At 31.7% G+C, this 72,089-nt stretch overlaps 2 protein-coding genes across 2 annotated transcripts; one reads left to right on the top strand and one right to left on the bottom strand.

Annotated features, from left to right (window-relative positions):
• The first annotated feature begins 26,852 nt into the window (after positions 1 to 26,852).
• On the top strand, positions 26,853 to 47,997 carry LOC134718155 (GTPase IMAP family member 9-like). Its single transcript, XM_063580645.1, has 3 exons — positions 26,853 to 26,906; positions 27,361 to 27,402; positions 47,096 to 47,997. The coding sequence occupies exon 3, from the start codon at positions 47,350 to 47,352 to the stop codon at positions 47,995 to 47,997; it is 648 nt and encodes a 215-aa protein (XP_063436715.1). The 5' UTR covers positions 26,853 to 26,906; positions 27,361 to 27,402; positions 47,096 to 47,349.
• On the bottom strand, positions 44,437 to 45,024 carry LOC134718156 (uncharacterized). Its single transcript, XM_063580646.1, has one exon. The coding sequence runs from the start codon at positions 45,022 to 45,024 to the stop codon at positions 44,437 to 44,439; it is 588 nt and encodes a 195-aa protein (XP_063436716.1).
• Positions 47,998 to 72,089: the final 24,092 nt, after the last annotated feature.

Raw genomic sequence — 72,089 nt, 5'->3', positions numbered from 1 at the left:
AGTACTATTGGCGTCCTTTGATCCTTTATCAGAAAATGCACCCTACTACGAAACATTTGTTCTTGCGGATGTGAAAATATCTGCCAGATTTTATTTACATTAGAGTTAGGGCAATGAGGTCATATAACCTCTTTAATTATTTCACTTCCATGGTTAGGGTAAAAAAAACCTGAATAATTAAAAGTCAGGCGTTGATAAAATAAATAATAATAATCTTTATTGTCATATATATTTCAACAAATCAAACGTGTTTGTGACAAACAGAAAATAAAACGTAACATATACACATACATATAATATATATATGTATATATATACATGTATCTATTGTTGCAAGTATATACATGTAATATAGTGAAAACCTAAATACAAATTACAGCATATTAATAAACCACAAAACTTTAAACCATGCATCGGTAAATCAAGCCCTGTCCTCAGTTTACAAACGAGCCTAAAATATGCTGATTTTTTTTATTTATTGATCATGATGAGTATGTTTTTGTCTGTTAGTGCAACACATAAAATCAGTATTTTGAAAATCATTTGCAGAGAAGTTATCATTTCTTACATGTTTATTTATTTCGCAATAAAAGAAGGAGTGAAATTCACCATCTGTAACTTTAAAAAGGCAAACATTTTAAAAATAGTTTAAACATGGAGAGCAGCTAATTTCCTTTATTTTTTTTCTACTAAGACCATACATGTAGTGTCAAATGTGTACTTTTAGATTTACACATATATTTGTTTTGCATATTTTCGGACACTTGATTATCTTATTACTGTATTATAAAAATTTGTTCAGATGCATGGCACACGACTTCAATTTTACAGATACATGTACATGTATTTGCAAGTTTTTAGTATTTATTATTAAACGATCTGTTGGACACCCATAAGCAATTTAAATCGCAGGGGAGTTTTAAACTGCATATTGGATTATAATTGATAAACTCAAGTTACGACCTTTGTATACAGACCTTTATATTTAAAAAAAACTTATGGAAATTTTGATCTCAGATTTTAATAGATACCTAAACCATGGAAGTATAAATATTACTTACATGCCTAGACAGCGCATTTGGAAAGGTTCAGAGTTTGAATTTGGAAAGGTTCAGAGTTTAAATTTGGAAAGGTTCAGAGTTTGAATCTGAAAAGTATTCTTGATATCCATTCGTTAGGCTATCATTAAAAGAACAAAGCATGAGATTATGGACCATGTATATTTTTCCTTCCAATAAAATAGACTTGTGGTTAATTTTCACTGATGTTTTATATGTTGTACACTTGTATTGTGCATTGTTATGTAAATCATATGTGCTTTATCAAATGGATAATTTGGATTTTTGCAAGTACAAAATTTCGACACGTTACATGAAGTATAAAAAATACAGGGAAATTAACCGTACCTCTATAAAATTCCATATACTTAAGTTTTGCTTTATCTAAATCTTGAACTCTGCTTTAATACATAAGGCCAATGTATACCAAATTGTATATGCCACATCTGTCTATATCAGAGAAACTGTGATTGGTAAACAAACATAGCTGTAATAGTTACACAAAAGATTCCATTGAACCACATTTGCATCTTTCTTTCTATGATACTAAAAGATGAAATATACATGTACATACAAAGACACATAATAACGATTTCTCGATTTTTACAGATTGGATTGCGGTGCGATTGCCTATATATTACGACATTTCATAGATCCGTCACCCATTTTGTTTGAAAATGATAAACCACTTAAAAAAAGGGACTAGTCAGCAAATATTTTGACTGTTACTTTAAAAAAAAGTGTAAGCACTTTACAAATATGGTATTCCATAAGGGGACCGTTCCCCTGCCCCTCCCCACTTCCTCATCTTCTCACAGTTGTAATCGAAATTTCACTTCATTGGAGTCGGTGTTGACAAAGTCGTCTGCCGGTGAACATTAAAAACAAACCTGAATGATACAATGGCATACATACTTGTATTAACTATATTATTCAAGATCTCCGAAATTAAAATGATTTAGTCAATATTTTTGGCCAAAAAATACAGTATATCTGTTCTTAGGAATAGGCGCACAATTAGGGTCCTCCGAAAATCATTATAAAAAAGTGATGAAAAATGTTTCCGCACTTATGTCTTGCAAATACATGGTTCAAACTAAAATAAAATCATTTTACCCGTAAACGAAAAGAATCGTATGAACAATTAGTTGCTTGCTGGTTTTAGTGACACTTTCATTACGCTTGGTTTTCCATGACAATCAAGATTAATTTGTAGAGAAAGCCAGAGAAAACCACTGGCCTTCGACAAGAAAACAAGTAACGTGTGTCTATTTTTAAAGATCTAAGCTGAACACACTTTGCCGAAGAAAGAACCACAGTCACAGCCTCAGTTTTGACACGCTTGTGGCCATTACAGTACTAGATTGTCGTTTCGGGGCCTTTTATAGCTGACTATGCTGTATGGGCTTTGCTCATTGTAAAAGGCCGAACGGTGATCTATAGTTGTTAATTTCTGTGTCATTTTGGACTCTTGTGGAGAGTTGTCTCATTAACAATCATAACCACATCTTCTTTTTGTATACGTTGACACCTCGGTGATAAAGTTCCCTTCACATATCGACAGATCCAGTTTTCTTATGACAAATGAATATTCTATGTCATATTCATTGAAATGGATATGGTTTGTTGAATTGGTTCGTTCAAAATATATCTGTAATACTTGCCACTGCACGATGAAATTATCTAGGAATTGCGAAATTGTTCTCTTTCAACTTCTCTTCCTGTGTACTGTTAAAGGGGATGACCATGTTATTGTTGCAGAGGGGCAGTAGACGATTTCGGGTGGAGAATATCAATTTCCCCCTTTTGCGAAGCCGGCTTTTTCTTTTATTTATCTAAAATGGTCTTTTTCCAGAGACATGTATAACAAGACCAGAATACTCAGGTGTTATAATCTCCCTCAAAGAATATCAAATGTTCGTTCTCATATAAACAAAGAAAATCTTTATTATTTTAATACATATTTATAGAGAAAATTGATTAAGATTTTTAGGTAGCTGCGTAACATCAACAAACAGTTCACTCTAATTTTAATGCGAACGGTTTTAGAAGATTTACAACGTATGTAGACCGATACACTGAGTTGGCATTTAAAATAATGACTTCATTTATAGTGCGAAAAAGAACACAATTTGCTTGATATTATTACAAGACTTTGTCTTTGCTCTTTGATCAAACCCACAACATCTAAGCCTGTACATAGGACAATTACAAACTCTTTACCGTGAAACTACCGATGTGGTACAATTGTGATACAAGAAAAAATTCTAGAGTTAAATAGAACTTAATTCAAAAGCAACATGCAACTGTTGTATAGGATAATTCAAGCATATTGTGTTTGCCATTTTACCTGTGTGGAAGTTCTTGTAAAAAAACCTTTCTTTTGAAGAAGACCTACGACATACGATGATTTTGAGCTTGTCATCATGACTTGTACAAAATGAATATTACCTTTAAGTTCGGTCTCAATGTCAAAATATCAATGTCGGATTATTCGTATTAATGTTACCTTTCCGAATAAAGTCCTTTGATTCGACCTTTTTGATTTGATGTTAAATGAGTCGGTGTATTTTTTTGTCAATCGTACATGACTTTGTACTTATGCATGATATTGGTTCTCTAGAAAAAGTTTTTGGTTTCGAACTTTATGTTCGTGTGACATTAAATAGAAAACAAAGATAGATTTCAGTATTAAGATAAGATAGTTTTCATACAATAACAACTTGAACTAATTTTAGTATGCATGACGTCAAAATGTAATAATGGGATGGAAATTGTGTTTTCGTCATCAGTTGTTATAAACTGACTACTAAAACTTTCAAATAGTTCTGCAAGATTGCCTAGTTTTCATTTATGAAACAAAACATTCACAGCTCAACTTTCTCATATGATTAAAAAAAAAAGGGGGGGGGGGTGCTCCGCATGCTTAAGTTCATCATTATCCCTGAAACACATTTCGAGATAGTTTTTTTTTCTTCGCTTTATGAGAGAAGTAAGCGGTCTATTTTTTATATATATATATATATATTGTAAGTCCGTCTGAACCAGTGACAACTCTACAACAGATTTATCCATCGGATCATCCATCAACATTGATGGTGATACATGGCTGTGTACATTCTGTATATACAACTCGTCTAAACATCAACCCAACAATGTAAGATCTGTAAATTTGCTTTCGCAAGCTTTTTGTTCTTCCCTCGCCGGGATTCGAACCCATGCTACTGAGATATATATGCATATAGTAAACTGCTTTGTGATTCTGCAACACTATTTTCAAGAGTTTGGTTTGATACAGTCGGGAATCGAATATATATACGATTTTTCACATTTGCAGAGAGCATACTAGCCTAAGATTTCAGTTCAATAGAGTAGATATAGGCTTCGAGATTTAGTTCTAAATATTTAAAAACCCCAAAAAGGTACGGTTAACTGTCGAAGCAGTTAACATTTCAGTACTATAAGGCTAGGTTATAGTACTAGGATGAACCTAGCACTGCTTTCGTGTTTAGATAATATTTAGGGGCCAGCTGAAGGACGGCTCCGGGTGCGGGAATTTTTCACTTCATTGAAGACCTGTTGGTGACCTTCTGTTGTTTTCTTTTTCTTCTATGGTCGGGTTGTTGTCTCTTGGACACATTCCCCATTTCCATTCTCAATTTTATTAGAGTATAACGCAAATCTAGGCAATGCTCGGGAATGTGTAAATAGTACTAAATACGCAATCACGCATGGTGAAGTCAGAAGTCAGATCAGTGAAATTATTCTGATTCTACTTCTAAATAGATTGAACATAGCGCATTTTCACGCTTTAGAACCGTTTTATCAAAAGTATGTGACTTTTCAGATTGAGGCTTTTAAAGCGGAAACGTTTATCCAACATATCTTCTTTTTATGAACACTCCAAATATTATAACGTAAACACATTTTATGTTACAAGTATGATTACAAGCATTTTAATCACAAACATTGCTTCAGATAATATTTATAGTAAGAACAATTAGAAACAAGCACTTGACGTATGTTTTATGTCAGATAAGTGTTGAGCAGTCATTGTCCTAAATCCGACATCAGCGATTGTTCCAACACTGTCCAAGATATATAAGCGGATTGTAAATATGTTTAAACCGGTTCTTGGACGTTCCTGTCCAAAGTCAATATCAAGTCCTTGGGTTTTCTTGTTTTCGTTTAGTTTATTATTTACGTATATTCTGACCGTGCTTTTTCAATTTCGCTTAGTTGTTATTGTTTTATATTTAATTACTTGTAATTGATGGCTTAATTTCAATACAGTGTATGAGATTATCTCATTGGTGACGGTCATGCGATGAACCTATATCTGTTGGTCTCTGGTGGATTTATGTATAATCCTAATACTTATACAAATTGTGAGAAAATAAAAATTTATAGAAGACTATATAATGTAAATTATCTATTTAAACGTTTAATAGTTTGGATAAATGTTTTACATTGTTATAAATAAAATATGAGATTTTGAATTAAATCGGTGAACATGAATTTGACAGCTAGTGCCCCTTTAACATAGTCAGCATGTCAACATAACCATTGCACTATGATTTTCCTATAATCATTGTCATACTTGTTTTAATATCATGAACAGAGTGCCACACACACTTGTATAAGGGAATCTGTTTGCAATTACAGTAAATGAATTAGCAGATACGAAATAAATAGTATAAGATATCAAAAATAAAAAAAAACGGAATTTGGAAAAAAAGACCGATTTTCTACATTTCTACATTTCGTAGTGGTTGTGTATGATTTTTATGAAATAGTGTCCACTGGACATTATTTCATAGTAAATACTGTCCATGGACCCGATTTCCTATGCAAAATATGCCCTCAGGTATGAAAAAGTGTCCATGGACGTGGACATTATCTAATTCTATAATTCTGTCCAGAGGGATATTTTATCTCAGGATAATGTGTCCACACAGACAATTTTTTATATGATAAAGTAGTAAATGATATTTATCGCCTTGTAAACTATACGTATTGTAACCTACATGTATAATTGCGAACTTGAATACATTGTTTTTTTGAAAAAGAGTTGTTTCATCAGTACACATGTATACCATCCTTATCTTCTTATTTATATTTTTTGATAAGTAAATGTATAATGATTTAAGTTCAAAATGCTTTTCAGTATTATTTTCCAAGGTCATACTAGACATATTTTAATAACACTAACTACTTATAAACATTGTCCTGTAGTTGGACCATATTTCATACCTGTAGCTATTTTTGTTAACTGCTGTCCACTTACAGAACAACATTTTATTACAATGGACATTATTTATACCAAAATTCTATATTGTATTTTGTCTTCTTCTCATTATAAGTATAGTAAAGTTGCTCAAATTTGATTTTTATACTTTACAAACTTTCTTCTTTCATTGCCATTAGCATTAACTGGGTATTTCAAAGAAATTAATGTCTCTATATTCGTTTCCAACCATAATATGTTTGTTAACATTTGTATAGTAATCAGTCATGCGAGTTTCTTTTCAATTGTTCAGATTTTATTAAAATTCAAGTATATTAACACTTTTTAATGACCTTTGTATTACTTCCCTTGGAGGACACAATTTAATAGCAGATTCTATGAAAGTTGTCCTGTGGTTAACGCTATTTCATGGTTTTTGCAGTAAAAATATGTCCAATTAATGGACATTATTAAATACCAAAATTCAATGAAAAACTGTCCAGGTGGACACATTTTCACAGGACACTATTATGTCTTGCACTTGCTTCATATTTTTATTTTTCTTCGGCTTCTTAATTCAAAGATTGGCCAGACTCTTTCAATTGTTTTGTTTACATAAACAGATACTAGATATATGATCTGTTTAGGAAAATAGCCATGTCCTTTTTCTATTTTTTTTTTAACCTTGATTGTATATTACAAATTCGTTTATGTGCTGGCGTTGTTGTGGTAGTAAATAGAAAGATATAAACGGTAAATTAACCAATCAGCATGTATCTAATATTTAAGAATAACCAAATAAAACGTTGTTGTAAATGCAGCGCAGTTAGTTCCCCTGGATGCATCTTTTGCAATCAAAGGGAGGTAAGCTCTACGAACATAAGGATACAATTTTGGATTCATACTAAGCAAAACTAGATGTATGCTGAACAATTACAACATATGCTTATTTATTGCAAAATTTAATAACACTGACTATACTGATAATGCAAAGGAATATAAATAATGCCGAATAATATACGAATGATTCAACCGTTTAATAGCATAATACACCATATTTGATGTTTATAAAAATAAGGAGATGTGGCATATTTGCCGATGAGACAACTAAGTTTACTTAAAATTGAATTCTGTGTCCACACTAGTAGAAAATAAACTAAATTAAATTTCAAAATGCTCAATATATATATATAAATTATATATATGTATATCCACCAAAATTCAGATGAAGTGGATTTAAGTTATAGGCAACCGTACAGAACGTCCTTCAACGATGAGAAAAACCCTATACCGTATAGTCGGCTACAATAAGCCCCGACATAAAAACTATGAAACAATCAAATTGAGAAAACTAAAAGCCATATTTCTTAATAACCCCAAAATTGTTAAATTATGTACGAGGAAAATTATAATTTGCAATGTAAAAGAAGTTATATAATAATGGAAAGGGGAGTAAAGAATTAGTAGCAACTTTGACCCCAAAACATAGTCTTTTTTAATAAATGATTTATTAGCCGATATATTCAACCTATAAGATTAAATAACTGTTGTCTCAAATGTCTGCACAAAAGTAATGTATAGTAACTTTCCTCGTTATCCGATAATTCAGTGAACAAATGCAAAGAAGAAAAAAGAATAGAATAACTTGAATATAAAATAAATGCTATATTGTGCTAATTTGCTTTAAACCACTCCTAACTATATGTATACTATAAAAATAACTCTCATTAAAGATGGGGTCAAATGCAATTTAACTAGACTTTAAATTGCAAAAAAAACATAACAGATTAAATTCTCATAAATTAGAAGTAGAAAATATTTTAAATTCTCATTATTCGTTATTCAATTCCAACTAAAAAACTTTTTATAAATTCTGATAAACTTGAAATATATTGTATTGTAAATTTACTTCAATGTGAATTAATTTTCAAATCGAAGCAATTCAGTAATTTCTGACAAACTTTGCCTTAAATTTCAAGTATATTTCTAAACTTAAGTAGAAAGAAATTTATTGAAAATTAAATGTTAGTAAACGCATGCGTTCATGCAGTGGTACGTACTTTCGGTTCGTTCGAAAAATCTATGAGTCCGTAATTGTACGTTTTAGTTACTTGCTTAAACGTACGTAAGTTTTGTTTGAAACTCAAAATTCTCTATTCATAATCAAATCGTTGCGTTAGTGGAAAAGATAGATTACTGGGATGACCTGGAAAATTCGGGTTATACTAGTAGTTAAACTTTAAATCATGTTCTTCGTCTGATCATTTTATGATTGAAATTCAGTTTTTTGTTTTTACGTAAATACAAAAAAGGTTAGGTTTTTTGTTTTTAATTCGAAATGCACATTTTCACTGGACAACGATGTGGGTGGGCAAACACTGATGAAAATTATGTTTTGTGTGATTTGATTGTAGGTGATAGCGAGTTTATGGTGAATCTATACAACTGTATTTTTTGGATTTTATCGCACAGTTTATTGAAAACTACTTTTTAAACTTATTGATCTAATGTATAAAGTTCATACTTAATCATTACTATAAATAGCTTGCACTACTACTTATAAGACAACTTCGTTGTTTAATTTCATACGACGTTCCGTTCTAGCGTGAATTGAGGTAAGTTTTCATATTTACAGGTATGTTCACTCGAACGTGTTTTAATGATTCACAGCAATTTGTAAGTTTTAGCAGATTTGAAGTTGTTAAAATGGCTAGCTAGTGTGTTATTATTTTTACCCATAATAAAATAAGTGATTTAACTTGATGACATTTTACTTTGTAACAGTACTGCATTAGTTGGGATACATTTCTCCTACCACGAGACAGTTAAATATTCATATATAACATGCAAGGCTTGTGTAAATCGTAAAATACTTAAAATGTAACTGTTAAAGTAGAAAACTAGTACATGTTGTATTCCACGAGATTCGGTGAGGAAACTGTTCCTGACTGATTAGTTTAACAATATGTAGCCAAATTTTATATTTCTTTTTTAATCGTCTACTGAAAATGTGTTATATCTCTGTGATGTTACCAGACATGATAGGTTGATTTTTATGAGAGAAAAAAGGAAATTCAGAGAAAATCAGAAACATTTGACTTCATTACACGATACATCAAATGCAATGTCATCTTCTTACTTGATGCGGTTGCATGCTTGTACATAATGCACAGTCAAAAGTACTTTCCACTTTGACAATGGTTTGGTTGTCTTTTGGGAGAAGACCTTAACGATCCTATTTCTTATTCAATCTCCCTTGCGTTGAAAACCTAGTTCATATCATATTCATCTTTCCCTGGAAATAATATAGACGCATAAACATATTTATAATATTCTCACTTTTTTATAACGGTAACCAGTTTCAAAGGAGTAATTTTAGGAGTAAGAATATGTCAGATATACGATGACAAGCTTTATTTTAATTTTGAAGGTAGCTCGATTCGTCATTATGTTAATCATGTGTGAATGTTGAAAGCAGTGTAAACAATCATAAATACATGCACATGTCATTGCACAAATTATGATCACTCAAAGGGTGAAATCCAGCTTAAACAAAATAAAGGAACAAATGAAAAAAAAGAAAAACGTTTTTACAAGAAAATCATTCCTATTTTGACCTAAATACAACTGATTTTAAAAATCGATAAGATTGAATACTTAAACCGAGGGAGTCATACAACCACATACACATATGTGACCAGCCACGACATATCCAGGCTTATGGAGGTAGAACGTCATTGTAATAAAAACGCCGTAAATTATATGTGACTAGCCACTTGGCTTAGGAGGGAAAATTGTCTAAAAATTGTTTTTTTGTATATGTATGTAGAATATTCAGAAACAAAACAAACTCTCTGTCATGGTATTACATGTATGACATATTTGTTGTAATAGCAATGAAAACAATTCATTTCGAATAACGGTATGAAAATGAGACTGTTCTATGACGACTTTTATTTGTTGAAGGCACATATATATAAAATACACAATTATTGTATTTATTGGCTCTTAGTGGTTTTCAATAGCGTATTTGAATAAAAATTAAAAAAAATTAAATTTACTACAATACAAACAATTCTTAGCTCTATTTTAGAACATGTAATTTGAACTGGTTGAAATGAAGTTAATTTGAAATTTGTCAAAGAAAGCTTTAAGAATTCCCCCTTTTAATTTAGATTTATTATGCATGTCTCTAAACATAGTATGCGACGCGTAACAGTTTATAAGTAGATGTTCTCATATATGTATTTAATACGGTGCATTTATTATGGATATTTTTCAGACTTCATTTATGAAAGAAAATCTTTATAGCATTTTTGTTTTGTTTGTAGCTCAATTTAAAACATGTTATTTAAACTTGTTGAGATGAAGTTAGTTTAAAAGTTGTCCAACTAAGCTTTAAGAATTCCTTTTTTAATTTAGATTGATTATGCATGTCTCTAAACATAGTATGCGACGCGTAACAGTTTATAAGTAGGTGTTCTCTTATAAGCATTCGATGCCGTGCATTTATCATGGGTATATTTCAGACTTCATTTATGTAAGGAAATCTATAGAGCGGAAATTTTATTTTTTTGTAAATTAATTTAAAATGTAGATTCAAATATTTTTCACTTAAAACGATAAAGTCAAACTTGAAAACGTATATATGATGTATAGTTCGGCGTCCGCAAAAAAGAAGCCAAGGAATGTGTTTATCTCTTCTTCACAAATATGTTTTCATTGAATCTCGATATTTATCATGTTTATAATTTTTCTAACAATGACAAGCAATATTTGATGAATAAAATTATTATGTAGTTAAAAAAAAATCAACAATGACGTTCTACCTCCATAAGCCTGCAAATGTCATGGCGGGTCACATATTTAAATGAAAAGAAAGTGTTCGTTTAATCTTGTTTGTTTTTTTAAACCAGACACAGTGAGATATATTTTGTAAACATGATACAAAAATTGGTGTTTAAAGACACAGTCATTATCAAAATCAGTTCGATTTATTAGGAACAAACAGTTGTCAACTTCGAATTTAAGTGAATACATTATAACACGATTTAGATTGTGATTAGTTTTCAAAATCAAAGGTACCAGAATTATAATTTATTCCGCTATACGATTTAGATTGTAATACAAATGTAGTTCACATTGATGAGTCTGTCTTGTTGATTTACAAAAAAACAAATCTTTCATATTTTTTTTTAATGTCAAACATTTGCATTCAATAAACATTTCACGAGGACTACACTTGTCACCATTTGCGACTGTGAGTGGTAACTGTTGGGGTAACACTGATCCGTGTTAGATGATATATGGTATATAAAAAAGTTTGAACACATGTCATATTAAAATGATTATTGGGTAAACATCCGTGGTAGCATTTAAATATATTGTGTCAGTTGATTGGTAACGTAATATCTTTCGTGATCATTTTGCCACGTCATATCCTATTTTATTATTAAACTACTCGAAGCCAATTGGCTTACTGAAATTAACGGTACCAATTGTCTTGCACCAGATGCGCATTTCAACAATACATGTCTCTTTAGTGATGCTAGTGGCCACAATATTTGAAATCCAAAGCTTATATAAAAGATGAAAAGCTATAATCCAAAAGGTCCAAAAAGTATAGCCAAATCTGTGAAAGGAATCAGAGCTTTACATGAGGTAGATACATTCCTTAATTTATAATAATTTCTAATATTTTGTAACAGCAAACTTTTTTAACACAAACATCCGTATTTTCATGCCAGTACCGAAATACTGGCTACTAGGTTGGTGATACCCTCGGGGACTATAGACCACTAGCAGAGACATCGACTCAGTGGTAGTAATAAAATTAACGGTACCAATGGTCACTGAATGATTTGTTAAGAATATAAGCATTTGACGTGATGCTGCAAAGTTGGGAAAATGAATGCCTTCAAACATAAACAAACGCTGAAAAAACATTGTTGAAAGACAAAAAAACTAAATGAAAGTAATGTTATCTATTAAATCTATCCAAATCTATCTAGTAACTATAAATAGTTAAATCATGTCACTTCTTCAGTTTTTCTCCGTTCTTTTACGTTCATACTTATAGTGTGGCTAGTTACGGAAACGTCAAATGTTTATCGTCACCAAGGGCGTTTCGATAAACAAACGAATTGCCTCAATTTGTCATAATAAAATACAATGTAAGAATGATTCACGTGGGCTTTAATTATTTCTTAAGTTTTGTATTGAGGGGAAGGATAAAGTTCTACATGTCGCAGTTAAGCTGCCTTTTAATTTGTTTTGTTTTTTTCTTTGTACTTGAGTGACTTTATATGAGCTTACTATTCGTTAATTGTTGATGGCCGTACTATGACATATATTTGCAGACTTACAGTTCATTTGATATCTGTTGGATGGGTGTATCATTTGTCATCTGACTTTATCACATTATTTTCATATTCAAAGTACTTAAATTGATGATAAATATTAGGTTTTTGGGGTTTATTTAAATGAGAATATTTTTCTTTTAGACAGATCAATTTGATTATTTTATCGTATAGTTATAGTGACTTATGTGTGGTCTAAAATAATCCAGGGTCATAAGCGTGTAATTGATGGTTGTCGTTGGTTCATGTATGTCATGTTTGTTTTGGAAAACTGTTTTTCTTTAAACAAACCAGTTAGTTTCTTATATTGAATTGTTTTATATTTAAATGTCGAGGCTTCAAAGCCGACCACATGATATGTTGGAATTCTCATTATCGAAGGCTGTTGTTGTGCCTATAATGGCTCACATCCATTTTGTTTTAACACTATTGAATATTTGTAGTTATCTCATTGGCAATCACACCATATCTCCATATTTACAAATAATAGACGCAAAAAGTTAAATAATAAAGCATTTATGCAAAATTAAATTGGCAAACACTAAGAAGTTTTAAAATATTACGCGTTTGATTCTTCTCAAAACATCTAATTAATTACTTTATAAGCTTTACAGTAATACCTTTGTTTTTCTCCTAGATTATACATGTTAGTAAACACGTGTTTTTTTTCGTTTGAACTGATCGTATTCAGAAAATGACACATTCATTGTATTTACAGGAGCAACGACGTAGTTTAAAAAAAAAGATATACGACATGTGGCATGACATCTATTTTTATTCTTAGTTTAAACAAATTAAAAAAATAATCTATGCAATTCATATTAATCTGGCATTTTTTAAGAACCTTAGGTGGGAAATGGGTCACAACATGTAAAAATACGCTGATTTATAATTGCGTAGTTCATGATTAAAACGAATTATAGTTAGTACTATGTTTTGGCCTTTTAGTTCCTTGCCGTATGATAGGACGTATGATATGAATACTATTGTATGCCAGTTTTGATAATAAGTTAAGAAAAAAATCTCTCATGCCATGCTCTATGTTCATTTTAACATGGTTAAGCATTATATTTGTTAATATCTTAATACCGAGCGTTAGCGAGTTATTAAATATTAACAAATTTAATGTCTAACTATGTTAAAATAAGCATAGAGAATTGCATATTAGAATTATTTCGATTCAAATAGGAAAATTTTGAACTTTTGTACTTCGAAGCGTACCCTATATTAGACGCTCGAAATGTCGCCATTTTGATTTGACAAACAAAAACGTTATAGAAAAATCATCTGTTTATCAATAAAAAAAGAACACAACATTTAAACTTGCTTTATAATGTTTTTTATTTAATAAACTAGTTACCAACAACATAAAAACATAACATGTCCATTTTGATCTCTGGCGTTGTTCAAACTTCAAATGACGTTGCATTTCAATTATGACGTCATTCTTATAGAACAAATACGATATTCTGTTTGTGATTGTTCTTTTTGACTCCCCATAAGATTAAGCTAAAGCATTTTATTAAATTTATAGAATGCATGTATTATTTCGTGAATAACCGCTAGAGAAAAATCTGTATAATTCTATTAAGGTGGTACCTAACACTACAGGGAGATAACTCTGTAAAATCAGCTAAACGTTTTAATTATGTTCTGTTGTTTAAGGAATATTAAGCTTCTCAATGATCAAAATTAGTGTTTGTCAAACTGCTATGTAACGAGTGTATTTTTTCTGACAAAACGGTTGGTTCAAAGTTTTTGAAATTTTTATATTTTTGTTAAAGGGTTAAAGTAAATACTTTGTCAAATTTTTATCAAAATTAAACGAGCCAAATTAATTTTAGTGAAAGTGTTGGGTACCACCTTAATACAATATTATACATTGCTATACGAATTGACGTAACAAAAAAACTTTCAACGCTAGCGTTTTCATTTGTATGAAGTCATGTTTTGAAATGATTAAAATGCGCCAAAATCAGTAAAATTTCTCAAAATTTTAATTTATTTTCATATTGTTGATTTCTTTGAGTTTTTGTGCAATACTTCTTGTTTTTATGCAAACGAATAAGAATGCAATTATTTTGTCTGTATTCAATTGCACTTTTCAAAACAATAAAATCGGCAAAGGGTTTGCAAATAGGTTCCAATACATATAGATTTACGTGGGAAGTATATTGTGACAGCCATTATTATGTATATATCTTAGTCTTAGTATAGATATATCAAGAGAATTGTATCACGATGTTGTTTACAAAGCAAAACAAGCTCGTCATATTAAAATGATAAATCAAGCCCATTACTTGAGGCCGCACCGCTTCTTCAAGTTATGATTTCATACATTTGTACCTGATCTTTGATTAATACCACAATTCCTTATTTTTGACAATAAATTGGTATCACACTTATAAGTACATGTACATTACTCTCGGTTTGCTGACTGCTAAGATGTAGTATATATGATACATACAATGTATGTTTCTGCTCTTTGGTCAGACTGTTGTTTCTTTGGAACATTAAACGTTTCTATTAACATTATATTACAGTACAATGTAAGTATTTGATTCATATATTTGTTGCATTGTTTTTGGTATCACAGGGAATCCCTTGATTGCGTCATATGTATCAACGTTTTAAAAATATATCCAAAACTTATATAATTATGTTCTCGTGATACCTCTATCACAAACATTTTTTTACACATTTTTCGTAAACTTGTGTCAAACGAATAATAAAATACACAACTCCTCATCATGATTATCAAGATTAACAAAGCAGATATTTTTTGCAAGAAACATGTGAAAACGTCATCAAACAACACACACGTAAAATAAAGGTTGAATATTTAACTGAAACCTGCAATTAAATTATGAATACTTATGAAAAATGAATCTACAAGCTCTTAACCCACCAATATGAAGCTTATTTTTCTAAAATGTTCATGCCATTTTCATATATCTCGATCAATGAAATACTTTTCAGCTCTTTAGAAAAAATTGTTCTCGGCAAATTATAGGTAGACATTTCAAGAATGTCATTAACCTTTCTTGATTTCTTTAAATATCATATTCTGACGTCATGACAAATACTGCCATGTCCGATGATGTCTCAAGCACTTGATTTACAAATTTCACACCTCTATGTCGTTAATTGCGATATTGTATCATTAATATAAGCTTATTATTTAAAGAAAAAAAAAGCACGGCAAGTTTCTCTTTTTGAAATTTAAAATGTAACATTTTGGACAGGAGAAATATCATAACACATAAGGCAGTAGTGTAATCTGTTTATTTTAAATCTATAAGTAAAAATCTTGACAAATAATTAGGTTGTAAATAATCTAAAATAAATATTTCTTTGGTCAGCATAGCTCTACTTTCATCTTAATCTGACGGTTGTTTTGTTTAACTTTATACCTGTTTACAAATATGAGTTAGGCAAAAGTCATAATATCAACATTGAAATATATCTCCTGGAAAATGTATATAAAAAATCTCATTATTCTTAAATGTGAAACATTTTCTGTTCGGTGTTCTTAAAATTTTCAAGTTCAAACAAATGCCTTATTATCGGAATTGTTTAATCGCAAAATTGCAGATCAAATGAGAAATTCAAATGCGTGAGAGTCTCATATAAAGTTATTATTAAGAATTGTTTACTGAAATAATCGAAAACATGTGTTGGGTAAATATTTAAGCAGTTAAGCAACATTCTCTTTTGTCACCAAAACAAGTGTTATGTTTTCGTTTGTAAAGCTTTTGTTACATTATTACTACATTAGTTTTATTTATTTTATTTCGCAATAATTGACATTTCAAGATAAGAAAAATCACTATTTAAAAAAGTATGCAATAAGTTTTTAAGACTTACTGCCAATAATGATTCATAGGTTAGTTACAGTGTAAAAAGGTTATTATAAAACGGCCTGATTCAAGTTAAATGGTAAAAATAGGTGCATTCCATATTTTGTTTTTTTGAAAAATGAGACACAGCAAGAGACATTGTATACAATTTATATATTGAATTGGTACAAATGGTGGTATCAAATGACAAATTAACTGTCAATTTCAGTTTGATTTATGTGAAACATGTTATTGTTGATTTAAATATTAGTGACAACTTAATAAAAGATAAACGAGTGTGCCTTTTTATCTATCCTGTTTATTTGAATACGAAATTACTTTTATAATACTTTTTTAAAATCCCTTGCCAATTTTTTGAAAATCATTAAATGAGACATTTATGTTTTGTAAGTTATACCTATTTATTGTAAAATACTTTGGAGATGACTTTAAATATATTGTTATATTAAGGTTGTTTTAAGGTCTTTGTTTTCGCACATACGACTGAAGTGATTAGAGATAAACTCATCATAGATACCAGGACTAAATTAAGTATAGACGCCAGACGCGCTTTTCGTCTACAAAAGACTCATCAGTGATGCTCGAATCCAAAAAAGTTAAAAAAAAAAATCATAAAAATATAAGAATAGCATTTTTGACAAATTATTTCTATAGAATCAAATTAACTAAATAAAGGTGGAAGATTTCAAACGAGCATTTACAATTTTAGATGATATAGGGTACTTTATTCATTATTGCAGGCGTTGTACGTTATATTGATAAAATAGATATAGAAAGATGTGGTGTGAGTGCCAATGAGACAACTTTCCATTGAAATAACAATTCATTAAAGTAAACCATAATAGGCCAATGTACGGCCTTCAACACGGAGCCATGGCTCACACCGAACAACAAGCTAAGAAGGGCTTAAAATTACTAGTGTAAAACCATTCGAACGGGAAAACCAACGGTATAATCTAAATAAAAAAACGAGAAACGATTAACACGTATAAATTACATAAACAAACGACAACTACTGTACTTCAGATTCCTGACAGATGCAAAACATTTGCACCGGGATTAAGCGCTTTAATCAATGGTACCAAACCTTCTCCTTTTTTCTGAAACATCACAACATAGAAAACACACGATAAGATATCAATTGGTAGGCTTTCCTCAATCAGAACACGTAAATTAACACACTATGAATGAAAAAATTTGATCTGCGATACTTGCATGCAAATAAAATATTAGGGAAAAACATTCAAGACCAAAAAGCAAACAAACAAGTAAGTAAGTACACATTGGGTGATCACAAGTGACAAAATAGGACAGGATCATTTCAGAAACATTGGGACTGGAATCGATTTGATCACAACTTTATGTTATGAGTATTACTGTTTTGATGCTAAACAATGCTCTGAAAGTATTGATCTTGTTATAAAAATCTCCCTGGTTTGATATATAATTGATTGGCTTGCACGGAGAGTTAACTCATTTGCACTCCTACCACATCTTCTTATAACTATTATATGATCAGTGTAAAATCAGTTTTAAACCAATTATATACTCTATTTGTACGTATAACTTGATGGGTCTTCAGTTTTAAACAATAAGCATAACTATTGTTACTTGAAAGTAATATCTACTTTTAGATCAAACATTCTTAGAATGTATCGAGATGAAAAGTACAAAGATTTCAAAGCACGATTAGGAGATGACAGGGATGCCCACTCACGATATGGTATGATTTTGTTTAGAAATTGACTGTCTGTGAGAACCTAAAAAAATCTTCGGATTTTTCTTCCTCCTTTAATCAATTATTATAAAAACATAAATAAATTAACAACAACAACAAATCAATCTTCGTTAACAATATTGTATATATCTAATAGTGAATGTGTATATTTGTTGATGATGGCAGAAACTTATGTCATACATTGAAGCCAGTATTTCAAGTTCCAGTCATATACCAGTTCGTGTCAGATCCAATGGGTTCGTTAATTTTTGACATGTATAAGCGAGCTGCCACAAAAGTTCCCTATCGCATTTTTGCGCCTGTTCAGGTCTTGAGTCTTTGGCCTTTGTAAGTTTTTTTTTAATCTAAGTTTATTTAATTGTTTTAGAGTTTCACATAATGTCTTTCTACACTTAACAAGTACACATGATTTTAGGGGTCAAATGGAAACCACCTCTGGTTGCGAAATTTCTCCCCATTGCTGGGTTTTTGGCACTTATCTTTCTTTTGTTCGGGTTGTTGTTTCTTTGGCAAAGTCCACATTTGAATTCTATTTTTTTATTTCTCTAACATATTTCACGTTTACCAGAACTTCGAACAAGTTACTTATACCATGCAATTTATATTTTGGCCACGAGCATCACTGAAGAGACATGTATTGTCGAAATGCGCATCTGGTGCAACAAAATTGGTACCGTTGATTTTATTACTGATGTAATGACTAACATTTCTGTATATTTAGCCATGAAATAGTTGATAGATCGGATGCAATGTTTCGAGACTTGTTAATGTCAACTAGAATGTAAAGAAATCATGAGTTTTTATTTAAAAGAACAAAGCGGAATTCCCTGTTATTTTCAAATATATTGATGATATTCAGAACTTCTCTTACGATGTTTGATGACCAGTGCTAGTGTATGAGCACAACTGTACAATGTATACACCCTGCTCTAATTTTTGTCTTTATTGTCTACATTTGAATATTCTTTGCGTGTAAGCAATTGTGTTTTTGTCTTTTTTTTTCTTTGAATTTTATGCGACTGTCAGAAGATTTGGCTAGCTTTAAACCCAGGTTGAATCCACCATTTTCTACTTAAAAATAGCCTGAACAAATTCAGGAATATGACGTCTGTTATCCATTCATTTGATGTGATTTAGCGTTTGATTGTGCCGTTTGCTTAGATAGTCTCCTCGGAGCTCAGTATTTTTGAGAATTTGCTATTTTCCTTAGATTATATCACGAATAAACACAAGTTAAATGAAATCTTGAAACGTCTTAATAGTGTAGCTATTCATTTTTTACTTCTAGATCTATCTTCATACAGATTACGAACAAATGAAAATAAGCGTGATCCTGTCGAAGCTGTACAAACAGGTATTTTTTGTTAAAACTTACCGTTATATTTATAAAAGAATGCTTTAAACATATTGACATGAATTGCAAATGAAAAAAAAAGTATTGTTCAACCACCTAAATAAGAATATGGTGCATATTGATTCTTTACTAAAACATGTTTGAAAGTAGCAGCATATATCAAGTAAATGAAAATGTTAAGTTACACTTAGAAATTCAACATATACACTCACATACCAAAGAGAATATCCTGGATAATCATATGTCTGTTTTATGTTTCTTTGAAGTTTCAAACAAAGAACTGGATCTGCCATTATTGTATTGGATACCTAAACTACATAAGTGTACTTACAAACAATGAATAGTGCTGCGTCTTCTAAATTCTCCACGAAACCTCTTTCAGATGTATTATAATCTATTTTGTCAGCAATCAAGCAGGGCTTCAACGCTAACGTTATTGTGAAACTGCCTATTCTAGTGGTATTGCGAATCAGATGTGGATACTACAAAATTACAAAAACCTATTAGCGTACATACAATCTAAGACTCTCTCATCTTGAAATATTATTAAAACATTTCACTTTTGTACACTTAGCACAAGTATTCCCCATTCCAAACTAAAAGACAAATTGAAAGAGTTGGTATTGATTTGTTTTATAAAAAAGGGAGAACATAGATGCACTTATCTTTTCTTACATCCTACTTTGTAAAGAGTCACACTGATTCAAACAAAAATTTCTCTGAAACTGACATTATCAACTAATTTCTTTTTTGACAACATATTTGTAACGTTTGGAGGACGGGTTGTTCAATAGGCTGTCGGCTTTCCAATGGGAACCAATTGGTTCTCTCTTCTTGTCGACTTGTTTCTTTATTATTAAGAGGTTGTTTTAATACAGGAACTTCTTAAAAAAATAAGAAGTTAACAATATCCTTTAGATTTACGCTCCGCTAAATATGATGTTCTTTCACAAAATAATACAAAATTTGGTGACTTTGTTGAATGAATCTATCCAATCGAACTAGAGATAAAGGATATTAAAGATACAGTTAAGTCTGCCCCATATCTTGACTTGCATCTATAAATTGACCATGCTGATCGATTGAAAACAAACTTTTACGACAAAAGAGATGATCTCAGCTTCCTAATTGTAAACTTTCCATTTCTACGTAGCAAATTTCCAGCAGCGTCTGCATACGGAATATATATCTCCCAAATAATACGATAATCCAGGGCTTGTATTTCCTATCATGATTTCCTTATAGAGAACTGCTGCTCACAATGAAGCTATTGAACCAATAGTTCCAAATGGCCAAGTTGAAATCATTCCTTCGTAAATTTTACGGACGCCATCGCGTTGGTTGACCGTTAAGGGAAAACAGTTTCACAGATGATATCTGATATGTTCATTGTTTTTTGTGAGGTTTGTGTGGCTTGATCTTTAGATTTTTATGTTGTGTCTTGTGTAATATTGTTTGTCTGTTAGTCTTTTTATTTTTTAGCCATGATGTTGTAAGTTTATTTTCAATCTTTGGGTTTTACTGTCCCTCTGGTGTCTTTCGTCCCTTGTCAGCAGTGTTTTGAAGTTCAAAAATTAAACCGCAGTACTTTATTTTAAAGGGATAAATTGCATCTAGAACCATGCAGAAAAATCATATTCTGAATTATATATAATTTAATTTGAAAATAAATAAACTCATCATAGATACCAGGACGAAATTTAGTATATACACCAGACGCGCGTTTCGTCTACTAAAGACTCGTAAGCCATTCATTTTAATTCTTGTTGTTGTAAAAAAAATTATTTATCTTTAAAATAAAAATAGATATAAACAAAAGCTTTATTTAAACTGGAATGTCTAAAAAACGTAGCTATACATTTCTTATTTATAGAGCTATCTTTCCAAAGAATAGCCACAGATGAAAATGTATTTGCTCCTGTCCAGACAGGTGCATTTCTTAAAATTTAGAATATTGTTTTCCAATAATGTTGTTTTATAAGTACATCTTCCTACTCGTTTAAATTCGTATGAATGCAATTGCAATGTAACATTTACAAGTGACGAGCTATGCATCAATCCAGCATATAGATTAATAAGAAATAATAGAAAATTAAAATTCAGTCAAAAACCGAAACTTTGATCAGTTTTATTAATAGATTCTGCACTCAAAAACCATGAAAGGAAATATGATGATCTACTTAATAGTATATGGTATGAAATTAAGCAGATCTAGATAAATACCCTTTATATGATAACTTATCTTACCTTCTATAAATTTATAGAGATATGATTGATTAAAGGACTACACGTGGTTACTATGTATATTTGCTATAAGGGTGTCTTAACATTTATAGGGTTAGCAACCATACATGGTTGTTTACCATATGGGGGTTAGTAAGGAGTTTATTTCTTTTCAAAACATAAATGATGCCACAACCCATCATTAAAACAACACGGTGTTGAGGAAAAATCTGAAATGTTTCATCAGACGAAGATATAAATGATAAAAGGTTGAAATAAGATCATAGAACATAACGAAAGCTTTCAAGTTGTTTTTGTTGACATGCATAACGGGTTTACTTCATAAAAAAATATGAAAGGATTCAAAAGACGAAGTCATTGAAAAACATGTAGTAAACGATTAAAATTAATTCATTAAACACATTTAAAGCTTAAAAGTTGCTTTTGTTGGCATTTGTTTTTTGTGTAGACAAATGGAAGAAGAATCCTTATACTAAGCATTAAAGTCTTGATCACTTTTATAGGCCGCTTGTCAAAGTAACACATGTGAAGATAGTTGGTAGGATAAATTCGTTAAACGGTGTGCTAGTGACATACTACGATACATATAGGGATATGGGGTCAGTAAATTCCATATGGGGATTCGAGCTTCGCTCTCACCTCATATGGAATTTACTGACCACACATATATCGTATTAGGTCACTAACACATCATGTAACTAAAACTATGCTTACCTGTTATTTAATATAAATATGTACATGTAAGATAAACTAACATACGACAATCTTTAAAGATATTTATAGATTGTCTCGATTGTTAATTAATAATCGTATATTCAAAAATACACATGATGATGATGCCTTATAACGAGTCGATTGTAAATGTTTTCTATAGATTTTTTTTGTTATTTGAAAAACTTTTCGTTGATATATGGGATTATAAGACGAATCGGAGTTCCTTAAATTGACAGTTAATGTCCTTTCACATTTGACATTGTTTTGTGTATTTGGTATTTCAAAGTATGGAATGGCGTTTCAGTCGAAAAAAAATTCCAACTCTAAGTTAAACAATTTTCAGCTGATCTAAGTATTACAACCCTTAGTTGATCTTAGTTATTCATCATATTAGTTTTATAATCAGACATCGTTTTGAAATTGTATTCTAAACTCCTTAATGAAATAATACTGTTTTCATATAAATTTCTGTCTAAACCATAACAAGCATTTTCGTTCTCTTTTGCCCAACCGACAATAAATTAAATATGATCAATATTTTTCTAACTTTCTTCATCTCACGAGTATGTGTCAGCTAACAGAGTTTGGGGAAACAAAATCTGAAACTGACCCATGACAAAAATTGGTCTAAACTTATGTATATCTTTTCAGAAGTAATTGAGGCCGACAGGAACCAAGAAAAACGAAATTTTCGTAGTGAGTATTCATAATACTTTTTTTTACACATTCATATAAGATGTATGATATGGACGAAGATGCAGTTTACTCAGAATTAATCACACGAAATTTAAGTAGTTTTCAAGAAAAAAACATAATTGTTCTTTGAGAAAATGATTTGTCATATTTTTTTTAATAAAATAAATATTTGCAATAGCAATATACCAAAGTATACGCACTGTGATGACACAATAATTTTACTCCTTATTGAAACCGTCAAATTATGTGTAAGCGTATTATTGAGTTTTATTATATGTCAAGCTATGATGCCTAAACAAATATTTTATTTCATGAAATACACAGGAAAAATTATTATGAAAAAGCGTTAAACTTTTAAAACATTTAGTTATTATCTGAACTGAAATAAAAAAAAAGTCACAATGTCTATCGTTTACCCGCCAGGAATTGAATTATTTACTCAATTATCGGGAAAGGTTTGAGTTTACATTCAACACTAAAAATGGGATGAGGACCTTGTATGAAGTAACTCAAAAGATATCATAAATGATTTAGAAAATACGTAATGAGTTTATTCCAACTATATAATAGACATATCTGTTTTAAAGCAGGTACACCTAATGAGAAATTATCACAGTACGGAACCACCTTTTAATCAACAAAGCATTGTTTTATATTCATAAAATTAAAATGGAATTGGTAACAATACTAGATATATTCCAGTAAGCACGTGCACCAGAATGATTCCAATGGCCCTTTAAAATATTTACATTTAATTTAAATCCTTTTCGTCATTATCCGATTATTGTATTATATTAAAACACACTTCAGATAAAAGACAAAAATATATTCAACACATAATAATGAAGCTGTGCATTTCCCCCTGCAGGTATGTCGTCCAAAGATTATTCAGAGATGAGAACAGTAGTGATTCTGTCCAAAAAGGCCAAACAACAGGTACATTTCTTCGAACGCAAAAATTTAATTAAAAGACCAAAATTTTACATTGCTTGATGAATTGTTTGAGGTAAGAAAGGATTATGTTATTTTTTGACTTGAATATTAAGTAATCACCTTTCCAACTTTTTTTTAATTCATGACAATTATTTTTACAAGGAGATGTCTAGTTTAAAACTTGTTTATAACAATGCTTATTGCATCGACATAATGAATTTACTTTTCTCCCGTTAACTACTTTTAGAAATTAAAAAAAAAGTCACTGGTCCTTTTGTCAACATGAAAGCATTAATTGTGACGATGATTTTGGTCTTAATGTGGGTTTCACACAGCACCGATTATAGCTCCCGTTTGATATCAGCCAGCGCTCAGATACGAAAAGCTAAAAAATCGGATTACTATCATCATTGACTTTGAGTGTCCTAATATGCTCTTTTAAAATTTCATAACAGATTTCTATGAGTAGGGAATGGTCCTGGTGATTTGAGAAGCACCCCGACAGTAAGGTGCGTCCCGTAGTATTTGGGGTCTACTCGGATTACAGCCCGGACTATGTCGTGACAGATTCTGCTGTATGGGATCAAAATTCTAACAATGTGTATTCTGGACGGTGTCATGTGAAATGGGAATGATCTGAAGAAATTTTTCATTGCTGTTTCGCCGATTAAATCAAGATAGCATCCAAATCTTGTCGATTTCGGACCGTCTTTGCCGAAACCGTCCCGGAACAGTCCAGTTATTAATAAGAAATGCGTCAATAATACCCACGTCAGAATCCCTAACAGAAAGCAATACGACTGAGACCAGACAAAGTCGTTTGCAGTGCGATAGAGCAAACCATAAAAGGATTACGTTCCGACAGTATCTGATTATCCCGAATATACCGACAGGTTTACAACGGAGAGAATCGGGACACAGTCGTGACAAACTCGGTCGAATTTTACCTTATGTAAGATACAAATTTGATTAGAATTGGAGCGAGAACGGGCTTATCGGGGCAGTTTCGCTTGGAAACAGTTGAATGACGAACCTTCCGGAACAATAATGATTATTGTCTTGATTAAAACATTTTTTTACAAATTTTAATTAAAGTTTGAATTTACATCCACAATTTACAGGCTTTCGACAAATTTTAATCTGGAGTAGTCCTGTCAAAGACGTCATTAAAAATCGTGAATGTGTGACCCAACTGAAGTGCACCCCTTACATCCGGGTAAAGTCAGCCGATTGTGTCTAGTCGGAATACCATCTTGACTATATCGTGACAGATTCTGATATATCGGATTAAAATCGTAACAACTTTCTGTGTTTTCTGGACGTTGTCCTCTGGAACGTGCATGATCATGAGAAATGTATTATTGCTGGGTTTTTTTTATGCAGAATGCGAACAGTCTTTGCTGAAACCGTTCCGGAATAGTCCCGTTATTGGTACGAAATTCGGCAATGACATACGCGTCAACGTCCCGAAAATTACAGATTACAATACGACGGAGTCCAGACAAAGCCGTTTGTAATGTGGTACATCAGACTGAAATAGGATTGCGTTCCGACTGTACCTGATCATAACTAATTTGGCGATAGTTTTCTAACTGTTTTCTTCCGTCAGCATCTGACGGAAGAAAACAGTTAGAAAACTATCACTGTCACTGTTCACTGTCTGGTGTTTGTCTGATCTCTGTCGACCCACGTTCGGTAGAAACGGGACGCTATCGGGACAGATTCGGTCGTTGTGGACCATGAGAAAGATACAAATGGATTTAGAATCGAATAGAAAACGGAATAATCGGGACAAAGTCGGTAAGAAACGGCTGAAATGGAACACTTCCTGAACAATCATATCAAATTGTTTACGTGATTCAATATTTTTGTTTTACAAATTTTAATTGAAGTTTGAATTTTCAGCCACGATTCATATGATCTGTTGAAAACTTTTAATATGGAACAGGCCTATCAAGGACGGCAGTTGGAATCGTGAATGTGTGACCCCAGCTGAACTAACTACATGATTTATTTTCTTACAACAGTAACATATGTTTCTAACTGTGATATTATGATAGCATACTATCATTTGATATATTTCATTCCACGGATATAATATGCAAACTAAAATCAAGGACAATGAATTTTGTTTGGTTAATTTGCATATAATTTAAGTTTTTATTGTTACAATCTGATTCTATTTTGGCGTGTTATAGATTTCGTTTTACTTCAAGGGTCATTAGCTTTCAAATTAACCGATTTGAATCAATTTCTTATATTTCATTTATAGCATACTGAAACAAATATTCTTATTACAAAAAGTCTTAAATTAACTATCAACAATGCATGATTCGACACTATGTATCAGCATGCCAGATTTGTTTTTGACTAGACGACATGGGATTAACTATCGAGTTTTACTTCGATTTTTGTGAATCGATTAGTCAACCAAATGAATCATTTTTCCCAGTTTGAATGATGACATTATTTTCCTTTAAATAGCTGGATTCATGCTTAACCTAATACCAGCTAATGAGTATAATTGAATGCTACATGAATTCGGATTCAAAGAGGTAGATATATCTACTTACAAGTGAAATTATTCGTCAGCGTGTAGCTATACTATTATTGTTATTGGATTTGCATTATGCATACTGTATTTTTACTAATAGGTCTATCGTCATATAGATTACGCACAGATGAAAACGTACGCGGTCATGTTCAAAACATCCAAACCACAGGTATATTTCTTAAAATACAAGACTTTTTCTAACTTACCAAATGTTACTTTATTTCCACTTTTGTTATAAGGTCAGAAATTGTGCTTCATCTCCGGATGTCTTTTTAACTGTAATTTCAAAAATGATCAGAGGAATTTACTTATTCATGAAATTCATTTCATTTCAAGCTGAGGACATGAGGCATAATACAAGTGAACTTAATTGTTTAATGTCCTGCCAATCAAAATAATTTGTTTTCTCTCACATCAATCGTTATTTGAACAGAAATAAAAAGTCTCTGTTTCTATCTTCCATCGAATATAATTAAAATCGGACGAACTTTCTTTACTTCCTACAACGATTCACGAATACAGCATAATTATATATGTCACGTAACATAGTTTGAGAGAGAACGAACATGACTGCGCTTCTGTAATTGCACACAAACTTGGTCTATTATGATTTTTTGTTTTAGAAGTGAATGATAACCAGAATAAAGGAGAAGCTATTTTTTATGGTGAGATATTTTTGCATAATTTGTTTCAAATTTGTACTTATACTTATAAGTAGAACCAGTTTTATATGAAATGAAGGATAAAACATGTTAGTGGCTCTTCGGTAGTTCTAAAGCATTAAGCAGAATGCCTACATATGAAACTATTGTGATTTACATTTTTTACAATAAATAATGTGTTTTATAACTCTATGTATTTATCTTTCAATCAAATGTAAATTACATGCATATTTTCATTCTCGAAACAATAAATCAGCGGAATCGAAAGTTCACCCGAACATGATAATTATTATGCTGTTTTCTAGTACTTATGTCTATCGTATTCAATATTTGAAATATACACACATAACATATGATATGCATGGTTGCCTATCCTCCTTTCCCTGGGATAGATGATATGGCGCCTTAATTGCTTTAACAAGCATTTGATCTTATGTAATGAACTGAAAAAAAGTGTCTAATTGTTTGATATTATTTTTCAACATCTGTTTAACATTTGCCATACCCACGGCACAGCATCGAAAATAGTAATTGTTAAAGCCATTGGTAACCCTGAACAAGTATGACAAAAATTCCAAACGTTGACAGAAATTGATGTAAAATTGTCAAAATTTGACAAAAGAAAATAATTGACCCAAAGCTAGTTCGAGGGTAACTATTAAGTGTCAAAAAGTATTTATTTTCTATAGTTAACACAATTATGTATATATTTACGAACAACAAATAACGAAAAGGAAAACATTTCTTCAAATAGTTTTCAAAACTATATTCTAAATTTAATTAGGTCTTTCCACTTTTTGTGGAAAGACCTATTGTTTTTCTTCTGATCATTTTTTTTCTGCCGTCTGAGATGGTTTTTTTAGTCTAACAACAAATCAAATGGATTTTTGGCCAATGATGTTGTACAGTAATGGGGGTTTCAAAACTCACTCTGTGTGACCGAACATTTGTTCGTATAGGAGTTATCTCCCCGCGTCTCTTTTTTCTTGTTATCGCTATATCTCTAAAACCGTAAAAGATTTTAACAAACTGTTTTCACCAAATTGTTTGTCTACTATTAAGAATGATTTGGTTAATGGCTGGAGTGATCGGAAGACATCTAATAAGAGTTATGTCCCGTTCAAAATTTAAGATAGGCGATATGTTTGAGAAATTCATAATTCGTAGAGGCCTACAGTCTTTCGATATGAATTTCTTAGTCCATGTGAAGAAAATTTAGGTAAAGGTCATGTTATCAATTTTGAATTTTGCATGTTATTGTTATTCAAAAGTAACTGTTACAGTAAATGATATGATGTGTTTGCCAAATAACTGTCTACAATAAGGCGCAACTTCAACTTATTTCAGTCAAAAAGTTTTGGCTAACCCTTATAGGAGTTTTCTCCCCTTATGTATTTGAAATAAGTATTTCTCCACAACCAAACACGTGCTTGACCTGAGGTCTTTTGATTTAGAATCCCTGACCTATAACCTCAAAATTAAGGTCACGATCATAGTACTATTTGACGTTCTAGATTTTGACCTTTGCTTAAAATTCTTTCTGGTTCATTATATAACAATTAAGTCTTCTGCATAAACCTATTAATCTTATTTTTTTAAAATAAGTTACATTTACCACATTACATCAACAGAGAGTGACATTTTCTTAAACATATTTTTTTTTTAATTTCATTCTTATTATCGAAATGGAAGGACCTTCAGACCTGAAGAATTGTTTTTAATTATATATATTGTTTGCATGAAACGAATCAATCTAAAGGAGCAGGTCCGGTAAGGGCCGAATTTTGCCTCAAGTTTCAGGATGATCTGATTAAAGATTTTGATCCATTTTAAACACTAAAGTGTCCACAACAGTCAATTCAATTGATGTATGTGAAAGATGTGAACTGATTTAGTCATTTCAGATGCACACATTCAGGCTTAACTATGAAAAATCTATCAAATATGCCATAACATGTCAATTTTCAGATGGTCTTTGTCAAAAATAAATCCGTGTTCATTTTAAACCTTTATATATGTTATTCGGTATCATCAAATGCAACTAACAGTAAGAAATGAAGAATAACACAAATGAGGCCACTCCCATTTCAGACGAAACCCGTCTAAAGATTTCGACGTAGTTTACCATGACTTCAGGCAGGGTTTCCCCTGGGTCAATTATTTTTTTCGCCACCTCTTTCGGCAAAACAATATATTTTTCGCCACTTTATTATTTTTTTCGCCAAGTCACACAAATGTATTTTTCTTTTAAAATTTTCCTTTTTTTCCAGACCCCCCCTAAATAAGAAGTGGTTTTTACAACAAAACGAAGCATCTTATTACATGGAATTGATCCCTCGCGTAAGGTGTAATCATTATATTGAAGGGTTACTCTCATGCCAACCTTTTGCATATATCTCTTCATAAGTTGACGAAAGTTTTCTTTTCTAGACCATCGTAAATTAGTAAAACTATATGCTTGAAACACGTGTCTCACTGAAACGACTTTGAAGTAACCACTCAAATAAATGATCTATACGAAGGTCAAATGATATAGTTTTAAATCAGAGACTTTTCTCGCTTTTGAACATTTTTCGTCATAATAACAATTTTCTTTTCTGGACTATCATTAAAAGAAGAAGAGGAAGCGTAAAAACTTTGCTTCAAACACGTGCGTCGTGAAGTGGTTAACAGAAGCCATTTAACTATATCATTTTGTCATACATGTATCATACAATCAACACCTTTATTAATTAATCCTTTGATGTGAATGCAATCAGCTGATTATTGATTTTCTGTCAAAATCTTAACGAGTTCAAGGTGAATTCCGAGTATTGTCTGATAGGTAAAGTCAGAGAAACCCGAAAAAAGTAAATAAACAAGATGGCTGAAAATAAATCGTTATATATATTTCTTTCGCCAAATTCTTTCGCCAATGACGAATTTTAATCGCCACAATTATTATTTTTTCGCAACTTGCCAGCTTCAGGGCATACGATACAGTTTTGATCCTGTATTTACAAGTTCGTGAAAATTTGCATATAGGCTATTTTTTACCTGATTAACTCAAATATGTAATAACAAATATACCTTCATGTGCTACTTTTTGAGTAAAACGAGGCCGAAATTTTGTATATTTGCTTATAATTCAGATTTGTGGACGTAATTTCTTTTTCGAAAGAAAGACATAACTTTTTTGTTATAAAAGATAAACACAAATTGTTTTTTGTTGAATAATCGGTAATTTCTGTATTTTATAAATAACCTAAAAAATTATTCATTTTTCATTCAGAATTAACTCATATTTATCAAATGTTCATGAATTGAGAAAAATACGTCATTTTTTGCTGCATGTTTATCAAAATTTAAAAAAATCCTCTATTTACAGTTTTATAGAATTTGTGTCACATAATCTCCCTGCAAAATGAAACAAATTGCTGTTTTGAAAAATAGGGGTCCATGAACTCGTTTTCAAATTAAATCAGTTTGAATGATAAAAATCAGTCGAAAAATGCATCTTTTCCCGATATTCCACAGTTTGACGTCGCGAAAATAACATTGTACGTAAGCAACGTCATTACCTCCCCTGTAACTGTATCGTATGCCCTTAATAATGCTAGCACCCGATATATATGTGCATTCTTTTGTCAAAAACAACTTATATTTATGTAGCAAAAGTATTCTTCTATCAAATATATAACTGAAATTTTCATTTAACAATTTTGTAAAACTGCTATATTTTGGGGTCAAAAGGGGGTTTTAGTTGACATACTCCTTTGGTTAAGTTAGGTGATGCAATTCGCTGTTAAAGGCGATTTTAAAGTAAAATGGAATACGCATTTCATACTGGTTGTTGAAGCTCTAACTGGTTTCAAAGAGATTTTACAGTTTTTTGTACTCGCGTGCGAAATGAAAGGTTTAATGGCAAACTTAAGTTCGTCCTAAGGTCCGTCCATCTGTCCATCTGTCCATCTGTCAGTCCGGCTATCGATTTGTCTGTTTGACACATCGCAAAATATCTTAGATTATTCTTCACTACGTTTAATTGCATTTTAACACAATATTATGATTGATTGCAAAAAAATGCTTTTAAACATTAGATAAGATAAAAATGATCATGGCTTTCCAGACTTTTTCTATTTGAATCCAAACATATTTTTTTTCATAAATAAACCACCAAATCTAGTTTGTTTGTTTTGATTCCCTCGAAACAGAATCTCATTGTTCGGGTTGATGAAAAGAAGATCACTATCGATTACTATCAGTCTCTTGTTGTTCCATTGTCATGGGACTTCATCAATTTTAATTATTTTTTCACTGAGCACCCACCAATGTTTGTATTTATTCACAAGCTAGTTGGATTTATAAATATAATATACAGTTTGATTTAGAACAACAACAATCGATATGATATTCCAGAATTGTGAGTTAGTCAAATACATAAGATGCATTTTTTAATATATCTTAAATTATTGCAAGCTAATTGTATTAATAGAACTGATTTAACGTAGAAGTTGAGTCTAAAAATTGACCTCAAAGAAATTAGTCATCATAGAAAAAAGGGTTAAATTTCAGAAGCATGATTAGATACTGCTCCATATGTAGCACACGTTACTTTTGTAATTAAAGTACAAAGTCAAAAGGTCGTGCTTGGAAAAAAGTGGACGGGATTGGGATTTAGACAATTGGAACATATCTGTCAATATCTGTAAGCGGTCACCAAATGCACGAAGGCGTCCGTAAGATTTTAAAATGGATAGTTTTGCACACTTTTCTTCATCTACGTACTTAATGTGGCCCTTTTAACTTTTTTTTATTCGAGCGTCACTGATTGGTCTTTTGTAAACGAAATGATCATCGTTTGGGACACATATTGAATTTGAATCATGGGATGTTTGATTGATTTATTTGACAAGTTTGTTTGTAGGGATAATTGTATATTAAACATAGTTCTTATCTGCATGTCGTTTAATTGTTAAAATACATCCCCAATGCGTAACACATATATAAAGAATCAATATATCTAGCATTCTGAAAATAGCAGTGCATCAGATTGATTTTCACTTACAAAGTCATTATGTTGACAATTATTTTTAAGAACAATAGCAGAACCTAAGCTTTTAGTTTAATGTCGGAGATACTTTCCTAATGGAATGAAAAGGCATATAATTATATTATAGCGAATGGAAAGAATCATAGACTAGAATAGAAACAAAACTATAGACTTTATAAGTAACAATAACGATTCACTCCACCACCGAAGCGCGGAATAATTACTGATGTTATCGCTATTTCTTATCTTAAAGAAGCTTAATGGAACACCTGAACCATAGCAACATGTTATTATTTATGTTACTAGTGTAATTAATGTATTCAACGAGAAGCAAGATCCTGTTTTTCCTATTTAGGCAAACCTAGAAACAGTACTACAGTTCATTCAGGAATTCCTCCTTGGTAGTGTCTGTTTGAGGGGTTGTGAATGTTGAGTTTTAAAGTTAATTATTGATAATTTCTCCCTATTTATCATGAATTGTACGTCATGTAATTTACACAGAAACACACCATTTAGTTCAGGGCATATCTGCGGGAACGAAAACATATTTGTCAAGGAAGAAGGTGCTTTGCCACAATTGGGTGGTCACGGACCCATTCAATGTCGAATTCCTCAAATGTCTTTAACCAATTCATTAGTATTTTAAAGTTGTGTTTACAAATGACATCTTTGTTGAATTTTGGTGACGAAATGTCTGGTCATCTGATTACATATTTTACAGCGTTCAGGTCACTCGTAATAATGTGGTCAAGCGGATTTTTTATAATCAGTTAACTATATAGTACAAGTACAGTTAGTAGAAATTAACTTCAAGTCCTCAATTTTGACATCCTGTTACACATGTTCCTTGAAAATATAAGTTAGTAATGGATACGTAAGACAATAAGATAGGTAAATACGCATACGGTCATTCAAAGTAGGGAGATATTTTTCAGTCAACTGATTGCTGATGAAACATATTAGGTAGTGGTGTTGTTACGACGTGGTATTGTTTAGACCTGTCGAAACAACAATTTACAAAAGAAGATTTATCATTAATTATTCGTTTAGCTTTAACACTGCTGTACAATAAGGAATCAAATATCGTAGTTCGGAAAACATAACCTCAGTCATGCTGGGTTGACATTAAATTGTAATTAATTTTGTTTTTTTGTTTTTATGTTTGCTATAATTACTACTAATCTGTAATGTTCATGATTATTAATCACTTTTTGTTCTCCTGTTTACTAACATCCCAGACAATTATTCAATTAAAACTAGGCTCTGTTTTTAATTTTTTATAATAAAAAAAAAATAGGTTTCAAACTACAAATTACTCCTTCCAATTCAGAACGTACAGATGGGTGCAGTCCTAACCTGTACAGCAAGTTAACTTGATAACCAATCATTTGGACTGGTCCAAGTTAACCAGTGACCGAACTTAGGACTGCTCTGACCAGTCCTAGGACCAAAATCAAGTTAACTTGAAAAGCGGACTTGGTCCTAGGACTGTTTTTATGTCTGCCAAAAAGTTAACTTGGAAACAGGTCCGCTATTGGTATAAGTTAACTTCGGAACCAGTCCTGTCATAAAGTTAACATAAGTTAACTTCGAAACCAGTCCTGCCACAAAGTTAACATAAGTTAACTTTTGCTTTGAAAAATCCGATCAAAACCAGACCTGTTCCCAAGTTAACTTTTGACTGGTCTGCTCAACACTAAGTTAACTTGTAACCAGGACCGCTCTTTACGATTTAAAAAAACAACATTTTTAATTTCTTTATTTCGTAGTGTAAACATCGAAAATATAGTAAAATTATTACTTCCGTTTTATAAACAGTATTAAATACAAAATGAATTAGTTGTAATTTACGTACGCATAAAACTTGCTTGTAACACTAATTTATCTGTGATCTGACTATCAATCAATTATAAAAACGATCTTGGTTACAATGATAACGGGCACTAAATATATATATTCCAATACCTATCAAATTCAACCATATTTGCACTTTCTTATGTATATCTTTGGAAAGAAGTATATTTGATGTTAGTTGTATACGTCCTTGTTAGTAATACATCCTTGAACTATGCAGTCACAATCTGCAAAAGTTTAATTCATTTACACACATGACTACAAATTTTTGTTCGCATACATTTCGGGTGCCAGCATGTCCTCCTTGTATTCAAAACATTGATACGATACAAAATTTCAGTAGTTTTGACACCTCACGCTGATTTGTACATCAAAATTATTTGACCGCATTGAACAAAACTGACCATTTGTGCATATTAATTTGTAAATCTATATACCCGCATAGTAAATCAGCAATATTTTTATGTCAGGATTCAATGTATGATACAATGGATAGCAATATTGCAATATCATAAGAACAAATTTTTGTTCGCATAAATTTAGGGTGCCAGCATGTCCTCTTTTTACTCAAAATACTGATGCGTAACAAAATTTCAATATTTTTGATACATCATGCTGAATTGTACAACAAAATTTTTTGACCGCATTTACCCAAACTGACTATATGTGCACTTTAGTTTGTCTTTTCTTTAGTGCCGTGTGGAGGCAGTAGAGTGCCTCCCCGTGCTTCAGGTTTATGCTCTTATAATATACTAGATTATGGAGTGTGTGTCCGAGCGAGAACTACTCTAGTTCATTACTTTAGAAACATTTATCAAAAAGTAGTATTTCAATATTCAGCCCCATTCTACTATTTAGTCAGCCATCAGTCCTACCCTGATATACACTATCTTTTTCGGGTAATTTATACTGATAGCGTTTGACATTTTCAGCCGAACATAAATTTATCAATTTTACACAACTTTAATTATTGTATGCTGGTTCATATTCTGGACGCCAATCTTTGCTCCTTTATTATGTAATTCACTAACAAAACAATTATGAAGCTTAGAAACGGAAAAATACTAAAAACTCAACTTGTTCAAAGGGTATCTACACGTCTAAATCTTCAAAATCGGTTATCTAAAAATACTACCATCGCTAACATTTTTAACAATTAAAATCGTGGTTACCCTTCTATCGATAAGTGTCATGCCAAAAAATGACTTACATGTCCCCGTCTTTCCACCAACAATACGGTAAGGTCCACGTTTAATGGTCGCACATTTTCTTTAAATTTTGAAACTGATATAACTTGAAAAACAAACAGTATTATTTATTTACTCACATGAAACAAACCGGGGTGTGGTATTCAGTACGTAGGAGAAACTGGACGATATTTATCTAAACGCACTCAAGATCATCTGTATCGTTTTAAAAGACCAAATAAATTCAAAAGTATCATTTACCAACACCTTAAGAAGCACAACCATCCGTTTAAATATTTAGCAGTTCAACCTTTAGAAATAGTAAATAAGCAGCCTGGTGAATCGCATTCAAATTTTGTACGATCACGGAAAATGATTGAATTAAATTGGATTAAAAAATTACAGACAGTTTACCCTCTCGGTCTAAATGATAATATCATGGGAATTGGCAATATATCTAGAACCAATTCCGTTAACATTTTGGATATAGTTTCTAAAACTGTACGTAAAAACTGTTCTCACGGTCGTAGAACAAATCGCAATCAAAGAAAATTTCGGGCTAATCATACCAATATTTCGGACCTAATTTCTATTTCAAAAAACAACGGCAGACATTATCTGTTAACAAAACTCTGCTCGTTACCGGTTAATAAGTTAAATAAAATTTTGGAGGATTGCAACACAATTTCATATAGCAGTCCTAAGTATGAAATTGTTCAAATTATTATGGCATATTGTTATTCTAAATTATTTCCCAAAATTGATCGCCCTGAAGATCATAAAAAACATTTTATTAAAATTAAGTATGTCAATAAAGGCTTTGATTTTGTAAATATTGCCGGCATATTTAACGACCATTCTGTTTAAGAACAAATTTCTGGTTATTTTGACAATACTGAGCTACCTCTTATTTGATATATTTACAAGAAATCTACCCGGAAATTTGTGTTTAATTATAGTCAATTGTGTAAAGATGTTAATATCAGTGAAAATACACCTACTTCATGTAATTGCAGTAATTCCGCATATATTTATGGACCCATTTCCCATGTTATAACAGGAGATCTTAACATCGTTCAAGACCGAGAGTTAAAATCATTCCTCAGTAAAGGACCTAAATATCGTCCCCCGTCAATTATTAATTGGAATGAGTGTCGTAATATTATCCACGACTCACTCCATACTTACATGCTTACTGTATGAAATGGATAAAACGGGAAAAAGCTGACAAAAAATCTTTGGACTCTTTTTCTAATTCAGTAATGAAGATAGTTGATATACGTATTCAACATTTTAAAGAACATTTTACTATTAACAATAACCACAATAAACCTATTTCTCGTATCAAACATAAACTAAAAGAACTAGCCAAGGAATTTGTTTTTGTCCCGGCCGATAAAGCTGCTAATAATATTATTATTGTTTGACGTAAATTTTACATTGAGGTTCTGAAAAAGGAAATCACCAATTCACCAACATTCCAACTGACTCCATTTTCAGAAAACGAAATATGTAACAAACATAAACTTTTAGCCACCGCTTTACAAGCAGAGCCAAATACAATGAAAGTCCCAACTATGTATTGGCTTCCAAAGCTACACAAAACCCCTTACAACTATAGATTTATTTCGTCTTCAAGCCATTGTTCAACTACTAAATTGTCTATTCCTCTTACCAGCACACTTGGTACAATTAAAAACCTTATAATAAATTGTTCAAATAAGGCCTTCGAAAATAGTGGAATAAATTACTTTTGGAGTGTCAAGAACTCGTTGGAAGTACTTGATAAATTGCATGCTCATATTGGTGATTTTGAATCTGTTCAACGTTTTGATTTTTCTACCCTGTATACCACATTGCCTCACATTCTCATTAAGAAAAAATTCACACACCTAATTAAATGGGCATTCAAAAAATCAGAATGTGAATATATATGTTCAAACTCTTTTAGGTCATTTTTTAGTAGCAATAAACAAAAAAACTATGTTAATTGGACATGCTTCGATACTGTATATGCCTTTGAATTTTTACTAGATAACATTTTTGTTCGCTTTGGGGATTCCGTATATCGTCAGATTATCGGAATTCCAATGGGGACTTACTGTGCACCACTTATTGCGGACCTCTTTTTGTATTGTTATGAGTTACAATTTATGACAAAAATAAGCAAAGACCCATCAAAACAACATCTGATAAACAAATTTAATAATACTTTTAGATATTTGGATGATATGTTGGCTCTCAATAATGACGACTTCAGTATGTATATTAATGGAATTTATCCTGCTGAACTTACTTTAAATAAAGCTAATACTAATAATGACCACTGCCCTTTCCTCGATCTTGATATCTATATCACTAACGGAAAGCTGAATACTAAAATTTAGGATAAAAGGGATGATTTTTCATTTCCTATCGTTAATTATCCGTTTTTAGATGGTGACGTTCCCTTGTCACCATCTTACGGTGTTTATATATCTCAACTTGTACGATTCGCTCGTGTTTGTAACAATGTTTTAGATTTTAACGAGAGAAATTTATGTATTACTGAAAAATTATTACACCAGGGTTTTCGATATCACAAACTAGTCAAAACTTTTACTAAATTTTATCATCGGTATAAAGACATCATTCGTAAATATAGCTCAACATGCAGACTTTTTATACGTTCAGGTATTTCACATCCAATTTTTTATGGAAATATTCTTTATAAAGCACAAAGGTGTCAGTATTCACCTCAGAAACTTACAAAACCTTTATATAGACTGATTAAGAAGGGATATAATTACGATACTGTTGTCAAGTCATTAAAGATTGCATATTTTGGCGTTAATATTGAGTCACTGATAAGGTCTTTGCGTCGGAACTAAAGACATTTATTCTAAAAACAGTTGTTGGAATGACACGGGTTATGTTCTTCTCATATATGTTATGATGGTATGATACTAAACCCCTAACGGGAAGGATTGTGCCTGATGTTCATATGATGAAATCATAATCTTTCAGTCAGTTTAATTGAAGTCTGGAGCTGGCATGTCAGTTAACTGCTAGTAGTCTGTCGTTATTTATGTATTATTGTCATTTTGTTTATTTTCTTGAGTTACATCTTCTGACATCAGACTCGGACTTCTCTTGAACTGAATTTTAATGTGCGTATTGTTATGCGTTTATTTTTCTACATTGGTTAGAGGTATAGGGGGAGGGTTGAGATCTCACAAACATGTTTAACCCCGCCGCATTTTTGCGCCTGTCCCAAGTCAGGAGCCTCTGACCTTTGTTAGTCTTGTATTATTTTTATATTAGTTTCTTGTGTACAATTTGGAAATTAGTATGGCGTTCATTATCACTGAACTAGTATATATTTGTTTAGGGGCCAGCTGAAGGACGCCTCCGGGTGCGGGAATTTCTCGCTACATTGAAGACCTGTTGGTGACCTTCTGCTATCGTTTTTTATTTGGTCGGGTTGTTGTCTCTTTAAAACATTCCCCATTTCCATTCTCAATTTTTTTTTTTTTTTTTTAATTTGTAAATCTATATACCCGCAAAGTAAATCAGCCATATTATTATGTCAGGATTCAATGTATAATACAATGAACAGCAATATTCCAATATTATAAAAACAATTTTTTGTTCGCATAAATTTAGGGTGCCAGTATGTCCTCTGTTTACTCAAAATACTGATACGTAACAAAATTTCAGTATTTTTGATACCTCATGCTGACTTGTACAACAAAATATTTTGACTGCATTGAACAAAACTGACCATATGTGCACTTTAATTTGTAAATCTATATACCTGCATAGTAAATCAGACATATTTTTTATGTCAGGATTCAATGTATAATACAATGAACAGCAATATTCCAATATAATAAGAACAAATTTTTGTTCGCATAAATTTAGGGTGCCAGCATGTCCTCTTTTTACTCAAAATACTGATACATAACAAATTTTCAGTAGTTTTCATATTTCAAGCTTACTTGTACCACAAAATTATTTGACCGCATTGACCAAAACTGACCATATGTGAACTTTAAATTGTAAATCTATATACCCGCATAATTGGTCAGCCATATTTTTAATGTTGGGATTCAATGTACACTTATAATTGACAGCAATATTGCAATATAATAACATCAAAGTTTTGTTCGCATAAATTTAGGGTGCCAGCATGTCCTCTTTTTACTCAAAATACTGATACGTAACAAATTTTCAGTAGTTTTCATACCTCAAGCTTACTTGTACAACAAAATTATTTGACCACATTGACCAAAACTGACCATACGTGCACTTTAATTTGTAAATCTATATACCTGCATAGTAAATCAGCCATATTTTTTATGCCTGGATTCAATGTATAATACAATGGACAGCAATATTCCAATATCATAAAAACAAATTTTTGTTTTCATAAATTTAGGGTGCCAGCATGTCCTCTTTTTACTCAAAATACTGATACGTAACAAAAATTCAGTAGTTTTGATACCTAATGCTGACTTGTACAACAAAAAATTTTGACCGCATTGACCGAAACTGACCATATGTGAACTTTAATTTGTAAATCTATATATATACCCGCATAGTAAATCAGCCATATTTTTTATGTCAGGACAAAATTTATAATACAATAAACAACAATATTGCAATATAATAAGAACAAATTTTTATTCGCATAAATTTAGGATGCCAGCATGTCCTCTTTATACTCAAAATACTGATACGTAACAAATTTTCAGTAGTTTTTATAAATCAAGCTTACATGAACATAAAAATTATTTGACCGCATTGACCAAAACTGACCATATGTGCACTTTAATTTGTAAATCTGTATACCTGCATAGTAAGTAAATCAGACATATTTTTTATGTCAGGATTCAATGTATAATACAATGAACAGCAATATTCCAATATAATAAGAAAAAAAAATTGTTCGCATAAATTTAGGGTGCCAGCATGTCCTCTTTTTACTCAAAATACTGATACATAACAAATTTTCAGTAGTTTTCATACCTCAAGCTTACTTGTACAACAAAATTATTTGACCGCATTGACCAAAACTGACCATATGTGAACTTTAATTTGTAAATCTATATACCCGCATAGTTAATCAGTCATATTTTTAATGTTGGGATTCAATGTACAATTATAATTGACAGCAATATTGCAATATAATAACAACAAAGTTTTGTTCGCATAAGTTTAGGGTGCCAGCATGTCCTCTTTTTACTCAAAATACTGATACGTAACAAAAATTCAGTAGTTTTGATACCTAATGCTGACTTGTACAACAAAATGTTTTGACCGCATTGACCAAAAAAGTGTAACACTGTGAAACAGAGATTTTCCCTCCCAAAAAAACACCAAGTAATTACTCCCATCTGGGAGGGTTTTATGACCTGTTGATTGCAGGTAAAAGTAATAAAAATCAACAAACCATGACTGCATGATCTGACAGTGACATATAATTACATGTCAACTATTTTCTCACTTCTTAATATTTCAATCATTTCCTATTTAGTTAAAAATTATTTATGAAAGCTAAAAAAAGTTTGATGAAATAATTTTTAAAAATTATACACAAAAAGTATTTTTAGATTGGAAAATTATTTACATTCATATAATCTCATAATTAAAAAAGGCAACTTGATATGTACAATTAGTTGTATTTATAGTCAGTTTAAACATATAGATATTAATTAGTATAGATACATGGTTTAAAATAATAGTACATGTAATGATACAAAAACAAAATTAATAAAATAAAAAAATAAAGATAAATCATACATATTAGATTTATATAATCTTCATTTATTATTTAAGTTTATATAAATATACTTGTACAACAAAATTATTTGACCGCATTGACCAAAACTGACCATACGTGCACTTTAATTTGTAAATCTGTATACCTGCATAGTAAATCAGCCATATTTTTAATGTTGGATGCAATGTACAATTAAAATTGACAGCAATATTGCAATATAATAAGAACAAATTTTTGTTCGCATAAATTTAGGGTGCAAGCATGTCCTCTCTTTACCATGTTTACCCAAAATACTGATACGTAACACATTTCAGTAGTTTTGATACCTCATGCTGACTTGTACAACAACGTTATAAGACCGCATTGACCAAAACTGACCATATGTGCACTTTAATTTGTGAATCTATATACCTGCATAGCTGACCAGCAATGTTTTTGATATCAGGAGTTTTTAGTAGGACCATAAATGTACATGTAATCAATAATATTGGGAAACTATATAAATGCAAAAAAAAAATACCTCATAAAATGAGAGTGTCAGCATTTCATCTCTTTATTCAAAATAACAGTCACTACATATATATAGTAGTTCATGATGGTGTGTAAAACAAAACTATTATGCCGCATCGTCAAAGTACCAACACTGACATGTCTGAATACAACTTATAGCTAATCCCGGCTGACCCAGTCGATTGAACTTTTGAGGCATACAACAATCACTTTTCAATTGTGGCGTCAGATATTTTGTTTGATGACATCCAAATTTTACGGGAACCTGTGTGATATCCAGCAATGGCGGACACATAGCAATATTAAGGTTTATTCATTTGTAAATACTACCCTAGTTACAATGATTTAATAAAAAAAAGGTTCTCTTCTGGGAATAGTATACTGTTTATCTATTATGTCGGTTGATTGATTTTGCTTATAGTTAAACCTCAAGTGGCAACTATTTCATCAAAGTGTGCATTGAGTTTAATTCTGGGACGTCCCATATCTCAATTAATCGGCAAAGACAAATCTCTTGATCAATCTGACGAATTGGACGAGATTGTTGATAGTTTTACCACATCGTATGCTTACGGACACTGTACAATTTCTGTTAGAATATTCTGCGGAAAATAGAATAGTTAATCCAATGCAAATAAGTTGAATAACAATGAAATATCCATGCGTGTACAAATTTATGCATAACGTAAAATTAAGGAAGGGACAGGTAAAAACGGGGATCGAAGCTACGTATATACGTCGACAATGTTGTTGATATCCCGTGAATATTGCTCCCAAGCGTTGGACAACCTTTCTATCCACCTTCTAATAAAAAAAAAAACACTCTGTGTGTTTGTATAGGCATTTTTTTTTCAATTTATTTTAGAATACATGTATATCAAATTAAAAAAAAAGAGAATTTATATAATATCTAGTTAGCGAGTAAATAATAAATGATATCTGTGGAAAACAATGCGAATGTTGTTTACGTATTTTAATTAAAGTTCAAGTCTGATATGCAAACTCTTATAACGACATACTGTCATAAGTAGACATGTCCTCAGGTCTGGTCAATAGCAGACTTGTCCACAGGTCTGGTCAAAAGCAGACCTGACCTCAGGTCTGGTCAGGAGCAGACTTGTCCACATGTCTGGTCTGGGGCAGACCTGTCCTCAGGATTGGTAAAAAGCAGACTTGTCCACAGGTCTGGTCTGGAACAGACCTGTCGATAGGTCTGCAGCAGTCCTAAAAAAAGCAGACCGTAGGTCTGGTCCACCAACGACGAAGTTTACTTGCTTGACTGCTTAAAAATTCTCAAGTTAACTTAGAAAGCAGTCAACAAGTTAACTCTAAGTTAACTTTTGTCAAGGTTAGGACCGCACCCATCTGTACATGTAGGTGAAAGAAGGCCTACTCGAGAAAAAAATAGTGTGTTTGATATTATAGTTTTCTAAGCAACAAATTTGCAGAATAGTAACTTTGATAAAAGAGAATTATACTAAGATAATTTTGAGCCACCAGTTACTTGTCTATGAAATGGCATTTTACATTAAGGATGAATGCGCTCCATAGTATACTTATATAAGATTTCCAGAATATCAGGATTATTTGTAATTGTACCTCTATTCGGGAGAAATCTTTTTTCTTATAAGATTTTAAAGGTATGATGTAATTGGCATTTAGAAATGTGAAGACCTGTAAGATGCAGGATATACATGGTTTCTCTAAAATTTAGACTTAAAGTAATTTATTTAGATACTAGTAGCTGTGAAAATTGCAAAAACCTGTTTAAACAGATAAGCATTTTCAATTGGTGGTCTTAAAAAATACGAACATGATTGTTTATGTGAATTTGAATTCTTATTTGTCGTAAATTACCTGAAACCAAAATAAAATTGAGAATGGAAATGGGGAATGTGTCAAAGAGACAACAACCCGACCATATAAAAAGAAAAAACTTTGATAAAGACAGATTTGACTCAGTTGATATATTTATTAAATTTTGAAAATATATTCACCATGACTTACTGAAAAAAAAGTTTAAGAAATTTGAACCATACAACTTTCATGCACAATTTGATTCGATATATGGAAATTAAAACTTTGATTGATCACCAATTATGTACATAGAGAAGCTTGATATATATCGTAGAGTGGTTGTATCGGACACAAATTAAGGCTTAGAAATAAGAACGTCTATTGCAATGATACTTGTATTGGAACTCTGAATAGTCAACGTCACAACAACGGTGACGTCGTGTACAATAGAGAGCGGTAGCGGGAACACCTCAAGTGCTATTCTTAACATTCTGGGGGCCCGCAAATGAATTTAATTACAATAAAATAAAAATAAATTATGAAAATTTCACTTTGAATTACTGTCTCTGATAAAAATAAAACTTTGAATATCTTTAACTGTATTTGATCATGAGCATGAATAAAATAAAACTATTTCTGTAATAACGCACGAACAGTAACAGTCCATAAAATTATACGATAGTCTCATTTGGTCCACATTTTATTTTTTTCCTTTGCATCAGTCTTCGCTCGTCTGGCGGGTAGTATTTCATCACACGGTCCTGTGTATTCATTAGATGTTAGTTCTAGAGGATATAACTTGCTAATAGGTCTAGACCATTTTTAGTCCGTAACATAGCTGATCTGCTAAACCCATCTCGTCCTTGAATCAATTTTTCGATGATCCCTACATTTCAAGTTATTCTTGAAGTTTCATCATGTATTAGAACTACCTCTCCAATATTAATGTTCTGTTTGTCCACTCCTTTAGTTCGATGTTGTTCTCTAAGTGATGTAAGGTATTCACGCTTCCACCTTGTCCAGAAATTGTCAATGATATGATTTTGAATCTGTAACAACTTATTAGCTGATGCGTGTGTTAAGTTTTTTGAATTTTCAATGTTTCCATCTAAAGTTCCGGTGTACGGCAAAGTCATGATTCTTCTTCCGTACAGTAAATGTGAGGGTGTCAATGGTTCATTATCCGTTGGATCCGATGATAAGTACGTCAACGGACGATCATTAAGAATAGCTTCCACTTCTGTGACGATAGTTTCAAGTACACGTAAATTCACAAATGCCTTTCCTAAAACTTTTTTAATACAGTTTTTTGTCAAACCTATTAACCTTTCCCACCAACCACAGTACCATGGTGCACGTTTTGGTATAAACTTCCATATTGTTCCATAGGAATTTAATTGTTCATTTAATGACGGTGACTTGGTCAGAAACTCTATTGTCTTTGCCGAGGCTTCATAGGTTGTACCATTATCTGATATCATGATTTTTGGTAACGACTTCCTGCTACTAAATCGGCGAAACGCTAAAATAAATGTTTCTTCTGTAAGATCTTCTACAATTTCTAGGTGTACGGCCCTTGTATTCGCACAAGTAAATAGGCAAATGTACGCTTTTCCTACAACTCCATTTTTAGTTTTGATCCACAATGCACCAGTAAAGTCAACGCCTGTTACAGTAAACGGCGGCGAATCTCTTAGTCTGTCTGTTGGTAGAGGCGGTGGGTCCGGAGTGGCATACGGTCTTCCTGTTACCTTTCGGCATTTTTCACATATTGTCGGATTGCAGGAATCCAGTAAAACTGTCGTAACGAAGTGACAGTACTTACTAATCCAGAGTGAAGTAGTCTATTGTGGGCATCCATTAAAATTAGAGTTGACAATGTATCCTTATTTGGCAATAATATCGGGAACTTGGCTGAAGCGGCAATAGGTGCGTTGTTTAAACGTCCGCCACAATGTATTAACTTGTTCTCATCCAGGTACGACTTTAATTGCTTTACAAGATTATTCTTTGATGTTTTCTGTTGTAAACTTTGAAACACATCCGGGTAATTTCGAAGCTGTGAATACTGTATCCAAGCAACGGACGCTATCTGAATTTCTTCTACATTTAAATTCCCACTATCGATTATTGTCACGTATCACACGCCTCGGTAAATTGTACCAAAGTAACTGAATATATGCTTACATGACTGTACTAATACAATGTGATAAAATTATGTCGATTTGTAAATACTTTTAAGCATACAGGAAGACACGTTGCAATAAGTTGTAAAATATATGGTTGGTTAGAAATTAATCATAAATAAACCGTACGATTTGTTGTAATAGTTTGTGTCACAATATCATCATACTTGCCAAATCATATACATTGCAATATAATTATGGTATATATTTGCTGAAATATATACAAAGGTCTCACAAAGGGAAATGTATACCTTAATGATTTCTTCTTCAATTATCATAATGTATTTTACCCGGGCAATATCTATCAAGGATTTGCTGATTTTTTGTATGTATCTTCTCTTATTTCATTGCTTAAGAATACAAAAAAGAAAAAAAAAACAATTCAACCTGTGTATATCGCATGTATTCGAATCTTTTTTTCGTTTGTTGTGCCTTTATCAGAAAGGCTCAAAATCAAAAGTTTGAAAGTCAAGAATACATAAGAACTGAAACTGTTTAAGAGAAAGTTGAATTATTATGAATCTGATTTGAATCGTTAAATGTCAATGTGTGTGTACCCCATACTAATTTGTGAACGTTCTATCTTGCATTGTAATTATATATATATTATTAAATGTTAAGACCCAAGTCTGTCTGTCGCTTCTCGTCCTTTCCTGATAATTTAATCATTCTCTCTTTGTGTACTATCAGTACCATGCATAGTCGCATTTGTCATCCTTTTTTAGGATTATTCCGTTTGGGTTATTTTGGGAGGAAAACGAAAATAAAAGCGTTCGTATTTTATTTCATTAATCGGATGGACTCCTTAAGTTGTAGCCACTTTCGGGCCAGGTGAGCTAAAAGGGGGGAGTCAAACGAAATTGTCCTGTCCCAAAGTTCCGATCATTTTTTATAATTTTCCTAAAATTACTTAAAAGATATTTTCAAAAAATCATCCTGCAACAGTTCAACATAATTTTAACCACGCTCTTAATGCTCGTAATTTCGAGGGTGTGTTCGTTTCAATTTGACATTGCTTGCAGCTCCTTTTAAAGGTCAGGTGACTATAATGCAATTAAATGCTAGTTTGAGGACATGAACACTTTTTTTTCTAAAACTAAAGTGCAAGTTATCAACTTTTTCAAACAGGCAACATTGAAACCTCTGAAGCATGATCAGTTTGTCAGCTTTTAGAATGCATTTATAACGCATTTTATATTTTTAAAAAAGTGTAAATAAAACAGAATTACTCTTTTATTTTCATTCTAGTTATTTATCGAATGCTTTCACGGAAAACTAGACAATATGACAATATGCATCTATAAACCATTAATATGTTTAAGTTTACATTTAAATCATAGTGTAGACAAATACGATACCTTTGTAGGCCAGAGAGAATCAGACGACATTCGATTAGTTTTATTGGGAAGAACTGGATCCGGAAAAAGTGCCACTGGAAACACCATTTTGACAAAAAAAGAATTTTTGTCTAAGGCTTCAGGATCATCGATAACGGAACAATGTCAAATAGCGGTAAACCGAAAAGCTGGTCACAGATATTTTGTTGTCGACACTCCAGGCCTATTTGATACTAAACTCGCGCATGGCGAGATTACACAAGAGATCATTCGTTGCATTCACATGTCAACACCGGGACCCCACGCATTTTTGCTAGTCCTTAGATTAGATCGCTTTACACAAGAGGAAATTGATACCTTTACCTGTTTATTTGAATTATTTGGAGAGAAGATGAGTTCGTATGCAGTTATAGTCTTTACGAGACTGGATGACTTAGAAGACGAAAATACAAACATTGAAGAGTTTATAAAAAACTCGAATCAAAGCCTCAAACATTTCATAAACAAGGTTGAAGGTAGATATGTTGCTTTTAACAATAGGGGTACAGAGGAGCAAAAAAGTCAACAAGTATCAAATTTAAATAAAACATTAATAAACATGATACAGAAAAATGGTGGAAATCATTACACCAACAAGATGTATGAAGAGGCAGAAGCTCACTTGCGACAAAAAATACAAGAAGTTGAAAGGTTAAAAGCCCTAGAGAAACAGAAGGAAATTGAAAAAATTGAATCCAAGTTTAAAGGTACAATGTCGGCACTAAAATCTAATAACAATATGTTAGAGAAAGACCTCAGAAAACAAAAAGAAGCCAATGCAAATATCCAGTCAGAAAAAGAGAAATCACAAGCTATAATTCAAGGTATGCATCATGAAATGAAAATCACGAAAAAGAATTATTCGAAGCAAAAAAAGAAGCAAAACGAATAGAGGAAATAAAAATGCGAGAACTACAAATTAAAGAAGAAGAAAATAAAAGACAAATCCAAGCGATGGATGCGAAATATGCAGAAACCGAGAAACGGATGCAAATGTTAGAAACCCAACGACAAACAGCAATACACGAGCAGCAGAACAATTTTCAAACCTCGATGGAACAACGTGTAAAAGCTATAGTTCAGGAAACGCAAAGTGCACAAATGAAGAACTTTCAAGATATGTTGACTGAATCTAAACAACAAACGCAAATGTTTCGTGAACAACATAATGACTTAATGAAATCGCTGGATGAAAGCAGACAAACGGCTCAGCAGGAGAAAGAAAGAAACCAACAATATATGGAACATATGACAAGCGTAACTGAGAAATTGCAAAGTGATTTGAGGAACGAAGAAAAACAAAGAGCACAACTCGAGAAACAATTCAGAGAGAAAAACAGTTGCTCAATATCTTAAACACTGAATAGTCTGATTTTTTTAATCTTGTGTTTTGTATATTTGTTTTCTTTTGATTTTTTTTATTAAGTGTTGTAATATCCCTTTGGTATCTTTCGTCTTTCTTTCTTAAAATAAATTAGTGTGACTAAGATTGAATGCTGTATCATTTGCATTAGTACATCATCTATTTATGTTTATCAAAGAAAGATAAAAATAAATCTGAATTGTGGTAACTAATTATTGAGAGAGAAAAGACGAGATCGTGTCTACGATCCATGTTACTTATCTCCTTACAACAGCTGTTAATAAGTACCACTTCTAAACAAGAAACGTATAGTTAACTTAATTATTTATTCTTCTATAAAGCATATCATAATGTGACATTATACATAAGCTGAAAAATTTCCCCTTTTGTTGAATGTATTTATACGTTTGTCTGCTTTTTTACAAAGATGTCGTGCAATGCTCTTCTGCTTTTACTTATTGGTGTACGATGATAATATTTTTTTCAATTGTACGGTTTGTTTTGCACTACAAGGTTTTTTTTTTAATTAGTCATCCATTTGAACAAAAGTTATTGTCGAATCATTTTTATTCGTTGTATACCAATTTTTGTGGATTTTATGGGTACAGGCAAACCATGAAATCAAACTTTCAACGTATAACACATTCGCTATAGGCTTGTATGCAACCCTCTACAAAACCATGAAAATAAATATCCATGGACATGTCAGTTTTTCCTTAATCCACAAAAATTGGTAACCACGAAAACAACTTAGTCCACAGTTACATGAATATCGAGTGGATGTCTTTACAGTACTCGAAATTGCCGTAACGGTAAATTATAACTCATTTGAAATAACTTTTCATCTTTATGGTGAACAGTGTATGTAAAGTGCGGATCCTAAAATATCATTTTTACTGTTTATGCCATAAATGTCTAATGTAGAATGATAAATAAACAGACGAACTTTTTTCAATTTTTGAAGAAAATGAAGAAAATAAGTTAAAATGTATATGTTCAGAAATACATAATACTAATAAAACAAAGTTAGAGATGCGAGCGGGGTTTTATTGCGCCTAAAGCCATCCAGCTTTGAAATATATACCAAAATAGGTGAATATTTATGACATTTCACGGACAGATCGTGCAGGTGCTTTATAACTAACAGGTAAGATGTTGTTGCAGTAAAAAATATTCATTTTAATACAATTAATAAAGTTGTATAACGTAGAATATGTTTTGTCATTCAGTTTCTTCATATTCAACTAAATTCCACTATGATGATTTCGTAATGCTAGTCATGTTTACTGTCGAATAATGATACTATTCTTCCATTTTTACTGTGGAGCGAATCATTAGTATTGTATATGCGGTGCATTTTCACTGTATAATTTTTTTTGTTTATCTACAGCTTATTTCTTTAAGCATGTAGAGCAATACTTTAGTTGACTTGCTTGCTTTTCTTTTATTGGATAATCATTATGATAACACCCAATTTAATTCAAATATTAAAAAAACAGGTTAAACTATGCCTATTCATATTGTTTAAAAATGTCAATCGTATTTACAAAGTTTGTATAAACAATTAAACAAACAAAGCAAGCAAGCCAACCAAAGTTTTGCTTTACATGCATTAGGAAATTAGCTGACTTGCTCAGACAATAGATAAAGTAAGAGAAAGATTTGATAAAATTTAACTTACGGAGGAAAGTTTGGTTTTAAAACACTCTAATAAATTCAATAGAAATAACATTTATTTCAAATGTATTCCATTTAGTTTCTTATAAAGCGTCTAGGGATCTTTATCCTTTTTTTTTATCCATTTCCATGACACTTCACCACTAATTACGTATATCTTGATATGGATTGAACCTTTGTTTTCCCGTTTAAAAGGTTTTACACTGGAGCCCTTTATAACTTGCTGTTCGGTGTGAGCCAAGACTCCATGTTGAAGACCGTATTTTGATGTATTATGGTCTACTTTTATAAATTGTGACTCGGATGGAGAGTTGTCTCATTGTCACATACGACATCTATATATGGCTCAAAAACGACACGAGACGGGATAAAAAGGGATAAAAAAATCCACGCTACTTTTTTAATATATTTATAATGGGCTTAATATGAGTCAGAATAAAGTAAAATAGATGGTCGCCCATGGGTATAAGCGTGACGCCGGATTGCCGATTTTTGGCAAGCGTGACAGGTGAAAGTCAAATGATTGTGTCGTGAAAAACGAGAAATGAAGTCTAGCGGGACACGGATAATTACAAAAAATGAGAACTGCATAGTATAAGCGGGATACGGGAATCTGACAAAACAATAAGCGGAATACGGGAATCTGCCAAAAAAGTAAGCGGGATCCGGGATCAGAACCCCCCAATGAGACCCCCAGAATAAGATATTTTTGTATATTCATCCTATTGTTACAGTTATGCCTTCAATAACAAATGTATCCGATGCATGCATTTTTTTTTTATACTTTTGGTCCCTCTTTCAATTTTGTGGGGTCCCAATTCATAGACAAAAGTCCTTTAATATAGATATTTGGGATTCGTTGACATGCTGAATCTAACCGTGTATCTAGTTTGGGGATATTTTGCCTAGTTACTGAAATAGCCCAAATGTGTATGGTTTTACCTCTTCGGTAGTATCCATTCGCGGATCTAGAATTTTTCATTTTGAGAATTGCTTTTGTTACAAGTTTGAAAAGCTATATATTTGATGAAGAATGAATGAGGAGTTTGTATTTCAATTTGAAAACACATGTATCAAAAATCCTTAAGTCATCAACTAATATTTTTCGTTTGTTGCAAGTGCATTTATCACAAATTCTACAATAAAGTTCCTCGCATCTTTGAAAATTCTACATTAATAATGATTGCATTAACAGTGATAATTCATCTCATCTATAGTTAAAATGGATCGCTTTCAATAATCGATATGCTATATTATGATGCTTTTATAACACTTTTTTGAACTTTAATGCTATGTTTGTATATTATAAAGACATATCACAATAAAAATATGTTAAAACTTATCTTCAAATCACTTAACTTGATATTTTCAAAACATAAACAAATATAGTTTTCCCATGATCCTTTATTCTACAATAGACATATCCGCATATAACAGTAAAAATGAACTAGCTGGATTCGCACTTTATATACACTGGTGAAGATAGACAGCTTTTAACTCCACTAATTCAGTACAATTTCTTATTTTGAAAAAAGAATATTCCTCAGTTTTCTTTTTCGTATAAAACAATTCATTCGTAAATAATTTAAAGTATTTGAATAAAAAATGTAATCATTTACTCATTTTATGCAAAGCATGAAACGAAAAAAAATACTCATTTTCTTTGGTGGAGTACCGATATTTTATAATATGAAACTGTACATTTGCAGACAATTTTAATATGATATATCAGTCTTATCGTACTGTTGAATTTCACGTGACAATTGATATTTAAAGCATCTGTCGAAATTCTTTTCATTCTTGTAGCATAATTTTATATGTTGAATTTTAACTATTTATCCTTGTTAAATACTTGTTTTTAATTTGTGTGCTTGGAATTTGCATAGTATATAACATGTCTGGGACGACGGTCACTTTATATCTGTTTTCATGATGAATATAACTTTTGTCAAATGTAAAATTATTTTCTGGTTTTATTGTAAACTGTACTGAATCGTATTGTCTCTTTAAATATTTCTTTCAAATAATAAATAGTTATTATTTGTTTGTGTTGCTATTTATAGTAAGACCTACGTTAACATCGAACTGTTAGAGAGTATAGTGACAGTAAACACATTAAATTCCCTGAAAGGCATCACTATTTCAAATAAAGTTATACGAATGTTTATTATGAATATATCATTAATAAAGAAATGACGAATTGATGAAGTCTCAGTCAAGCTCAGATAATATCCTTCTCAATTCCATTTACTGATAAGTTAAGTAACAAATAACGTTACATTGATGATGTGTTTTCTTCGTTCCGTGAATTTAAGGGTTTACTTGTGCTTCTACTAAAATGTAAAACGAAAATTTGTTTACCAGATAGAATAAGTATGAACAGCAAAAGTTTTCTTTTTTTCTGAGTTTTAACATTTTCCTTTTTGCTTGTAAATTGTGAAAAAAAATTACCTAAAAAGAAGTTATTATATTTATATGATATGCAAGCTAGGGCACCATTTGTGTCCTATGGACAATCCGAATTTATTTGCCTGTTTGCTTTATATAAATAGACACTGTAAAACACAAAATTATCAGAACACAAGGAAAAACTTAAAAAACTGATTGAGCAGCAAAACAGATTTTCTAAATTATTACAAAGATTTATGATTCCTAAATGCGGCTGTTCTTAAATTACATTTAAAACGAAATATCACTACCCAATGATTACCATTCACGGTAATGTTTGTTTTGTAAATACATTAATTTAAACAAGACCCATAGAAAAAAAGAAAAATCACAAAAATACTGAAGTCCGAGGAAAATTCAAAACGGGAAGTCCATTAACAAAAACTCAAACACACCAAACGAATTGATAAAAATTGTTATATTGCTGACTTGGTACAGGACTCTCAATTGTATGACAGTCGCATCAAATTCCATTATATTTACAACGATGCGTGAACAAAGCAAACAGACATATTTCATGTATTGGTAAACATGTCAAAAATAGTGGTATAACAGTCGACATTGTCTTATAATCTTCATCATTTAAAAAATCTCAAGCAATTATGTAACAAAGAATCACAAAATAGCATACAGACCTATCATATTAGCAATATTTAAAGAAAAGAATACACACATTTATCATAGTACAATAATCCAATGACGGGATGTATAAGTACAGAGCCACGTCATATATGTAATAAAGAAACATTAAAAGGAATAAAGACAAAGCGCAGTGCTAAACTGAAAGATAATTATAAAAACATGTTTAACAATAGCATAATTTCGGGATGTGTAAGTACAGAGACACGCCATAAGTATCAAAATAACACAAAAGGCACACCGTCAAAGCAATAAGCAAAACTGAAAGACAAGAATAAGAGAATATCTTAAACAATACCACAAGTATATTTATCACAATAAAAACAAACAAATATTTTTAAAAAATGCACAGAAAGGCAAACAACAAACTTAAAAACCTCATTCATTGCTTTCTTTTTTTTAAGTTTTATTTGTTATTGTGTATTTGTGTATTTGTGTATTTGTGTATTTGTGTATAAACGATTGATTTTTTTATACATATATAGACCCTTTAAATACCACTTAAACATCGTAGATGAATTTTTGAATATAGTTTGTTTATATTTGCAACGACATTGATTTTAGTTATGATATATTAAACATGACTGACTATGTTATGAAAGGGAACGGGACAACATCCTGTCAATTCAATGTATTTATCTTATAACATAAACAAGGTCACGGTTTTTGCAGACTGTTTGATTCATCTTTTTATTAAATCTACTGGATTTTCATTTGTTAGTAGTTGTTATTGTTTTGAACAAACCTACAATATTTTCGGGTTCTCTGAGCTTTGTACGCTGCGTCTGTTGTCTTTATGTTAAGTTTTCTGTCTGCTTCGTTACAGGTACTTCTTATGTTTTGCTGGTAAAACATGCTTACCCTATCCACATTCTATATGTGCCTGTCGTTGTTGTTGTTAGTTACTGTCTGTTAGTTCTTCTTTAGTTCAATATTTTATATATTTTTATTGTGGGTGCTTTCATAGGTGTATACAAGATTGGTGTTTCTAATTATAGATAGATATTAGTTAACCGATAATTGCTCAAGTTCGTGTAATTCTAGAATCTGTTGGATAGTTGATACATTGTTATTGGTAATCTATACATCCCAATCTGTACGAAATGTGTAAGTCATCATAATTCAATCTAACCTGTCAAAAACACTGACCTCCGTTGAAAATTTAAAACGGAAAGTCCCTTACTAAATTGCAACTTCAAAAGATCAACAACATCAAACGAATGGACAACAACTGTCATATTCCTGACTTGGTATATTCAATCTTAATAGACATGTCGAAACTTAAAGAAGATAGAATGGTTTCAATGACCTGCTTGCATGGCACCATGTTTCGGCCGTTTTTATAGCCTCTTAGAAGATAGTGTTTTGTATCTATTTGAACTTTTTTTTCTATTATTCAGATGTTTAAATTTTACTGTTATATGGACTGGCTGCTTTTTGATTAGTTGCAAAGTAACAACAACTTACTCAGAAGAAAGTTATACGTTATTCGAAAATTGATCTTCATGTTTAATACATAATTTGATATACATCAACTAAGACTGAACAGTCAGGATTCTACTTAGTCAAAACTATCGCCCCATTACGCCATGGCCAATTCATTTTCACAATCGCAGATATGAAAGCCATTGTAAGGATGACGCGCTGTTAATTTTGCTCTTGAAAACCGATAAATTCAGGTGGAATTTTCAAAAATTCATAAACAGTTAAAAAATCATAATTTAATATTTCGTGGAAGGAGAGACTAGATTTTTTTTAGTGGTTTAAGACTATAAGTCCTAGGTATCACACACAACACAATATAATTTTTCAAAGATATGCATTTTCATCATTTGACTTGAAAGACTGTCGTCAAGTACTCTTAGTAAAAATGTAGCTATTCGAACACACTTACTATGTTTTTGTAATTTATTAGATAAGTATTTCACTTTACCAATATATTTCCATCTTTTATGTTATAAAGTCAACCTGTAGCTTTGATATATAAAAATGATAGAATCTGAAGCGAGACGATGTATGAAATATTCTTGCTTTGTGCAATATAAAGACACAATATTCAACTCAAACACGCCCTAACATAAAATGGTGCACTTGATTTTCTCTTTTTGATACAATTGTTACCCATTTTTTGATTTTTTTCTTGAGTCATACAATCGAAGGGCAGACACGAAAATTACTGAATTAATTAATAGATTGATATGTTTTCCGTCCGTGATAACAAAATTAAACATCGGATGATATACATTTTCTACATCCAACTTGAAAGATATACATGTCGTCGACTTGATATCTAATTATTCTGCTTAACTATGTATTAGATTAATTAAAAACTTATGCAAATGGTGTTTTTAAAATAAAACACTTCGTAATTGAGAAGAAAATTGTCATTTTACTTTTTTTTTAAATTTTTTGTCACTATAGAAAACATTACATTATTGTCGAAATGCGCATCTGGTGCAGGAACATTGGTACCGTTAATGTTATAACAGTAAACATGCATCGCCTTCTCTAACATGTCTAACAAAAAGCTTCTATTCTTTTGTTCTATTTTAACCGGGTTACCGACTGTGAAGTTTATTCATTTAACATTACTATAATGACACGTGCATGCAATATTGTATTAATAGTTATATCACCAAACTTCTATTGGTACTAGTTGTTTACAATATTCGAACAGTCCTTTCAAAACTGTGATATCTTTGAGTAATGTAACTAATGTAAAGGAGTTATTGTTCGTTATACGTGATGTTACGGATGTACTTAGATGAAGGATTTGAATTTGTGTCGGATTTTCTGACTCCTTGTTTTTTTCCCTACGGTACAAGGTAAACCATTTTGCCCTTTGACACCTATTTTTTGTCATATAAGACTTAATAGCCCATAAAATGTCATTTAGCATAATTTAAGTAGATTCTTGATTTTCTATCTATTTTAGTTTAGACCCGAATACAACCAATGCAAATATAAAGTAAAAGTCCGAGTCAGCCTTTCTCCGACCTATTTCAAAAATAAAATATCTGGAAAAGGCGCTTAATGACATAATACTATGTTTAGCTTAGTTTTATCCTTCTCTTCTGCCGTAACGGCTTATAGTATCAATTTTTTAATTAATATTGCCCTGGTTCCGATTCTGATATTCATTGAAGACGAAATTAGTAACGTTGGTTTGCTTCTAGAAAAAGACTGTCTGATTACATAGGTTGTTCTTGACAATTTATCAACATTCATACTCTCAAACAAAACAGTTGGTTATGAATTATAATGGTTTCGATATTCAAAACTATTAATGCACTGGTTACTGTCAACATACAATTTTGAATTTGAAGGACGAACAGAGAAACCCAAAATTGTAAATGTCAATGATCATGATGATAGAAAAGAGGAGCATTGCATTGGAACACATAGAAATAACCAAGACATGAAGTATTATTGGGCTAGAAAAAGAATAAATTCACAGACTGATGATTTCTACATCAGGAAAGGTAAAAATAAACTGGTCAGCCCCCGAAACACCTGATATCGAATAGAAACCATTAAAAGTGTCATCATGTCGACTCAACTTGAAACAAAAACCATACACATATAAAAAAGAAGATGTGGTATGATTGCCAATGAGACAGTTGTCCATAAGAGACCAAAATGACACAGACGTTAACAACTATAGGTCTCCGTACGGCCATCAACACTGAGCAACGTTCATACAGCACAGACAGCTATACAAGGCCCCGATATAAAATGTAAAACGATTCAAACTAGAAAGCTAATGGCCTTTTTTATATAAAAAAAATGAAATACTAAATTTAGCATAATTCTTAATTTTAAATAGCAGTTGTTTCCTTTTGAAAAAGTTAGAGTAACCTTAATTGATAATGCCTATTCTCCAAAAAAAGCATTTTTAAATATATAACAAATATCAATTGACAGTTGAATACACGCTTAGCCTGACCGTAATGATAATGTTCATGTAATTTTCAAACCTTTTAACGTTTAAATGTAATAGGTTATATAGAACGCGTACATGTTTAAAGTACAAAATGATGTTTGTTCCTATCCTAAATCAGGAGCCTTTAAGAAACAAAATCTCTAATTGACAGATTTTGTTATCATTTTATTGTTGAGTTGAATATTAAGCCGTTGGCCCCGTTTTTAATGTGTTTCATATTTTGTTAGGTTACGACCAATTATTGCTGCATATATGGTATTAACTTGGTCATTATTTAAGCATGGACAGTGACATACGATTGTTTATATCCATATTACCTTTGTTCGTTTTGTCTAATTGGAAATCGCACAACATCGCCCTATTTAAATCTCGATTTTGAATTGTTCCTTTCTGTAAATGGTATATATTAGTTGATGGGAGCTGCGCTGACCTTTTATAATTGAGCTTTTTTATATAATTTGTCGTATCTTGTTTTAATGATGAATAATAACTAACCTCACGCGTACGTTAAGTGCAAAAGTTTCATGTTTGATCAAGGTTGAGTTTCAATAATCTACTATCCGATAAACGAACTTTTTAAGTTGAATTATCTTAGCATTTATGTAAGAATTAAATAAAGTATATCTTAATCTTGACATCACTGTCACAATCGACACCTATATGTCTTGCAGTCATGATGTGTTATTTTAACAGTACCATATGTTAGTTCGGACTGATCATTTGTGTTTGTTTGTAGATTTCCTATCGTCTATTGGAAGCTTTGCTTTTATTAATCATAATTGCGATTTCACACCAAACAATGTGTGTGTCGTATTTGTGCATCATCAAGATACGTTCATGTTTGTGTGATCGTTAAGAAGTAGGACATAAAAGATAGTATGTGTATACTGGTTACTTAACACATATAGTTTTCATTTGAAGGACAAACAGAGGAAAACAAGAAAGAAGATGACTATAACCATAAAGGTCAGAAAGTTATAGGAACGTATCAGATGAACAAAGACGTGCAGTACTATAGGACTAGACGACACATAAATTCACAGATTGATGCATTACTTGACAACGAAGGTTAATAAATAGGCAAAGTTTTAACTTCTGAAACACGTTTCATTTAACAGCAAGCAGAAGATTTGTCTACTTTTCGGTTCAAGATAAATGAATAATACAGGCCTAGGCAAACTATACTTTAAAAAACAATGACAAAATAAATATGCAGAAGCCTTTTTACTATAAATTAACTTTTTTCCTGCAAACAAAGTTTCTTTGAACCTCAAAATACTTTTTTTTTGGTATGCACAACAATCGAAAAAGATATGCTATGAGATTTTTTTTTATAATTTAGCAAGTTTGATAGTGTTTTAATTGAATGTGTCAATGATTGTATATCAAAAGGAAACGGGTCCCCCTTTGTTTTCCACTAAATAGAGTTGCAATATGTATTTAAACTATTTTTTATTGTTTTATGGCATTTGAAAGTGTGATATTAAACGCTGGAAAATAGGAGAAAATAAGATGAAGAAATATTTTCATGTGAAAATTAAACACAACAATTAAAAACAGCTGCGCCATCAGCCTGTCCCGTTGTCAAAGAACAAAATGGTCAATAATATCTCTATCAGAAATATTACCAACACATTTATGATCTCAAGGTTATCTTGATACATATAAACCAGTAACCAATGTTTAATGAAAACTGGTCAAAGCACTTTTAGGGTATTCTCCGACATCCTTTTTTTAATGCATCAATTCCCATAACTCGTAACAGATGATGTAAAATCCAAAATTTATAACAAATCGAATAGACTATCATTTTGGTCGTTTGTGGATAGTTGTCTCATTGGCAATCATACCACATCTTCTTTTTTATATACAGAATTCATTAAAGATTATATGAGAACTGCTAAAAGCAATTTTGAGTTGTTGTCCGAATACTAGAGGGTCAACCTTTGTGAATAAATAAAACCACATAGCTGTGAAACGTTAAATCTGAAATTTATTAAATACAGAGGACCCTTTTAAATATAGATATAGACATTTCACTGAAGTTCCTTGCAAATTGGTGAAAACGTTTTCGAGCTTTATCCGAAAATAGGTAAAATCTTTTTTTTTTCTCACAAAACCCTTTAACTCGGAAATATATAATCTAAAATGTATACAAAACAAAACGGGATTCAGATCAATAGATACTTACAATTCACATGTTTCATGCAAATTTTCTATCGTTTTTGAATTAATGTCGGATGTGTTGAAGACAGACAAACAACGATACACCATTAGATGTCCAATAGAAAGTGTATAAAAGGTTTATATATATATGTGCCTTGCATAGTCGCATTTGTATCTATTGTCATGATTATTCAGTTTAGGTCATCTTGGGAGGAAAACGAAATTAAAGCAACCGGATACTTTTCCGTAATCAGACCATCTTCTAAGTCTTAGACTTCCGGTTTTAAACTTGCACAGTTTTACCAAGAGTGAAAGAATTCATAACGTTGTTAACTGTATCTGAACATATAAAAAAGAAGATGTAGTATGATTGCTAACGAGACAACTCTCCATAAGAGACCAAAATGACACAGAATTTAACAACTATAGGTCGACGTACGGCCATCAACAATGAACAACAATGAATAAAGTGTAAAAATATAGAGAAGAGTTTTCATAATTATTTTTTAAATTAACAAGTATTTATTTAAACTAGAGGCTCTTAAGGAGGCTCACGGGTAAGATTTTCAGAAAAAAATTAAACATTTAATTTTCATTACAAATTTTAAAAGATACTTTAAGTAGTTATTACTTTATCATATGGCACAAAACTCATTCCAAAAAATCAATTTGTGTTGGCCCCACCTGACTTTTTAAATGTAGATATCATTGAAAAAGCTCGAAATTATCTCCCTTTGGTGCAAACATGCTATTTTTGGCATTAAAATTGAAATATCTGTTTTTTTCTCATCGGTGCACTATATTTTTTATTGTTGCTTTCGAATAAGCTATACATAAACTAAATAATTGTAAAATTTAAGCGGTTTCTGTAATTAGTTTTTTTTTTTTATTTCGATATTACCTCTTTTTCTCCTATTAGTTCAACAGAAAAAAAAGGACATTTACAAAAATGTGTGTTTCTTTCGAAGGAAGATTGCGAGCGTAAATGATCGGTGACCCCTCTTTATTTCATTTTTCTATTAGGAATAAGCTAAGATAAAGTTCATTTATATGATAAAAATAGCGAAATCTTATATTGAATAAAAAATGATTCAGACCCGCATGCCCCCTTAAACTAGAGGCTCTTAAGAGCCGGTGTCGCTCACCTTGGTCTATATGCATACATGTATTCAACAAAGAACACATAGATTTATGACAAAATTGTGTTTTGATGATGATGATGTGTTTGTAGATTTTGCTTTACTGAATATTCTTGCTACTTACACTTTTCTCTATGTATAATAAACTTGGTCCTTTAGTTACAGAGGAAAATATTTTGTAAACATTTACAAAAATTTACCAAATTAATGAAAATTGTAAAAAAATGACTATAGACGGCAATAACTTCTTAAGGGGTTAACTGATTATTTCGGTCATTTTAACTTATTTGAAGATCTTACTTTGCAAAACATTATTGCTGTTTAAAGTTTATCTTTATCCATAATATTATTCAAGATAATAACCAAAAAACTACAAAATTTCGTTTAAAATTACCTATTGGGGTGGTGGTGGGGGGTGGGGGCAAACCCAACAAACCGTTGCCCAATTCATCTGAAAATTTCAGGGCAGAGTGTTGTTATTGACTTGATAAACAATTTAACCCCTTGTCAGATTTGCTCTTAATGCCTGGTTTCAGAGTTATAAGCCAACATATACATTTACTCCTATGTTCTATTTTGAGCCATGGCGTGGTTGGTTGGCTGGGTCACCGGACACATTTTATAAACAAGATACTCCAATCATGATTATGACCTAGTTTGGTTTAATTTGGCCTAGTAGTTTCAGAGAAGATTTTTGTAAAAGATTAGAACATTTTATCTCTCTTTTTTTTGTCAAATATTAAGCGATGTAGCTGCTTAAGGGTGGCAATTGTGAAAACAGAAAATATATACGAATATTAGTTCGATCGGATTTAAAGACTACAACAAGTCTGAGCTTTCGATAAAGCAAAAGACTGCTTCGCTATCTCCTTTTTTATTTTCATTTAGTATTGGAAATTATTATTATTTCATTATATAATTGAAATTATTCTAAGCGCTTAACATAACACAATCAATGCAGTTTAAAGAGGCATTAAACATTAATACAATCAACCGCAATTGTAATATACAATGTACAAAGCTAAGTGTGCGTCATTTGATGTCTTATCCTGAGACGACAAAAGTCATTAAAATTTTTTTCGTAAACACCGTATATCATCAGTACACCGGCTATAAGTGCTAACCAAGCGGGCATGATCGATTTTGACCTTTCACGGTAACGAAAATCTTTGTTTTGCTTTATCAATATTAAATGTACATTTCTCAATATTTGAATTTCCTGCTCCAAAATAATTTTTGAATGGATTGTTTCCTACATGTACTCATAAAACAAATTTGATATTCTAATAAGAACAATTAACTTGTACATGCTCAAATAGTTGGGAATGCCAACTTTTAATTTCCAAACAGTTGTTGAGACATTTACATGTTTTATCTGAAAGAAACCTAATAAAGGGCAAAGGTAATTGTCACCAATTATAAACCTACCTGTGATTACTCATTCCTTGAAACTTTTTTGGTAATACACGAGTATAAACATAATGTTTTGGTGTACGGTGTACAACAACTTAACTATGCACCGTACATAAGGATTTATGTTGTCAGCTAAACACCGTATACAACACTTTTTAAGGGATAAAATATCAAAAATAGCATATGTATGAAAGATCAATGCCAATTATTGAAACAGCTATACTTATTACACACACACATTGACCTTCTATCAGAAAAAGAGTTGCAATGAATATAGAATTATATCGGCTGAGACGGGGGTTAACTTCTTTACAAGTATTTTCACATGCTTTTACAATGTTTTAGTAATTCCTCTTGTATAGGGAAAATAATGAGACATCTCTAATCACCAACCTACGACAAAATAATTTCTTCAACCGCAATTATGTTAAGATGAAGTACACATTGCTATTATGTAAACAAAACAAAAATTTTCGTTACCATGTAAGATCAAAATCGAACACATCCGCTTGGTAAGTACCTGTATCAGCTGTACGATGATACACGGTGATAAAGCAACCAACAAGAATATATTCGTGTATTTTTGTCAAGATGGGGTGTATGTCGACTGTAACTAATAGCTCCCTACCGTGATACGAAGAAATAACGAAGAGGGAAAAAAGGGTAAATCATCAGTTATACATTAGTTATTACCTTTTATAGCTATTTTCGCCTTTCGTTTTTGGGTTAATGGTTGCAAAAGAGACATTCTACTTTCTACTTAAATGGCAAAAAAATAGCACGCCTAGAAAATACATTCTAACATGACGTCCTTCAAATGCTTTGAGTACACACCCGTGGTAAAATATGAATATATTTCATAGGCTGTTCCCATTGTACCCCCACGTCATATGTTTTTAAATGAACGAGGAACCCGACGTCATAGAACGATGACGTAAGAATATAAGCATTTTACGGGAAAATTCACACTTGTGAATCCGAAAATCATCACAACAAGGAAACGTAAACAAACGATGCTAAAATGTGTTATAAGCCATTTTTTAAAACATGTAAGACATATAACTAAATCATCATTTAAAATCATCCAAAACTATCTAAATATGTTATTTGTAATAGTTAAAACATGCCACTAATTCAGTTTGATCCGTTCTTTTACGTCAATTTAATAGTGCGTTTATTTATGAGAACGGCAAATATTTGACTCCACCTAGAGCGCTTTGATAAAAAATAATTGCCGTATTTGTCCTATTAGAATCAAAATAATTCATGGGGGCTTGAAGATATCTAGATTTTACCACGGGTTGTCCCTTTATGCTGATATTTTATCCCTCACTTACGCTCAGGTAAAATATTTGTCACAAAGGGCAAACCCGTGGTAAAATCACGATATGTTCAATCCCCAATGAATTATTTCTTAAATATAATATAGTAAATGCATATTAAACGTCAACTTAACAGAATTTTAAAGTTTAAGAAACCATATCTATACCAAAAACCACACAATCCAATCACACCATCACCAAGTGAACTATTGAAATGATTTTAATAAAAAGAAGAACGAACCAGTCATTTTAATTTATACACAAAAAACGCGCACATGATAGAACGTATGGCAGCTGGTGTAATAACATTGAAATTAAGGATTCATAACATCCAAATCTACCACTACAATAATGATATGCATGTGACGAATTTCCATTTAATGTAATAGCATTTTCTGGACTTGATTTTGGTTTAAAATAATCGTAATTTGGATAAAAAAAAAGGTGAATTGAATAAAGAGCACCGTTCTCTGTAGTGAATAACCATGCATTGAAGGGAGAAATTGGATTTTGGCTAGACTTGTTATAATCATGTTCCCCTAGATTAAAACAGATATTCCTACTTAATCTAGTAGTGTGCTAGTCCAATCACATTTTTTTTTTTAAAGTGAAAGACTTTAAACTTTGAAAGCAAGGAAAGCGATTAGTTCATAATATAGGACTGGTAAAATTTGCGATTAAGCGGTAATTGATTAAATGACAGAATACTAGATTCAAACAAATCCTTCTGTTAATATTTAGAATTAATTTATGGTGTTTCTACTTCTAAGATTTGAGTGGCATTTCTGTTAATTAATTCAAATACTTGTTTCTTTCATTTTCAATATGTTAAATTCACGATATCTCAGGGGTTTTCAAATTATCAAGCGAATTATATCATAAGTGAAATCATTAAAGATTTGTGTATACTGCAAATAAAGAAAAGATCAGATATAATTAAAAACTATACTGTATCGTTTTTAGATACAAGAAAGGAAACTGTCAGTGAAGAAAATACAGAACAGCCTTCGAAATTGAAATATTATTACTCGAAGAACGGTTATCGAAGAGGATATATTAATTCGAAAGTGGAGGATGTTGCCGAAAAAACAAGTAAAGTGTCCAAATCAATAGAAAGTAACATTTATATTACAAAGGTCTTTAAGGTGGTATGGGAGTCTAGAATAAAAATGATAGAATTTGTTCATACTTTGCTAAAACTTAGTATGTATTGATATATGTTGAAAACATATAATTAAAATGATAGGTCATCGCGCATTCTCTCAAGCTACAGGATGTGACAAAATGACACATTTTGTATGGATTATACAGGAAAAACACAATTTTGTGATTAGAAAGTAAACAAAATGATAGAATTGTTAAATACAAAAGGAAAAGATAGCTTTCAGACAATGCTTTGAGAATATCAAAAGAAAAGATAGGGTCACTGTGCGTTTTTTGCGGCTAAAATACAAAATAGGAAAATTCCATGAAAAATCCTTCAGAAAGTGCACTGTTTTAGATCAACCTCCCCTTGAAATGCCAATTTTTAAAAAAATACAAACAACCAAAAATAATCATCATTTGCAGAAATAATAATATTTAAAAGTTATACTCTTATAAATTGGTTCTTTTAAATGAAAATTCACATTAAATATCTGCATAACTGCATTAAATTTAGCTAACTTGACCTTTGGTTCTCTGTTTTTTTACAATCCAAGATGGAGGAAGACACCCATACTACCGTAAACGTAAAAGATGATTGTCTCAAAATTAAGACTAAAAACTCAACAATTAAAGACGGAACTCAATCTAAGTCCATGGTTGATACATTTCAAAATAGTCCTTTGGTGAAATGGAAGGACATGGTTAATGCGCTTGCCAGGTTCCATTCTGATATTCATTCAAGTACGACCTGAAGTTATTCTTATCGAAAAAAAATATATTGCAATTATACCATGAGTAAATAGTGTATGCAGTAACATTTTCGTCCTGCAAATAATCAGAACAACATCTGACTTAATAAAAATGTTATATCGATTTTAATAATCTGAGATCGTTAAAAAATTTATAATTACAATGAACAGAAATATAAAACCTTTAAGCAATATAGATAAAAAAAAAACTTTTACTTGTGAAAATCGTATGATCTTGCAAATGATCTTATTCAGACAATCTTAGGCAGAAACAATCATTTCCGACGTTCATCAAGTTGATTTAAAGACCATTTGCTTTTTCGAATGACAAAATACAAATCTTGTTTGAGATTGGAAAACAGCAAAGTCATTTAAAAGAAGGGGGATATCATTTGATTCTGATTTCATTTTTTGAAGAAAAACAATTGCCAAGAATGAAATAGATTGATTGTTGGTTGCCTAACATCTAGTGGCAAATATTTAATGCATATTCAGAACGAGAAGAAATTATTAATAATTACAATAAGTATACTCTGTAAAAGAGGCGTCCGGGGTTAAGGTCGGAGAAATTTAGACTGCAACGGGAAATGAGGGTATACTGGATAGGGACAGACGTTTTACCTGGCAACAAGTCACCAATAATTATTCTGATAATTAGCTATAAATCTGCTATTCCGTGAAACAAAAGAAAACCTATAGCACCCCCTTTAATAGCTTATATGATAAATTTCTACTATTCATTTGCTTCTCACTTCATACTAAAAGTACGAACACATTGAGTCATCTTAAGTCGTTTAATCCTTGATCTATCTTCATATTCACTTTCTTCAATACTTCCAGCTCACAAACAGATGTCCTGATATCCATATACCTATATATTATACTACTGATACCAAGCAATACATGCCCCCCCCCAAAAAAAAATAAAAATGTGCCAATCCTGCTCACTGTACAGAGAGCTTTCAGCCAGTAAGGCACTCAGAGTCAAACTACTAAAACAATATTGAGTCTTGAAACTTGAAGCGAATTAAAATGGACTATTAACACCATACTGTTTAATCTAGTTTTTGTAAAGTAGAAAATATCACAAGGATGATATCTAGGATCTGGGATTAGATAAATAAACCGAACTTACCTGATTTCTTGAGCAATTCGTCACCAAAAAATACCTTTCACACTGACGAAGGCTATTTTGTTAGGCCGACATATTTGTCAACACGGTTTTATAACATCATCGTCTTCAGTAGTACCGTTAACGTTGCGAAAAAATATATATCTTTAGACTTTCATAATGTTTTCCTTATCTGCGTTGTTTCGTCTATTCTGGACGATCCGGTGTAGATTTAATTTTTTATTTATCCTCATCGAGATTTGAACTCATGCTATGCTATTAAAACACCGAGACAATGATATCTCGCTTATTATATACACTATAAATATTTTGTTTAAATAAATGTACATCTTGTCAATGTAAAATAAACAAAGAGTTGTCTCTTTTGCACTCACACCACATCTGTCTATATCTAAATACACAACAATACGCACAGTAAGAGAAGAAGTTTCATTCATTGTCAGAATAGGTAGCAACAAACAAAGTGAAAAGTAGATGACGTCTAAAGAAGTTTCATATGGGCGCTATGAAAATTAACAAAATACTATAAATGTTGTCATATGATTTTTGAAAACATTCAACGAGGTAATACATTCTAATGAAAACCAGAAATTTGTATCCGAAAATTACATCAAAATATACGTTAAGCCGTCTTTAGAATTTCTTTATGTTATAACCCGAGTAAACTAGACTATCAATTATTGGTAATTGAGTCTTCTTTTTTACAGTTGACAATGAAGACTGTATTCGCTTAGTTTTATTAGGTAGAACTGGATCTGGCAAAAGCGCTACCGGAAATACCATTTTGGGCAGCAAGGAGTTTGAATCAAGACCGTCTGGCTCATCTGTAACAGATTGCTGCACAATTGGTAGAGGGACGATTCAGGAACATAACATTGTTGTAGTAGATACCCCAGGTCTATTCGACACAAACCATTCTACCGATGAATCCACAAAAGAAATAATTCGTTGCATCAATTTATCGTCTCCAGGTCCACATGTCTTTTTGTTAGTTTTGAAAGCAGATCGATTTACAGATGAAGAAAATGACACTGTAAACAATTTTCTCGAACTGTTTGGTGATCATATGCTTGCATACACAGTTGTGATATTTACTCGACTTGATGACCTAGAAGAAGATGGGACAACACTTGAGGAATTTATTAAAAGTTCCAATGATGCTTTGAAACAGTTAATAAAAAGGGTTAAGTTTCGAATCCTTGCTCTCAACAATAGAGGAAACGTAGAACAAAAGGCTTCTTATGTTTTATCACTGTATAAGATAATACATAAAATGCAGCAGTCAAATTATGGCAAACATTATACGAGTGAAATGTATAAGGAGGCAGAAACTAAAATGCGAGAGAAAATAGGGATCGTAGAAAGAGAAAGAGAGAAAGAGAAGCAACGGAGCATCGAACGGATTGGAAACAAATTTAAAAACGAAATAACCATCGAAAAACGAAATAAATCCCGTCTTCAAAACGAGTTATGGGAACAAAAATTACAGCGCACAAGTTTCGAAACTGAACATCAAGAATCTCAACAGAGAATTGTAAATATGCAACGCAATTACAACCGAACAAAAATTGATAATCAAAACGAACTGCGCAAGACCGTAGAGGAAGAAAACCAGAAAGTAGAGGCTAGAATAAACGCGAAACGCAATCAGCAATACATAAGTCGTCCGTCATTTACAAGATCTCCATGGGGCATGATTGATGCGGAACAGCTATTAGAATTGGAAGATGAAAAAAAAACCAAGATAAGGAATCAGGAAACACTATACGAAAAAAAGATCGCGTTAACTGTTCAAAAACTAACTAATGCAATGAACAAGAAAAAGTCTGAAATGCAAAGGAAGTTGTTACAAGAAGAAAGAGCTCGGGCTAATATCCTTTCGGAACAGAGGCAACTTAGAATTAAGATAGACGAGATGAAAAGAAGAGAAGAAGAACTTCAAATAGAGCGGGAACAAGCACAAAGGGCCTCTAGATATAGAAGTGCAAGAATCAATGAAAGAAGAAGGCAAATAGCTTATGCTCGAAGTGCATACGAACAAGACTCAGACGATGACAGCTTCTGTATAATTCTTTAGCAATCAACGGCTTCGGGGTTTGATTTTCTATTTACATAGTAAAAACGAACTGTTTTTTTTTTAACAGATTGAACATTGATTCGTACAGTACAATATCCAAATAGTGCAAGGTTTTGACTTTCATCTGTTTATATGGATTCAAAAACAATTAGTGTTTCTTTAATATTGAAAACGGATGGAAAGTCTATCCAAATATAATGTGCGTTGTGCTAAGGGCTTGTAATGTTTCTCACTCACCTATTTAGTGATAATGGTAAATTCTAAATAAATATATCACTGATCAATTAAATTTGTATATATCAATTTATATCTAAAAAAAGTTTTGGTATAATTGTCAATGAGACAACTCTCCACAAGAGACCAAATGACACAGAAATTAACAACTATAGGTCATCGTACTTCCTTCACCAATACGCAAAGCCCATACCGCATAGTCAGCTATAAATGGGGAAGTTGAAATCAGTCATTCGTAGATTTTACGGACTCCATCCCGAGTTTATTGACCGTTATGGAATAACCGTTTCACAAATGCTACCTGATTTGTTCCTCATGTCCTAACTACAATACCCTTCAATTTTCTCGAAAGTGATCTACCAAATTAGATTGTTTACTGAATTTGTGATCTGCTTACCCTTCTGAAGCATCTGTGTTGGAGGGATACGTGTTGCTATGTTTTTCTATGTTGTGTCTTCTGTATTGTTATTTGTCTGTTTGACATTTTATTTTTAGCCATTTCGTTCCTGTTCCTCTGGTATTTTTCGTCCTTCTTTTATAAAGTGCCCTGAAATGACAAATGTAAAATAATTCAAGGGAGAAAAGCTAACGGCTTAATTTATATGCAAAAATGAACGAAAAAAAAATATGTAAAACAAAACAAAAAACGACAACCATTGAATTACAGGGTCCTGACTCAAGACAGGAACATACATATAGACTTTGGACGGGGTAAACTTGTTTGCGGGATCCAAGACTTCCCCTTAACCTGGGACGGTGGTGTAATAGTGCAACATAAGAACAAACTGTACAAGTCAGTTGAAAAAGGCTCATCGGATGGATACACACATAAATACTACACACGTTGACGTGCCTGAGTTCTTGAATACCAAAACAACAAAAAGACACTTATTACAGATCTGAGAGTACTCACAGTAAATAACAGTTAGTTAAAAGACACTAACACTTGCGTTAATTTTATTGGCATGTCAAGCATCAGAAGACATTTGGCCTTGAAACATTTTTTGATTTGAGCGTCATGGATGAGATTTTGTAAACGAGACGCGCGTCTGGCGTTAATGTAAAAAATTAATCCTGGTGTCTATGATGAGTTTATTTTAATACCAGTTGTTTTTTAAGGTTGTATTTCATGTGCCAGATAATATGGGAGCTCAACGTATTTGTGTCAGATATCCAACAATGACGTCATTCGATATATGACATCACGCCACTATTTGCGTAGCGTAGCATTTGGGAACCGTTGAAGATATATAATTACTGTATAATCTTTTAATTTATATTTTAATGATGTTCAGCAATGAGGAAATATAAAAAAGAAGATGCGGTATGATTGCCAATGAGACATTTATCCTCAAAAATCGAAATGACACAGATATTAACAACTATAGGTCACCGTACGGCCTTCAACAATGAGCAAAGCCCATACCGCGTAATCAGCTATAAAAGGCCCCAATAAGACAATGTAAAAAAATGCAAACGTAAAAATGAACGAAAAACAAATATGTAACACATAAACAAACGACAACCACTGAATAACAGGCTCCTGATTTGGGACAGGCTCACACATAAATAATGTGACGGGGTTAAACATGTAAGTGGGATCCCAACCCTCCCCTAACTTGGGACAGTGGTATAACAGTAAAATATAAGAACGAACTATAAAAATCAGTTGAAAAGGCTTAAATCATCAGATGGACAAAAACATAAGTGGACGTGGTCGGGAAAGTATACATCCCGACACAAAAAGACACAATGAACAGACCTGAGAGTACTCGCAGTTATCTGACAGCTAGTTCAAAGCCACTAACAACTAATACACAAATCATGCATCTAAGACTAAACAATCAATCCGTACACATCCAACATCCAATAGATTTAGTGTAAAGACGTCATAAACAGCCAAAGAAAAACATGACTTTGTGCAATGCCAAATTACAGGTATCGACAGATTAAACATGAATATGTATATGTATAACATACTAGTAAAATTTAGGTAGCTTTTAATCTACTGATAACAAAATCAATAGTTATTCCAATAAAAACAATACTAGTATTCAATGATATTATCACAGTGTTGAATATGTAACCTTTTAGAATAAGTTTATTTAAAGGAGCGGCATGTTTACACGGATCATTTCTAAATTTCCGGGCACGGTTTACAACATTTCCGTAAAAACTAGGATGTGCTATCCCGTTTGAAATAAGTTTTTAACAGGTACATCAAAACCAAATCTTTATATCTACAGAAAATTTAGTGAAAGTTTTAAGTAATTTATGGTAACGATATCCCTGGTTTGATAGTTGACCAGTAGTACATATGTTGCGTTCGTTAAAATTAAAAACGTCACAACAGACACGAGCATAGCGAACAAGTTGAGAAATATAAATACCGTAAGATGGTGCCAAAGAAACATCATTATCTAAAAATGGAAAATTAACAAAAGGGAACAAACATTTCTCTCTTTTGTCGTAAATTTTAGTGTGAAATTTTCCGTTTAAAACAGAAATATCTAAATCCCGAAAAAGACAGTTATTACCGAATGAATTTTGGTTCATTTAAAGTAAGTTCCTGGAGGTAAATTTCAGTATTTTGAGAAAATTCTTGATTATTTAACGAAAAAATGTCATCAAGATAAGGTAAGTGTTGTTGAATGTATCAATGAAATACAATTTCGACGGGTCTTTACTGAGTTTAGTCACAAACTGTGATTCGTAACAGTACAAAAACAAGTCTGATATTAATGAGGCACAATTAGTGCCCATGGAGATACCTACAACCTGTCGATACACTTTGTTGCCAAAACGTACATAAATATTATCAAGGAGAATATTAACAGCTTCAATCATCTCATCACACCTCCAGTTAGTATATCTATCATGTTTGTCTTTCTCATTAGAGAAGAAGGCTTTAAATTAGTTGCAGCAATTGTACATGTATATCTACATTCTGCTTTACCAAATGACCATTTAATTAAATAGGAAAACTTTTGTTTAGTTAAATAGTGTGGAAGTGTAGTGTAAAGAGTAGAACAATCTAAACTATTAACAGAATCGAAAGGACCATCAAAAGCCCGTTTTTTATTTAAAATATCCAAAGAAAATTTTACACTCTAAAAATGGTTTATACCACTGTGTTCATATATTTTATTACAATAGATTATGCTAAGCTCATTAATAGTACTGTAGTTAATGAAGGAAAAGCTGGCATACATTGAAACATGAACACAGGTGTCCTTATGGTATAGTCGGTGTTGACACATGTGTCCCTCCGGCAGCAAGAGGGCGAAGACGATGAAGGTTTCGTCCATGGCAACGGTCATATGGTAGTTTTTCATTTGTAAAATACCCTGAAAAATTTCACTTAAAAATCTTCTTTTTGTTAATTTGTATTACAATCTGAGGCGAACAAAAATTCTTAAAATGTCTAATGCTTAAGTTTAACACCAGAAAAGGATACCTGGCGTCATACTGGAATGTTCAGAAGACTGGATTAACATTGTGCGAAAGTTTTCATTTAAAACGCTTTTGGAGTGTTG

This window comes from Mytilus trossulus, chromosome 5 (assembly GCF_036588685.1).
Source record: "Mytilus trossulus isolate FHL-02 chromosome 5, PNRI_Mtr1.1.1.hap1, whole genome shotgun sequence".
Taxonomy (NCBI): domain Eukaryota; kingdom Metazoa; phylum Mollusca; class Bivalvia; order Mytilida; family Mytilidae; genus Mytilus; species Mytilus trossulus.
Note: the sequence above shows the minus strand (reverse complement) of the source record. Positions and strands in the feature narration are given on the sequence as shown.

Coding starts and splice junctions, on each gene's coding strand:
- LOC134718155 (XM_063580645.1), top strand. CDS start 47,350: ATGTCAACACCGGGACCCCACGCATTTTTGCTAGTCCTTAGATTAGAT.
- LOC134718156 (XM_063580646.1), bottom strand. CDS start 45,024: ATGATATCAGATAATGGTACAACCTATGAAGCCTCGGCAAAGACAATA.